The sequence below is a fragment of the Ovis canadensis genome, chromosome 25 (genome assembly GCF_042477335.2).
Source record: "Ovis canadensis isolate MfBH-ARS-UI-01 breed Bighorn chromosome 25, ARS-UI_OviCan_v2, whole genome shotgun sequence".
Classification (NCBI taxonomy): domain Eukaryota; kingdom Metazoa; phylum Chordata; class Mammalia; order Artiodactyla; family Bovidae; genus Ovis; species Ovis canadensis.
The window spans coordinates 18,812,049-18,872,996 of NC_091269.1; the positions used below are offsets into that span (position 1 = coordinate 18,812,049).

The following is a 60,948-nucleotide window of genomic DNA, read 5'->3' on the forward strand; positions in this document are numbered from 1 at the left end:
GTCGTTCCATGACCTGTTCGAACTGTTGCTTCTTGACCTGCATACAGATTTCTCAGGAGGCAGGTCAGGTGGTCTGGTATTCCCATCTCTTTCAGAATTTTCCACAGTTTGTTGTGATCCACACAGTCAAAGGCTTTGGCGTAGTCAATAAAGCAGAAGCAGATGTTTTTCTAGAATTCTCTTATTTTTCGATCATCCAACAGATGTTGGCAATTTGATCTCTGGCTCCTCTCCCTTTTCTAAATCCAGCTTGAATTCTGGAATTTCACAGTTCATGTACTGTTGAAGCCTGGCTTGGAGAATTTCGAGCATTACTTTGCTAGCGTGTGAGATGAGTGCAATTGTGCGGTAGTTCGAGCATTCTTTGGCATTGTCTTTCTTTGGGATTGGAATGAAAACTGACCTTTTCCAGTCCTGTGGCCACTGCTGAGTTTTCCAAATTTGCTGGCATGTTGAGTGCAGCACTTTCACAGCATCATCTTTCAGGATTTGAAATAGCTCAACTAGAATTCCATTCCTTCCACTAGCTTTGTTTGTAGTGACACTGTGTAAGGCCCACTTGAGTTGGCATTCCAGGATGTCTGGCTCTAGGTGAGTGATCACACCATCATGGTTATCTGGGTCATGAAGATCTTTTTTGTACAGTTCTTCTGTGTATTGTTACCATCTCTTTTTAATATCTTCTTCTACTAGGTCCATACCATTTCTGTCCTTTATTGTGCTAATCTTTGCATGAAATGTTCCCTTGGTTGTTATACGACTGTATAAAACTTGTCAAGACTCATTGAATTGTATATAAAACTGGTGTATTTTGTTGCATGTAAATTATACCTCAGTAAAGCTGATTATTGGAGAAGGAAGTGGCAACCCACTCCAGCAACCTTGCCTGAAAACTCCCATGGATACAGGAGCCTGGTGGGCTACAGTCCATCGAGTTGTAGAGAGTTGGACACGACTTAGCAACTAAACAACAGTGACGATGACCTGAATAAAGCTGATGCCGATGCTGAAGCTGAAGCTCCAGTATTTTGGTCACCTGATACAAGCAGCCAACTTATTGGAAAAGTCCCTGATACTGGGAAAGATTGAGGGCAGAAGGAGAAGAGGAAGACAGTGGATGAGATGGCTGGATGGCATCACTGATGCAATGGACAAGAATTTGGGAAAACTTCAGGAGATGGTGAGAGACAGGGGGCCCTGGTGTGCTTCAGTCCCTGGGGTTCTAAAGAGTCAACACAACTGGTCAACTGAACAACAAGAAAGCTGATAACAGCTTCCCAGGTGATGCTAGTGGTAAAGAACCCACCTGCCAATGCAGGAGACATAAGAGACACAGGTTCAGTCTCTGGGTCGGGAAGATCCCCTGAAGGAGGGCATGGCAACCCACTGAAGTATTCCTGCCTGGAGAATCCCTTGGACGGATGAACCTGGTGGGCTATAGTCCATGGACAGACTGAAGTGACTTAGCACACATGCACACAAAGCTGATTAAAGTAAAAATAAATGAGTCCAAAAAAGAAAACTCAGGTAAAATTAGCTTGGTGGTGATTGGGGAGAAAATCCAAAATAACAACAAAACAAAAAAATTTTTAAAAAGCACTTGGTTTTGCAAACCATCTTTTAAGCAAGAAATCAGGCTAACAATAGGCCATTTGATTTGAAACATAATATAGAAAGAATGGGGCTTCCCTGGTGGCTCAGACAGTAAAGAATCTGCCTGTAATGCAGGAGACCTTGGTTCTATCCCTTGGTCAGGAAGATCTCCTGGAGAAGAAAATGGCAACCCACTCCAGTATTGTCTATACGGTCACATCTGGGCGACTAACACACACATGTATTCGTGCTAAGTCGCTTCAGTTGCTTCCAACTCTTTGCGACTCTATGGACTATAGCCTTCGAGGCTCCTCTGTCTGCGGGATTCTCCAGGCAAGGTTACCGGAGTGGGATGCTGTGCCCTCTTCCAGGGGATCTTCTTGACCGAGGGATGGAACCTGTATCTCGTATGTCTCCTGCATTGGCAAGCAGGTTCTTTACTGCTAGTGCCACCGGGGAAGCCCCTAACACACACACACACACACACACACACACACACACACACACACACACAGGGAAAAGAAATAGAAAAATAGAATAAATATAATTCCATGGTATTTTAATCAGAAAAATGGAAAGAAAAAAAAAGTTTTGTAGTATCAGGCAGATAGTTAATCTGATACAGAAAATATAATAAAAAGAGGAACCAGAAAATCTTCTTCTGAAAAAAATAAAATAAAAGAATTCATGAATAATCCCTGAATACAAGTGTTATTAAATATAGAAATAAGCAGAGAAGCACCACCATTAGAACTAATGGAAGGTTCACTGGTAAGTTTCAAACAAAAAGATGAAGGTGGGGAACGGCCTTGCACCCACAGCTCCATCCTCACCTGAACACTGTCCGCTGTGTACCCATATACAGCATTTGCCATATATCCTGGTCAGGTCAACAAGTCTGTGTGCTTTTAGGGGAAGTCCAAAGCCTTGAGCTCAGTCTTCAGTGTCTATTCTGTCTCACAACCAGAAGTGCTCCCATAAACTCTCCCTCTCACATCTCCATACATTCAACATGGTGGTGCCCAAGCAAACCTGGACTGGCACATCCTTGGCTGTAAAGGAGGGTGACAAGCGCTACCTGGGCAGGTGCTGTGGGGGTCAAGGGAAGAGACAGCCCCCACACGGGGCATTGTTTTCTCAGGTTCCCCTACTTGAAACAATTTAATGCCTTTTCAAGTCATGCTTCTGTGTTTTTGATTGCTTTTATACTGCATTTTTTCCTCTTATCCAGATTATAGGTAAAAGGAAGACACGTCTAGTTTAGTTTGGCTTTCAAGAAAAATCCCAACATTGCTACATACTGGCAGTGAGAACTGAGGCAAAATACATACCCATTCGGACCTTTAATTCCTGACCTGCAAAATGCAATGATACCTACCTGATGAGTTTGTTGTGAGGATTGGGCTTTATAATACATGTAAAGCACTTAACACTACATCTGATGCTTAAGTCCTCAATAAATAGTATTAGATCATACTTTCAAATGGCTTTCTTGCAATCTTTCCATAGTTACATGGTGGCATATAAAACACTGACTTTTAAATTTCCCATAAATCAACAAGTTTAAAATTAAGTTCATTATATTAAATTAATCCAAATTAATACAGAGCTTCTGAGTTTTATTCCAGTCATTCCCCATTCAACAGCTTTTTAATTATTGAAGCTATGTGACCAGTACTATTTTAGGTATGAGGACAGAACAGGAAATAAGATGAATACATCCCCTTCCTTTACAGAGCTTACAGCCTATAGGACAGCAGACAATATATTAGTACTAATAATTCATGCACAGGGTATATGCTATGATTGTGTGTGGGGGGGACAAAGTAGGAGATGAAAGTGAGGGCCTGAAAGTGAGGTGACATATAAGCAGAAAACATGAAGGTTCTGGAGGTATAAGCATGGAGATGTCTGGAACAAGAGCATTCCAGGCAGAGGGAAGAATACGTGCAAAGGCCCTGAGGCCAGAGAATGCCTGGTGTGTTCAAGACACAACAAGAAGATCTGTGTGATCAGACCCAAAAGACTACGGGGTGGGAGGAGAGCATCAGAGGAGAGGCAGACATAGAGCCCTGGCAAGTGATGAGAGGAAGAGTTCTGAGCAGAGCATGATCACCCCCCCAACCCCACCAGTGTCAGCTGCTCTAAAGGATTGTTCTTTATGTTTTGCTTCAGTTCAGTTCAGTCACTCAGGCTTGTCCGACCCTTTGCAACCCCATGGACTACAGCACACCAGGCCTCCCTGTCCATCATGAATTGCCAGAGTTTACTCAAACTCATGTGCGTTGAGTCGGTGATGCCATCCAACCATCCCATCCTCTGTCATCCCCTTCTTCTCCTGCCTTCAATCTTTCCCAGCATCAGGGTCTTTTCAAATGAGTCAACTCTTCACATCAGGTGGCCAAAGTATTGGAGCTTCAGCTTCAGCATCAGTCCTTCCAATGAACACCCAGGGCTGATCTCCTTTAGAATGGACTGGTTGGCTCTCCTTGCAGTCCAAGGGACTCTCAAGAGTCTTCTCCAACACCACAGTTCAAAAATATCAATTCTTCAGTGCTCAGCTTTCTTTATGGTCCAACTCTCACATCCTTATATGACTACTGGGAAAACCATAGCTTTGACTAGACGGACCTTTGTTGGCAAAGTAATGTCTCTGCTTTTTAATAAGCTATATGTTTTGCTTCAGTTCAGTTACTCAGTTGTGTCTGACTCTTTGAAACCCCATGAATCGCAGCACACCACGCCTCCCTGTCCATCACCAGCTCCTGGAGTTCACTCAGATTCATGTCCATCGAGTCGGTGATGCTATCCAGCCATCTCATCCTCTGTCGTCCCCTTCTCCTCCTGCCCTCAATCCCTCCCAGCATCAGTCTTTTCCAATGAGTCAACTCTTCACATGAGGTGGCCAAAGTACTGGACTTTCAGCTTTAGCATCATTCCTTCCAAAGAACACCCAGGACTGATCTCCTTTAGAATGAACTGGTTGGATCTCCTTGAAGTCCAAGAGACTCTCAAGAGTCTTCTCCAACACCACGGTTCAAAAGCATCTCTACATTTTAATAGGCTTGCTCCAGCAGCTGTATAGAAAGTAGAAGGCAGGGCAGTCAGGAGAGATGCAGAGAGGCCAGTAAGGAGCAGAGGGCACATGGGGAGGGGCAGCAAAGATGATAAAGGTGGAGCCCAGGAGACTCGCTGAGGGTCAAACGCAGTCACAAGTGACAGTGGGGTCGAGGACTGCGAGGGTTTGTCCTGAGCAAACTGCCATGTGCTGAGGCAGGAAAGCCCACAGAGGGCACGGGTGTGTTGAGAACTTTGATGTTTGGGTTTTATTTTCTGGGTATTAAGAAACCTCATACTTATTTAAGCGAGAGATATCAAGTAAGTGATTGCATACAGAAGGCAAGAGGAAGATCTCGAAGGATCAACTTGGCAAGATATTTAAAGCCCTGCGACCAGATGAGATCAACTAGTGAGGGAGTGAGTGAGGATAAGAGGCCAAGTGCTGAACGTGGTACACACACACCCAAGATCCACTTCCAGAGATGACACTGCAATGTCTGAAATAGAAAATACCCTGGATGGGATTGAGAGCAGATGAAACACTGCAAGAAAGATTAGTGACTTTAAAGACAGGGCAACAAAAATTATCCAAAATGAAACACAGAAAGAAAGACTGGCCAGAAATGAACAGAGCAGCCATTAACTGGAACAAATTCAAATATATATGTGGTCTAAGTCATCAGTGCAGAAGAAGGGGAGGGGAAGAAAGAATATCTGAAGAAATAATGGCTGAAATCCGATAAAAACTAGAAACTCATACACACACACACCTAAATAAGCTTAATGAAACTGGAGGACAAAATCCACAAAGAAAACCACACCAAAGCACATTGCAGCACATCATAATCAAAGTGCTTAAGCCAGAAATGAAGATAAAATCTTAAGTACTGGCAGAGATAAAAGACACCTTGCCTACAAAGGTATAAAGATAGGAGTGGCAGCAGACTTCTGACCAGAAACAACATAAGCCAGAGAACATTTTAATAGGGGGAAAAACACATTAATTTAGAAATAAAAATTTAACAAAAATATTCAAAAACAGAGATGAAATAAAGACGGTTTTAGACATACATAAGCTGAAAGAACTCATCACCAGCAGATCTGTGCTTCAAGATCCACTAGGAAAGTCCTGGGCAAAAGGGGAATCACAGCAGTGGAGATCTGCATTCTCACTAGGGACTGAGAAATCCTAGATATGCTACCTATGGGCTCAGTATGAAATGCTTGCTTTTATTGTTGAATAAGGAATTTGCTGGAAAATGTGGCGAAACATACAGTGGAATATATAGGCAGGAGATTCTGACATGTGCTACAACAGGGATGAGCCTGGAAGACGTGATGCTCAGTGGAATAAGCCAGTCACAAAATGACAAATGTGTGATTGCATTCACAGGGTGCAGTCAAATTTGTAGACAGAGAAATGGAAAGGTCGTTGTCTGAGGTAGGGGCTGAGGGGAAGGGGAGTCCGTGTTTAATGGGTGTAGTTACATTTTTGCAAGATGGAAAGAATTTTGTGAATGGAGGGTGTGATGGCTAAACACTGTAAATAGAGGTGACCCTGGAACACTGCAGGTTTGAACTGCATAGGTCTACTTATATACGGATTTTTTCAATAAGTATACAGTGGACCCCCCATAGGCATGGGTTTCACATCCACAGATTCTACCAACCACTGATTGAAATTTTCCTCTGTGGTTGGTTCAGTCTGTGGCTGTGGAACCACAGAAACAGAGGACCAACTGCACCACATCATTTTATCCAAAGGAGTTGAGCATCCATGGATTTGGATATCCACAGGGGCTGCTGAGACCAACCCCCACAGTCACAGAGGGCCTGAATGACTGAACTGTACTCTTCAAGTCAGACGGTTGAGATGGTCAATTTCATGAGAGGAACTTTATCACAGTTTTAAAAAGAGAGTAAACTGGCTGCTTAAAGCAAAACTAGTCACAACATGTGTGGGGTGTATAAGAAATGTGAGGCAGAAGATGTACCGCACAGTGGGTGGGGAAGTTAGGGGTGAGCTGCTGGGACTGGAAAGTGGACAGTGACGAGGGAAAGAATTTACTACAAAATTCTTCCTTTCAGAAAACGTGCTGTTTATGGTATTTTTGGCTGCACTGGGTTTTCGTTGCTACACAGGCTTGTTCTCTAGTTGCAGCAAGCAGGGGCTACTCTCCAGCAGCGGTGTGAGGGCTGCTCAGTGCGGGGGCCCCTCCTGTTGCAGAGCAAGGGCTTTAGGGAGCTCTGGCCTCGTTAGCTGTGGCTCCCGAGCTCCAGAGCATAAGCGCAATAGCTGCGGCACACAGGCCCCGCTGCTCCTCGGCATGTGGGATCCTCCCAGACCCGGCCCTGAGCCTGTGCCTCCTGTCTTGGCAGGCGGACTCTTTAACATCAAGCTACCAGTGAAGCCCCAAGCGAAATGAAGTGATTGCTGCTGTCATGCCTGACTCTTGGTGACCCCATGGACTGTAGCCCACCAAGCTCCTCTGGCCATGGGATTCTCCAGGCAAGAATACTGGAGTGGGTAGCCATTCCCTTCTCCAGGGGATCTTTCCAACCCAGGGATCGAACCCAGCGCTCCTGCATTGCAGGCAGATTCTTCATCTGAGCCACCGGGGAAGCCCCAAGACCTAAAACAACCACTAAACAACCACTAAAGACCCTAAAACAACCACGAACATAATCTCACAAGTACTTACTCCTAATAAGCAAAAAGCAAATGAAACAGAACCATTAAAAAATGCCTCTGTCCAACTTAAAGGCTTGGAAGCAGGGACATCCAAGTAGCACTAACAGGCATACACAGACACCAAAAACTATTGAGGTGTGTAGTTTAAATGTCAGCTACACTTCAGTGCAAGTGTTCAAAATAAAAGCAGAATGAGCTGCCTGCAGGTGAGAGCTCCCAGTGATGGCAGTGGCAGGGGAGGGCAGGGAAACGTCTCTCCACAACCCTCTTCTCTCTTCCTGGAGCAAGAATGACACTGTGCTCTCCGCCTGAGCTGTAACCACATCACTTGCTTTGGCCTGTAAAATGTCAATGAAAGTGATTCTGTCAGCTCCCTGTTGGTCCTCACAAGCTAATCATGTGGCACCATGTCCTTCTTCTGCCCCAGAGATGGTGGGAGTACATGTGCAGCTGAGCCTTGGGTCAGCCTGGGTCTGCCAACAGCTTGCAGAGCTGAGTCTCTGCCAGGACGAGGGAGTGGGGCAGGCAGGCTGAGGGAGAGATGGCCTTCACAGATGTGTTGGTGTCTGTCTGTTACTATCGCTGACTTAGCCCATGCAGACTGAATATGCCCTGACACCACACATATCCCATTACAGAGGTAGCCCTGTTTGGCCCTAGAAGGCAAACCAGCCCAGCAGCTTCTGCAGGCTCCTCCACCTTAAAAATATGAGTTATATGTCACAGGTGTCACCAGCCTGAGTGTTTAACTACGGGACCTTTTCAAGACTCCACCAACCCGTGGAGAACTTGGCGCCTTCTCACAGTATCATCCAGATACTTCTGACTCCCCAAACACTCAAACACAAGCTGGCTCCTGTTCTTCGGTTCCGGTTACCAAGGAAAGTCACTGTGACACAGACCGTGACCAGTGCCTTCCGCCAAGCCTGGCACTGCCAAGATGCCACGTCCTTTTGTTCCCGGTGTCACTGCTCCCCAAAATGTCAGGGTCGTGCAGGATTCTCATCCCTAGATCTTTCTAAGGTCCCCTCCAGGGGACTAGGCCACTGTTCCAGGTCCGGCCCTGTGCCTAGGAGCCCGTCTGTCCCACTGTTCCCCACCCCCGCCCCCCGCCCATGTGGGCTTCTGCCAGTCCTGGGGAACAGGACTTTTTGGAAGCCTGGCAGTCTCCAAAGCTCCTAATTGCTTGTTAAATGTGAGGCATGTCAGGGAACAAAAAGGAAAGTGTCCACTGACCTGAGGAGGAGGCAGTATCTATTTTGGAAGAAATCCTTCTCCTTTCATTTCCCTCAGAAGTATCTCCAGTGTGCCTTGGCTTATGGAAGCCTTCCGTGAGGAGAAAGGAGAAAATAGCTGAAGAAAACACAAATTAATTTTGTGGTAAGTTTCCCTTACACACAATCATCAGTACCTCAGAATCAAAGCAGTCTCCAAGAACACTTAGGAGAAACGTATTTTCTCTCGAAGATTCAAAAGTTCCTGAGATGCAATCACCTTTCACATTATTATTGAAGTAAGCCTGGCTCCTTCAAACCTCAGTTCTTGAGTATTTCCCCTTCCAATTGTGATGTTTGGCTTTATATTTGCAAACTAAAACAAAAATGGCTTCTCTGGGTGGTTTTTCCAAAACAAACAATCTTTCCTGAAGGCCCAACTAAGTATTCGTCTTCTAAGGAAAACTGCTCTCATTTTTTAAATAGTCATTTAATTTTTATTTCTATCACCCTGTCCAGGCTTCACAATTCATCAGGTCCAGCTTCAATAACTCATTGATTTCTTTCTTATCATCTACAGAAGTTCCTGACAAGAACGCTTAAATGTAAAGAACGGATCACTCTCTTTCTTCTGAAATAGCTCTAATCAGAGTAAGACTACTATACTCAGGAGTGTAGATCAAACCTAACCTGAAGAAAGCAAAAATGTGTTCCAGCTACTGAACCAGGGATACATACAAAACAATCCTAGAGAATTACAGTTCCTACCACATTGCCTCTTGAGAAACCTGTATGCAGTTCAGGAAGCAACAGTTAGAACTGGACATGGAACAACAGACTGGTTCCAAATAGGAAAAGGAGTACGTCAAGGCTGTCTATTGTCATCCTGCTTATTTAACTTATATGCAGAGTACATCATGAGAAACACTGGGCTGGAAGAAGCACAAGCTGGAATCAAGACTGCTGGGAGAGATATCAATAACCTCAGATGTGCAGATGATACCACCCTTATGGCAGAAAGTGAAGAGGAACTAAAAAGTCTCTTGATGAAAGTGAAAGAGGAGAGTGAAAAAGTTGGCTTAAAGTTCAACATGCAGAAAACTAAGATCATGGCATCCGGTCCCATCACTTCATGGCAAATAGATGGGGAAACAGTGTCAGATTTTATTTTGGGGGGCTTCAAAATCACTGCAGATGGTGATTGCAGCAATGAAATTAAGATGCTTACTCCTTGGAAGCAAAGTTATGACCAACCTAGATAGCATATTCAAAAGCAGAGACATTACTTTGCCAGCAAAGATCCAACTACTCAAGGCTATGGTTTTTCCAGTAGTCATGTATAGATAGATGTGAGAACTGGACTATGAGGAAAGCTGAGCGCCAAAGAACTGATGCTTTTGAACTGTGGTATTGGAGAAGACTCTTTAGAGTCCCTTGGACTGCAAGGAGATCCAACCAGTCCATTCTGAAGGAGATCAGCCCTGGGATTTCTTTGGAAGGACTAATGCTAAAGCTGAAACTCCAGTACTTTGGCCACCTCATGCGAAGAGTTGACTCATCTGGAAAAGACTTTGATGCTGGGAGGGATTAGGGGGAGGAGGAGAAGGGAATGACAGAGGATGAGATGGCTGGATGGCATCACTGGCTCAATGGAGGTGAGTTTGAGTGAACTCCGGGAGTTGGTGATGGGCAGGGAGGCCTGGCGTGCTGCTACTCATGGGGTCACAAAAAGGCTGACATGACTGAGTGACTGAACTGAACCGAACCACATTCCCCAGCGGATAGGGGTCGTGGGGAGGACTCCTCTGTGATGTAGAAGCAGAGTATCTCTTTCCTAGGAGAATCAGAGAGCGGAACCATGTAGAGCCAGAGAGCCGCTGGGGAGGAGAGGGATGACCGTAGGGAAGGACCGATGCCAGTTTGGAGGACAGACTCAAATGGACTTGAATAAAATGTATTTTCTGGCATTACCCTCACCATCCAAGTCACTTGGGAGCTTAGCCAGGGCATACCTTCAGTATTCTACTGTGTGTTTTGAACAAGGTTGAGTCTTATACCATACCACGTGGTCCTTATCATGCTCCAATGGAGCAAAATTCCCCAAAATCTCTTCCTGTTTATCACTACATTGACAACAGAAGGGGATCCTGAATTCAGCTGTGCTCTTTACATCAAAATATTCAACCAACGACTCCTACCCGTAGAAAATGCACCCGCGGCTGAGCGCCGAGAGATGCTTCCTGTCCAAAGCCACATTCCCCTAAAGTGGAGTGCGGAGGTGCGACGACTACAGTTTTCTAGGGACTCTTCGGCACAGGTACATCCTGAGATTTTGTCAGCTTTCCCCAGACGCCAGCTCAGCCCCACCGGCGAGGCCCCCGCGGGTCAGGAGTGAAAGCTCCATCCCCGGCAGGTCAGCCTGCCTCCCAGCCGGCAGCGCTGGCCTCCCGCTGGACACCTGCGGCCGCCGCCTCCTAGTTACACATTCACCCCGACCCGGGTTGATCATTGCAGCTCAGAGGAAGTCCTTCGTTGGCCGAGTGCCCCAGATGACGACGGCCACGTCTTTGCGGAGGCGGCCCACCTGGCAAAGGGCGGCCTGCCTCTCCGAGGCGGGCACTCAGCCTCCTCTGTGCGGGAGAGGACCGTGATGCTCAGCCCCGGACACCCTCCGCCCCTCCCCTCCCGGCCGCCCCGCCCCTCCCCTCCCGGCCGCCCCGCCCCTCCCCTCCCGGCCGCCCCGCCCCTCCCCTCCCCGCCGCCCCGCCCCTCCCCTCCCCGCCGCCCCGCCCCTCCCCTCCCCGCCGCCCCGCCCCTCCCCTCCCCGCCGCCCCGCCCCTCCCCTCCCCGCCGCCCCGCCCCTCCCCTCCCCGCCGCCCCGCCCCTCCCCTCCCCGCCGCCCCGCCCCTCCCCTCCCCGCCGCCCCGCCCCTCCCCTCCCCGCCGCCCCGCCCCTCCCCTCCCCGCCGCCCCGCCCCTCCCCTCCCCGCCGCCCCGCCCCTCCCCTCCCCGCCGCCCCGCCCCTCCCCTCCCCGCCGCCCCGCCCCTCCCCTCCCCGCCGCCCCGCCCCTCCCCTCCGCTCCCGGACAGCGGGGCGGGGCCGTGCGCCTGCGCGGAGCCCGCAGTCCGGCGGGGCCGCAGCAGCTGGGGGCCGGCAGTTGCCGCGGGGACCGCGGGCCCCTCCCTCCTCCGCTTCGCTGCCCCTCGCGTTCCCCACCGAGGCGCGGCCGACTCCCCGGCCTCCCTGCCGCCGGCCCGGCGGAGCCGCAGCGGCGCCCCGCGAGAGGAGGAGCCGCTCCCAAGATGTCGCAGACGGCCATGTCCGAGACCTACGGTACGGGGCGGGGGGCGCGGGCCGGGGCCGGGGGCGTGGGGACCGGGATCCCAGTGCTGGGGCGCGGCCGCCCGAGGGTAGCCCGGCTATGTGATCTGCTTCTCCGAGGGTCTGCCTGCTGCTTCTCCGCGTACTTGCCGGTAGGGTTTCCGTTTCTTGGTCTGATGTTAGTTCAGGGTTTAGGGAAGCCCATTAGAGACTGCGATGCTGTCCCCAGCGAGGGATGTGAAGGACTTGGGACGACGCCTGCAGTTGAGTGTGTTCTTCGACTCTTCCACTTTGACCTTTCCTTGCTTGAAATTCCTTCCTTTGCACGCAAATTACAAGGACTTATGGACAGGCATTTCTTCCTTCCGAGACCTTTCAAGCAGTATGGTGGCTGTTTATAAATGTATCTTTGCAAGACTATAAACACCTCGGAAGCAGAGCCTGTTCTGCTTGATCTTTGCTTCTTCTGTAGCACTCACACCCGAAGGCAGCCAGCAGACATTTTTTTTTTTAAATAAACGAAAGCCTTCCCAATTCATAATCTGTGTGTTTTTGTCCTGCGTGGTAAAAATAAACAATAGAGTACATCTCTGCTTTGTATCAAGGTTTACTAGTGTTTACCAGTCTGGAGTCACTCTGAGATTGGGCATTCTCAGATTAAGTCTGATTTTGATTTTACAGCCCCAGGGAGGGGCTCGAGTTCAAAAACATTACCTCTAGTCAAATTCGTCATGTCTTCTTCCGTGTGCCCTGGCGTGCTGCCCCTTTCTGTCAGCAGATAGGTGTGGACCGGCTTTACGGGCTGGTGTGGTTTCCAACAGTGCAAGGTACCCTCCTGCACTGTTCTGGTCTTGGCAAGCTAGTCCATTGGGGGATACAGTGTTAATCCACTTATGATACTAACGAATATTAAAAAAAAAAAAAAAAAACCCAGGCTGGAGTTCTGAAGGAATATGGTCTCTGAAGGTATGTTAAAAAGAAATGTGACTCAGACCTGAGGCACGGAGGCATTAACTGGTCTACAAGTGCCCAGGCCCTGAGGGATCCAGGATGCCTGTAAGAGGACTGTGGCTGAGGCCCCTCAAGCACCCAGGCATTTGCTCCACCTTCAGCCACTCCTGTGCCTGGTACCTGCCTTGTTCTTGGTAACACTGGGAGCAAGACAGCTATTCCTAGAAGGTTTAGGGAGTCGGAAACCACACCCCTGGCTTGTAAGGATCAGTGTTGTCAGAGCTTCTAATGTTACTGTACTTGCCACATCCACGTGGTCTGCCTCTCTATAGAGAACCATAGTCAGATTTCCTAAAAAAAAAAAAAAAAATCCATTTCTCCAGCAAGTGTTGGTTATGCTTTTGCTTTTTCTTTATTTTTCAAGTGCTCCTTTCCTCACGCTTTTTTTTCCCTCTCTGACCTGGAGAAGGAGCACATGGGAGCAGTGGAAAGTCCAAGTAAGAAACCAAGTGGGGTTACGAGTTAGGAGGAGGACTGAAAGATGGAGCTTTTATGTTTCATCTGTCTCATGTGAAACATGCATGCTAAATTGCTTCAGTCGTGTCTGACTCTTTGTGACCCAATGGACTGTAGCCTGCCAGGCTCCTCTGTCCATGGGATTCTTGAGGCAAGAATTTTGGAGTGGATTGCCATTTCCTCTGAAGTGGAGACACCATATTTTGTATGAAATGATAACCTTGATAAAAGATGGTGTCTCCATTTCAGACAGAGCTCATCGAGCATCACAGGTCAACTGATCAAATTCTGTTCATCAGGCTTTGACCTTTATTCCTCTTCTTTCATGGTGGCTTCCAAATATGTTTTTAGTTTTTACTAATTGTAGTCCTTCCCTCTAATAGAAGAAATTAAGTGAAACACATAGAAATTTAGTTTTAGCAAGAGCAGTGTGGCACTTCACAGTGCTAACCCAAAATAAAAGTCACCCCAAACCAAGCAATCACCTTCACTTATCATTGGTAGATTTGCATAGCATTGTTTCCCAGATGGAAAACAGTTTCCCTCCTTTCAGACGTTTGCCTGTTAGGTAGATGGTAAAGGAATGTTTTCCTAATCTTTAAACTCCTTAGTACTCTGTGCTCACTTTCTCTCTTCTGGAAAAGGAATCTCTGTAGTTGGCCAGGGATATGATGAAAAACGAAGAACTATTGCTTACCAGTATACTGTTAATGAGTACACGTTCATGAGCTGTGTCCGCATGCCTTTTAGCTTCTTAAGGCAGTGTTTCACCTTCCAGTGACTAGTGTTCAACATTTTGCTGCTCCAGAAACACCAACCACATGAATACCATACCTTATGTAATACTTTATGTAATATTGCAATACAACATTGAAATCTCAAACATACCAGTTTCTGACTGAAAGCTCCTGCTGATTATCCCTAAACAGTGCTTCACAAATACCGTTAGATTCACAGCATTCTTAAAGGCCTGGCCAGTTGATGTGGCTTGGGACTTCCCAAGAAGATCGATTGGCTGATCACAGATTGGCTTTAGGTGATTTCTGATACCAAGATTTGTGAGACAAAAACTCACAAATCAAATATTAATATCAAGCAGTGATGTTCAGAAAGGAGCTAAAAAGTATAAGTCGTATAGAAGATGCTAGAAATTAAAAAAAAAAAAAAAAAGATTTAAGGGCTGGGGCAGTTTGAGAATGAGGAAAAAAATCTAAGCCAAATCTCTATACACACTGTAATTTATTCATTCTACCATGACAATTTATGAAGCAAGAACACAAATTGTTGGTCCTGTACTAGCTTTATTACAATGGACTCTTAATATTTTTATTTTGTGCTTTAGTTCGAAAATATTACAGTATTTACCATATAATTTTGAGAATTATCAGGATATTTTCTTTTTAAAATGTGTGATTGTATGCTGCTGTGGGTTGAATTGTATCCCCCAAAAGGTATGTTCAGGTCCTAAGCGCAGGCACCCTGTGAATGTGACCTTGTTTGGAAACAGGGTCTTTACAGGTGTAATTAGGTTCAGATGAGGTCATGTCGGGTTAGGGTGAGCTCTCATGCATTGGAGTTCTTGTAAGATGAGAGGAATTTGGATGTGGACTCACGCAGGAAGGAATGTGGTTTGAAGAACTACAAGCCCAGGACCGCCAAGAGTGGCCAGCAGCCACCAGAAGCTAGGAAGAGGCAAGGAGGGAGCCCTTCCCTGGAGTCCTCAGAGAGGCTGACGGGCAACTTGACTTTGGACTTCTAGCCTAAAACTATGAAGACTACGAAATAAGCGATCCAGTTTGTGGTATTTTGTTATAGCAGCCACAGGAAATCGATACATAATAGTCAAAATATGATTCAAGGAGAAATTTAGTCTTGATAAGGCAAAGTGGAGTAAGCAGAGTATTCTAGGCACAGGACATATGTCTTCAAATTCACCTTGGTTCCAGTGAAGTATGAGATAACTTGCTGTTAGGGAGATCACTTAATTGCCATTACTGTATTTTGTTAGGGCATATAAAAAATGTCAACAGAGGAAGCATGTGACCTCAAAATAAAGGACATTTCCCTAAAGTGGATGAATTTGTCATTTTAAGTGTTTGTATTTTTGTCACCATGGAAAATTGGTGAACAAAGACCAGAATTTGGGGAACACTGCCACCGTGGTTCTCAACTGCACGTGCCACAGCCCACTGGTGTGTTTAAGATGCAAATTCTGGTTTTGCATATTCACTTCTGCACCTGCCCAGCTCCCTGGCCATGCAGGTGCTGTTGGTCTAAAGACCACAATTGCATTATCAAGGCACTGTGTGTGGTGCCTCCAGGCCATGGAATTTTGAAAACATTGGTCTTTGAGAAATCAAAAGTTTATGAGAATTTTTCATGGTCATTTGAACTGCGAGGCACTCCAGTCTTTGCCTGTTACTTGCCTTTCTCTGAAGTCTCCTAAATATTTCTAGCCACATCAGTCCTTCAAGCTAAATACCTTTGTTTTCAACTTCCTACCTACTTCTTCCATGTGGATGGGCTAGGGGTAGCCTGGCCTGTGTCCCAAATCCAGCTGATTACTCATTGCTATTCCACAGACTCTTGTTTTCCCCATTTGCCTAGGAGGTAATCTTTGCTCTGAATGTTTTTTGGAATAAGAAGGAAGCTGGAGTTTCTTTGTTTTTTTTCCTTTTCTCTTAAACCATCCTCTAGAAATTGCTCAGACTGATGTAATAGATTTTTTTTTCCCACTTCTAATAACTATTAGAATACTCGCCAGGGAAAATAGTTTGAGGGAAAACCTTTGATTCCTATGCATCCTGTAACACTTGTCTTTGGATGTCACAGCTTTCCCTGCCAGTCTCATCTTGGTAATAGCTGAGTTCTGTGTGTCTGATGAATACTTTTGCTTCCCTTTAGCTGTGAATCAAAACCTGAAGTGATGTGCAGGGTACTGTCATTTAAGAGATGGATCAAGAAGGACAGATGTAGAGGATAGTGGACTTCAGCACGGCGCACAAGTCAAAGGACTCTGTCTCTACAGATTGTCTCCCTTGGTAATCCCCACAGAGCTTTCTAAACAAAAATAAGTTTGCATTGAGAGAAATTTGTCCAATAAACAAATCCCTGATGATGACAGATGTGATACCTGGAGGAACCACACTTGGTTGCTCTGCCACAGCCAGATGCAACCCTGCGCTCAGAATGGTACCTACCTATGTGATGACAGTGACCTTGGCCTTCTAACTCTTTCTGTTTCTCTTATGTGCTCGGCTTTGGGCATTTAAGAAGTCTTAAAAAGTGGCTAATATTTAGATATGGAGGGAAGGACACCATTTATAAAGTACTAACAATTTATGATGAGAGTATTATTTTATTAGTTAACTTGACTTATTTGGCTTTGTTGGGTCTTCGTTGGGGCACACAGGCTTAGTTGCTCCTTGGCATGTGAGATCTTCCTGGACCAAGGATCAAACCAGTGTCCCCTGCATTGGCAGGTGGATTCTTAACCACTTGACTCCAGGGAAGTTGAGAGAGGATGTATTTTAGAGGGAGGTTTATCGTTTTTAAATATGAATTTTGAATCTTCCAGAAAAGAGACTGAGGACTTAAAAACACAGCCTCTCTCCCCTTTGTTGTAATATACAATATTATTATGTGCGAGGTGCTCACTTCATTACGGTAGTTTCTCTGGTTCACTTGCTTACATGGGTTATGACAGCCGTCCTCATAAAATAAACACTCGTTGCTGCCTGTGGGGACTTAGCAGATCTGTTTTGCAATTCAGTCAACTCTCAGTGGTGACAAAGCTTGTCTCTTTTGAGACCAGACCACAGACTCTTTGAAGGCAGGGGACTGCTTGCGTAACTGTCTGTCCCTCGTGCTGTGACCAGTCCCTGGACAGCCTGCAGGAAAGGTAGGTGGTCTGTTTCCCTCTCCGCTACAGAACATGAAACAGAAGGCAAGGGTGAACAGAAAAGCAAATTCGAAGATTAGTTTAATTCTTTTCTTTATGGTAGAAAGGAAAGTGAAGTCGCTCAGTCGTGTCCGACTCTTTGCGGCCCCATAGACTGTAGCCTACCAGGCTCCTCTGTCCATGGGATTTTCCAGGCAATAGTACTGGAGTGGGTTGCCGTTTCCTTCTCCAGGGGATGTTCCCAACCCAGGGGTTGAACCCGAGTCTCCTGCATTGTAGACAGACACTTTACCATCTGAGCCACCAGGGAGGTCCTTTTATGGTAGAAGGCTACCAGTTTTTTACACTGTATGTGATATAAACGCAATTCGAATTAAGACATCCCCTAAAGAGGTTACCCAGGCATTATTTTTGTAAATGGGCTTCCCTCCACCAGTCATATCTGAAATCAGCTCCCAGTGCTTGGAGCTGAGGGTGCTTCTCGGGTGGCAGCACGTGGCCCTGCTCAGTTGAGCGTGGAGAGAACAGGACAGCTGGAGGGCAGCTGGCGGCCTGGAGCTACAGAGCCCAGAGGCAGGCCTTGCTGTGGCCTTCAGGCACGTCAGGGAGCCTGGTGCCCTGCCCTGGCACCTGGGGCACCCCGGCAGACCTCTCCCCACTGAATGCACAGACACCAGGTGACCTGACTCTGTGCTCACCAAATATGAAAATATCTGGCAGCTGGTAGTTATTAAATATGTATTTGTTAAATGTACTCCCCTGGTTTTATATCCATGTTCATTTAACCACCTTCTATTTATAAATTGACTCTACATGACCAAAAATTAAAAACAATTTTTCTTTTAATTATGCTTAGAAGAAAATTTCCGTTCAATAGATATAAATAGTTAGCTCTTTTGGTCATTTTATCAAGTAGGTTTCCAACTGCAGGTGGCATGGATGATATGAAAATGTGTTTTTGCAAATAGCTATAGATGAGGTTTCAGGGCCGCTTGATTGAGAAGCACAGTCATGTTAGCGGGGACCTAAATTCTTAGCATCTCTCTCCTCTGACCCTGTTATCTCTTCCCTCATTTCCTGAGTCATAAACGACTACTATTTGTAATCTGAGTACCCTTCCTTATTTACATCCACAGGAAAGAGGAGTGCTTTCCCATGTTTATGAAATAAAGTCCTTCCTTCCTATGTCATTGGGCCAAGTTAGGTCAAGTGCCTGCCCTGGGCCAGTTACAGGCAGGTAATGTCTGGCTATGATTGTCTTAAGCCTGTGTTTCTGGCTTCCCAGGGGGCTCAGTGGTAAAGAATCTTCTTGCCAGTGCAGGAAACAAAGGAGATGCAGGTTCGCTTCCTGGGTTGGGAAGATCCCCTGAGTTAGGAAATGACAACCCACCCCAGTATTCTGGCCTGGAAAATTCCACAGACAGAGGAGCCTGAATGTTAGACAGACATCTACAGCAGTTGCACCTCCTAGTCTCCAAAAAAAATGTCAGCTGCAGTTCAGTTGAACTTAATTTGTTCCAGTTAGTAATCCTACTGAAGTAGATGCAAACTTAGACGTCTCTTCTCTGGTGTGGAAGCTGCAGCAGAGCTGTGGAAAGGGCGTGGGCCCCGCCACGGGTGTGTACAGGTCAGAATCCCTGATCTTTGTAAGAAGAGTGAAACTTTTCTTATTTTGCAGACACAATATACTTTGTTTTTTGTTTTTTTTTTTTAAATGAATTTAAGTCTTTTTATTTTTTATTTTTTTTTAGTGAGAAATATTTATTCCCATCTCCTCCTCCACTGCTTTCTTTTTTTTTTTTTTTTTTAATTTTAAAATCTTTAATTCTTACATGCGTTCCCAAACATGACCCCCCCTCCCACCTCCCTCCCCACAACATCTCTCTGGGTCATCCCCATGCACCAGCCCCAAGCATGCTGCACCCTACGTCAGACATGGACTGGCGATTCAATTCTTACATGATAGTATACATGTTAGAATTCCCATTCTCCCAAATCATCCCACCCTCTCCCTCTCCCTCTGAGTCCAAAAGTCCGTTATACACATCTGTGTCTTTTTTCCTGTCTTGCATACAGGGTCGTCATTGCCATCTCCCTAAATTCCATATATATGTGTTAGTATACTGTATTGGTGTTTTTCTTTCTGGCTTACTTCACTCTGTATAATTGGCTCCAGTTTCATCCATCTCATCAGAACTGATTCAAATGAATTCTTTTTAACGGCTGAGTAATACTCCATTGTGTATATGTACCACAGCTTTCTTATCCATTCATCTGCTGATGGACATCTAGGTTGTTTCCATGTCCTGGCTATTATAAACAGTGCTGCGATGAACATTGGGGTACATGTGTCTCTTTCAATTCTGGTTTCCTCGGTGTGTATGCCCAGAAGTGGGATTGCTGGGTCATAAGGTAGTTCTATTTGCAATTTTTTAAGGAATCTCCACACTGTTCTCCATAGTGGCTGTACTAGTTTGCATTCCCACCAACAGTGTAGGAGGGTTCCCTTTTCTCCACACCCTCTCCAGCATTTATTGCTTGCAGATTTTTGGATCGCAGCCATTCTGACTGGTGTGAAGTGGTACCTCATTGTGGTTTTGATTTGCATTTCTCTAATAATGAGTGATGTTGAGCATCTTTTCATGTGTTTGTTAGCCATCCGTATGTCTTCTTTGGAGAAATGTCTGTTTAGTTCTTTGGCCCATTTTTTGATTGGGTCGTTTATTTTTCTGGAGTTGAGCTGCAGAAGTTGCTTGTATATTTTTGAGATTAGTTGTTTGTCAGTTGCTTCATTTGCTATTATTTTCTCCCATTCAGAAGGCTGTCTTTTCACCTTGCTTATATTTTCCTTTGTTGTGCAGAAGCTTTTAATTTTAATTAGATCCCATTTGTTTATTTTTGCTTTTATTTCCAGAATTCTGGGAGGTGGATCATAGAGGATCCTGCTGTGATTTATTTCTGAGAGTGTTTTGCCTATATTCTCCTCTAGGAGTTTTATAGTTTCTGATCTTACATTTAGATCTTTAATCCATTTTGAGTTTATTTTTGTGTGCGGTGTTAGAAAGTGATCTAGTTTCATTCTTTTACAAGTGGTTGACCAGTTTTCCCAGCACCACTAGTTAAAGAGATTGTCTTTACTCCATTGTATATTCTTGCCTCCTTTGTCAAAGATAAGGTGTCCATATGTGTGTGGATTTATCTCTGGGCTTTCTATTTTGTTCCATTGATCTATATGTCTGTCTTTGTGCCAGTACCATACTGTCTTGATGACTGTGGCTTTGTAGTAGAGCCTGAAGTCAGGCAAGTTGATTCCTCCCGTTCCATTCTTCTTTCTCAAGATTGCTTTGGCTATTCGAGGTTTTTTGTATTTCCATACAAATCTTGAAATTATTTGTTCTAGTTCTGTGAAAAATGTGGCTGGTAGCTTGACAGGGATTGCATTGAATTTGTAAATTGCTTTGGGTAGTATACTCATTTTCACTATATTGATTCTTCCGATCCATGAACATGGTATATTTCTCCATCTATTAGTGTCCTCTTTGATTTCTTTCATCAGTGTTTTATAGTTTTCTATATATAGGTCTTTAGTTTCTTTAGGTAGATATATTCCTAAGTATTTTGTTCTTTTCGTTGCAATGGTAAATGGAATTGTTTCCTTAATTTCTTTTTCTACTTTCTCATTATTCGTGTATAGGAATGCAAGGGATTTCTATGTGTTGATTTTATATCCTGCAACTTTACTATATTCATTGATTAGCTCTAGTAATTTTCTGGTGGAGTCTTTAGGGTTTTCCATGTAGAGGATCATGTCATCTGCAAACAGTGAGAGTTTTACTTCTTCTTTTCCAATTTGGATTCCTTTTATTTCTTTTTCTGTTCTGATTGCTGTGGCCAAAACTTCCAGAACTATGTTAAATAGTAGCAGTGAAAGTGGACACCCTTGTCTTGTTCCTGACTTTAGGGGAAATGCTTTCAATTTTTCACCATTGAGGATAATGTTTGCTGTGGGTTTGTCATATATAGCTTTTATTATGTTGAGGTATGTTCCTTCTATTCCTGCTTTCTGTAGAGTTTTTATCATAAATGGATGTTGAATTTTGTCAAAGGCCTTCTCTGCATCTATTGAGATAATCATATGGTTTTTATTTTTCAATTTGTTAATGTGGTGAATTACATTGATTGATTTGCGGATATTGAAGAATCCTTGCATCCCTGGGATAAAGCCCACTTGGTCATGGTGTATGATCTTTTTAATGTGTTGTTGGATTCTGATTGCTAGAATTTTGTTGAGGATTTTTGCATCTGTGTTCATCAGTGATATAATGTACTTTGATTTAATCTTAGTTTTTACTGTCTCTGTGAATCTGATAGAAGCATTTGGTATTTTGAAGACTAACATTCACCTTCAGAACCACCTTGACCGTGACAATACTTTGGAGGGGAAATGAAAGTCAGTTATTTAGTGACCATTGCTGCTGCTGCTGCTGCTGCTAAGTCGCTTCAGTCGTGTCCGACTCTGTGCGACCCCATAGAGGGCAGCCCACCAGGCTCCCCCATCCCTGGGATTCTCCAGGCAAGAACACTGGAGTGGGTTGCCATTTCCTTCTCCAGTGCATGAAAGTGAAAAGTGAAAGTGAAGTCGCTCAGTCGTGTCCAATTCTTAGCGACCCCATGGACTGCAGCCTACCAGGCTCCTCCGTCCATGGGATTTTCCAGGCAAGAGTACTGGATTTCCTCACTCCTTAAATTGGCACCATGAGTAATTCTGCCATAAATACATGAGTAAACTAGGTTAGTATACCTGTCACATACCTTTATAAGAATGAAGTCCTTATTTTGGATTGTCTTTTTAATATTAAAATCCATAGAGACCTTCCTAGTCTAAACATCAATAAAACTTTATTGGTAAAATTAATATTAAAGTTTGTTTTTAGATAAACAAGTTCAATAAATATTCACAACTATAAAAAGCATTATAAGTTAAAACTGACCCTCTCTGTATTTCTTCTTATATGTATTATTTAGTGATAAAGTAAATTTTCCCAAGAACAGTGCCATTTCTAGCAGTCATGTGACTAAAGTACCTTTCAGGTCAAGATCATTGAATAAGATTCTTCTGGTATTGACCTGTTACTCTGTTTCCCTCATATTAGGAAATCTTTCCTTATTTTAAGGAAGCCATGGGTATGTCAGCCTGAATTATAATCTTAATCTCTAGATAAAGGGTGAAATTAGAATAATCTACACAAAGTACTTTCTGTCTTCATCAGGACAGAGTAAGGTAAACACTGGGACCCACTTACAGGTGAGGAAACTAAGAGGCCAGGTGCCTGCTCAGGGTCCCAGAGCTGAGGGCAGCGGGGCTGGCATTTGAACTCATTCTCAAAGGTAGTCAAGGTCTTACTCTGTTTTTCTTTCCCATACAGAAATCTGTCTCCTCCTTATACTCTTTGATCACTGGTGACCCCCTGGATCGCACAGCTCTAGGGGCGTGTTCTCCACAAACATTGGATATTGGATACGAGTCAAAATCTAACTCTTAAGACAGAATTGGGAAGTAGGTGCTAATGCTGAAAACCTCTCCCATCTGGGAGGGGTGCTTTCATAGATCTGTGTAATCTCTAAAGTTGCAGATACTACTCAATGCTTGCTTCAAACTTGTGGTTTAGAAAAACACACTGTCTGCGTGAATCCTCAAATACAAAAATAGCAGTTCAGCTTTTCCCCTTTAATTACCCTAGTTGGAGAGTTCTGTAAAACTTTTTGACAAACAACTTGCCTTTATTTCTTTAAATGATTTTTTCCTTTCAAATACCTCAATCAGATTAAACATTCTGCTCCTTAAAGGGTCCTAACTTATTTCCTGGTTAAAGATAGTTGCTTTTTGTTTAGCTCTCTTCATTTCTATCTACTTCACCAGCCACTAGCTTGCTTTTCTGGGTCATTTTCTACTTCAGGAGAATAATTTCTTTTCTTTTTTTCAAAAAATACTATTACATCAAGTAGAAGTCACCTACGAGCTTGTGGTTTGGATGCTGGGTTGCTGGCTGGGCTTACTCACCTGCTGAGGAACTGGGTGCCCACCTCAGACCTGCAGCGGGCCAGATCCACGCAAGCTTGTCCACACGGTTCAGAGCCCGCCCTCTGCCTTGAGCAGCGCTGGGGGCCTGTGCCTTGGACGTGAACTCTGTGTGTGTGTGTGTGTGTGTGTCTGTGTCTGTGTGTGTCTGTGTGTCTGTGTCTGTGTGTCTGTGTGTGTCTGTGTCTGTGTGTGTCTGTGTGTGTCTGTGTCTGTGTGTGTGTCTGTGTCTGTGTCTGTGTGTGTGTGTCCCTGCCGCCTGCAGCTCACTGTGTGGCCACCTTGCCTCAGCCAGCGCTCTGCCAGGGGTTCTGCTGCTCGATTCCTGCCACCCAGTAAACCAGAGCTTTGTTTGCAGAACGTGCGGCGTGATGTTCTGTGCCTTCCTAGCTCCTCCCCGTTGCTCTTCCCCGGGGTCCTTGCGGCTGTTCCTTCACCCGCCCACCAAGGTCCCCTACCCTGAGGTCCTGCTTTCCACCCCAGCTCCTTGCCCACCCCGGGCAGCCGCAGGGTCCCCACGCAGGAGTCACTCAACAGCTTTGGCGTCTCGATTTCTTGATGTCATCGCCAGTCCCCTTCCAAGCTTCTCTTCTGCCCCTACTTCCAGGCTTTTACCTCTTGCGTCCCCAGCTGCCCACTGGCCGGTGTCCCGTGCCCCTCCGGCCCCTTCTGTTCAGGAGGTGAGCGGCTCTGTCTCCAGCTGTGCCGCCCGCAACCCTGCCTTCCCCTGTCTGCTCCTCAGCTGCCCTCACCCTGGGACCCCGGCCTGGCTCTCCACCGCCTGCCCCGCCTGCTGCCCTGTGGACAGAGCTCTTCTCCCATTGAGATCCTGTAGATGGGTGGCCTTTGCCTCTGGCAGGGAGCTCGCTGGTGCCTGGCCACCCTCCCCGTCTCCTGGCCCTCTTGCTTTTCCTCTGCATCGGTTGTTTGCACCTTCCCTGTGCTCTCCTTAAGCCCCAAGCTGCCCTACGCTAGATGACCGGAGGAGAAAGGGGCCGCACTGAGGAGCCGCCCTGCTCTCCTGCCCTTTCTCCACCTGTGTCTGTCTCCCTCCACGCCTCACCTCAGCCCTGTTCCTGCTGCCTGTGTCCCTGGCTGAGACTCAGCCCTGCCTTCTGCGCAGACCTCATCTGTCGGGTCTCAGGGACGGGCGTCACTAGTCATCCGCTGTTCTTGTGGTCACTTCTTGTCTGCTGGCGTCCACACCACCCCCTCCTCTCACTGCCCCGGCTTTACTTTCCATCCTACCTAAGCTTCCGCTCAGAGCTGCTCGTGACGTTTGTCTGCATCCTCTCACTTCCCCGGTTCTCCTGCGGCCTCCGCGGCCCCCACCCCCGGTGACCTGGCTCCCCTTGGGGTCGGACCCTGGGCATTTCGCAGCCGACCCTCCTGAGCTTCCCTTCCCATTCGGCCCTCACAGGCCCTGCCTCCCCAGGTCTCCTCCAGGGTCACGGGTGTAGGTTGTGGACCTGCCTCTGCAACAGGGATGCGTTCTCCGGATCTTCAGGCTTTCTCATCTCAGTTGTTGGTGTCAGAGGCCAGAAACCACTCTCAGGTGACCCCGCCGTCCCAGGAAGGGAAACACATGGAGCGAATCCTGCAGTCAAGGCCATCTCCCACCTGTGCTTCCTTTCAGATCTTTGGGAACCTTAAAAGCAGAACCAGTGCTTGTGGGAGAAACTGGGCAGGCAGAGGGCATCTGGTCTACCCAGCATGACTATCTCTGAAGGCTGGGGCCAGCTGGTGGATGTGCGGGGCTGTCTCTGGAGGCTGGAGCCCAGCTGGTGGATGTGCGGGGCTGTCTCTGGAGGCTGGGGGCCAGCTGGTGGATGTGCGGGGCTGTCTCTGAAGGCTGGAGGCCAGCTGGTGGATGTGCGGGGCTGTCTCTGAAGGCTGGAGGCCAGCTGGTGGATGTGCAGTGCTTCTGTGAAGGCTGGGGGCCAGCTGGTGGATGTGCGGGGCTGTCTCTGGAGGCTGGGGCCCAGCTGGTGGATGTGCGGGGCTGTCTCTGGAGGCTGGAGGCCAGCTGGTGGATGTGCGGGGCTGTCTCTGGAGGCTGGGGGCCAGCTGGTGGATGTGCGGGGCTGTCTCTGGAGGCTGGGGGCCAGCTGGTGGATGTGCGGGGCTGTCTCTGGAGGCTGGGGGCCAGCTGGTGGATGTGCGGGGCTATCTCTGGAGGCTGGGGGCCAGCTGGTGGATGTGCGGGGCTGTCTCTGGAGGCTGGCAGCCAGCTGGTGGATGTGCGGGGCTGTCTCTGGAGGCTGGGGCCAGCTGGTGGATGTGCGGGGCTGTCTCTGGAGGCTGGGGCCAGCTGGTGGATGTGCGGGGCTGTCTCTGGAGGCTGGGGCCAGCTGGTGGATGTGCGGGGCTGTCTCTGGAGGCTGGGGGCCAGCTGTTGGATGTGCGGGGCTGTCTCTGGAGGCTGGCAGCCAGCTGGTGGATGTGCGGGGCTGTCTCTGGAGGCTGGCAGCCAGCTGGTGGATGTGCGGGGCTGTCTCTGGAGGCTGGGGCCGGCTGGTGGGTGTGCGGCGCTGTCTCTGGAGGCTGGGGCCGGCTGGTCGGTGTGCGGCGCTGTCTCTGGAGGCTGGGGCCGGCTGGTGGGTGTGCGGCGCTGTCTCTGGAGGCTGGGGCCGGCTGGTGGGTGTGTGGGGCTCTTAGCACCCCTTCTTGGCCCAGCGCCCTGTCACTGGCTGTCATTGGCCCTGTGGCCACGGCCATACTGTAGCATGTGCTGCCAACCTCCCGCGCTCCAGGAAATTGGAGGTTGCTTGAAATGAGTGTAAAAATGAGTCAGTACATTCCAAATGAGATTTCACCCTGGAGTTAATCCCCTGGCTTTGTGTTAGCTGTTTCAGTGGAGGCCATTTTTTTCCTGATGTGAATTCATCTGTGTTCCTCAATGACTGACTTTTGCCCAAGACTGATTTCTAATTACTCAATACCTTTCTTGTCATTTCATTCAACATTTATCATGCAAAATTAAAAATACACGGACTTCCCTGGCAGTTCAGTGGTTAAAACTCTGAGCTTCAACTGCAGGGAACTAAGATATTCTGCATGCCATGCAATATGCCCCCCCCAAAAAAAAAAGTGTGTTAGTAGCATAGATCTATTTTAGATCTTCTGTTCTAGAATATGGTCTTTCCCCCACCCTACAGCTTAACTCATTCTGAGGAAACCCTCATCAGGTGAATGTAATGATCCCAAGTTGTATGCCGAAAATTTCTTTGTAATTTTGAGCAAAGTAACATCCACTGTAATAAAGCAACATCAATCCCACTCAAGTGGACAAAAACTATTTCACACTTAGTTATCATATACAACCTAACAATGTATCTTACACCCCTCCATTAGTTACTCTGTAACATGGCTAGTTTTCTGCTCCTGGTAAGCCTTTTTGTAGCTATTGGGCACTGTGCACTTGACATGTGAAACATACGTGACACGCAATGTGTATGTCATCCAACTTCAAGCAAAGAAAGAGAAAAATATCCCACAGATCGTAAAAACAAATTAATCAGTAAAACCAGCACATTTTCTACTAAATCTATGGCTACGTGCCTGGTGTGTTAAGAGATTTGCTGCTGTGATAAGCCATCCAACCTCATGCTCCAAGGGGAGACCGTTTGTACAGGAAGGCACTCATCTCTGGGAGAGGCTGTGAAATTCACATCCCGTCGTCCACAGGAGGAACTTAGTAGAAACTCTTCCTAAGTTGGATTTTTGTCACCTGCAGGGAATGAGTGGTTGTCCATTGTGGTCCTTGGTTGTGTTTGCATCACCCAAACACATGTATCTCCAGACTGGAAACAACAGGGCACATACCTCGCATCTCACCTGCTCCCCTCCCTCTAGGTAGGACTTCTATGAAGCCCAGCCTTAAGTAATCCTTTCAGTTTGGGATGTGCAGAGTAAACTTACAGAGTCATTGTCCTTTTGAGATCTTTATAGATTCATAGCCAGGTTTAAGAAAAATAGAAAATTTCCCCATCCCCCTTGCAAAACTGTCTAAGGTAACTAGAATGTTGATGTTGCCATAACTGCTGATATAGATCGCTTCTATCAGCAGAAGTATCTCTCCTGTGCCCCTGAATACTCTTTCTCCCTGTCCCCTGGCAACTACTGATCTTTTCGTCTGTTTCAAGACTGTTCTGTAAATAGAATCACGCAGTGTCGAATCTTTGGGGATTGGCATTTTCACGCAGCATAATACTCTGGAGATCCATCCCGCTTATTGCAGTATCAATGGTTTGCTCCTCTTTATTGCTGAGTAGTGTTTCTTGATCTGCATGTATAATTTGTTTAACCAGTCACCTGTTGAAGAACATCTGGGCTCTTTTCAGTTTTTGGCTGTTACAAATGAAGCTACTATAGACACTCGTGTACAGGGTTTTGTGGGAACATAAGTCTTCATTTTTCTGGGTAAATGCCTGGAAGTTCAGTTGCTGAGTCATCTGGTGGTTGCGTGTTCAGTGTTTTTGAGAAACTGTCAAGTTGTTTTCTAAATTCACTGTTCCATGTTATATTTCTTCCAGCAATGTGTGAGTGGTCTAGTTTCTGTGCATCCTGGTCAGCTTTTGTTGCTGTCATTACTTTTTATTTTAGCCTTTCCTGATAGATGTGTAGCGACACGTCATGATGGCTTTATTTACATTTCCCTGATTATTGGTTAATGATCTTAAGCATATCTTCACATTCTTATTTGTCATTTGTATATTCTTTTAAGTGAAATGCCTGTTCATGGTGTATGCCCATTTTCTAACTGGGTTTGATTTTTTTAATTAATTAATTATTGAATTATAGTTCATTTACAATGTTGTGTTAGTTTCAGGCATCTAGCAAAGTGATTCATTTACATACTTTTTGCAGATTATTTTCCCTTCTGGGCTATTATAAGATATTGATTGTACTTGATGCTTCATGAATATTGGGGTGTATCTTTTCAAATTAGAGCTTTTTTGTCTTTCTGGATATACACTCAGGAGTGGTATACCCGGATCATATGGCAACTTATTTTTAGTTTTTTAAGGAACTCTTCTCCGTAGTGGCTGCACCAATTTACATTCCCATCAGCAGTATAGGAGGGTTTCCTCCACCCTCTCCAGCATTGCTCTCTGTAGATTTTTTGATGGTGGCCATTCTGACCAGCCTGAGGTGGTACTTCATTGTGGTTCCGATTTGCATTTTCCTGATGATCAGTGATGCTGAGCATCTTTGCCTGTGCCTGTTGGCCATCTGTTAGTCTTCTGCAGAGAAATGTTTATTTAGGTCTTCTGCCCATTTTTCAGATGGATTGTTCATTTTCTTTATATTGAGTTGGATGAGCTCTTTGTCAATCCCTTGTTGGTCTCATTATTTGCAAATATTTGCAGTGGATAGGTGGTTTTTTCATTCTGTTAATGGTTTTCTTTTACTGTACCAAAGCTTTTTAGCTGATTAGGTCCCATTTATGTTTGCTTTTATTTCTTATTTCTAAGAAAATATTGCAACCATTTATGTCTGAGTTGGTGTTGATTCTTTTCTGAATGTTTATAGGATTCTCTAGTAAAACCATCCTGGCCTGAACATTCATTTGTTTTAAAATTACAAATTCTGTTTCCTTCATAGTTATATCACTACTTAAATTATTTATTTTACGTTGGTGAGTTGTAGTACTTTTTGTTTTCAAAGAATTGGTCTATTTCATGTGTTACTGTTGTTGACAAATTCAAGTGTGCACGGTGACTCCTTCGTTACCCTGCTGGGTCTAGTGCTGTGTCCTGAAATCGGCCATTTGTGCCCTCTCTTTGTTGTTGCTGTTGTTGTCAGTCTTTGTTACATAAATGAGTTAAAATAGCCCTGCGTATTGGTCCCTCTGTGGTTTTCTTCTTCATAACCAGCCGAGACGTTAGTTCGAAGCCTGCTGGCACCGAACTCTGTTCTTAATGAAAGGGTAACAGGCAAGAAGGCCAGGGGTCTCCAAACAGAGGAAATGGGCTGCAAGTGTTAGACATTTTTTAAGTTTCTCTTTTAAGCGGCAGGAGGAAACAAACTACACGTGTCAGATTTTTTTCCTTCTCTGTACAAAATTAAAAGGAGGTTTCTTTTAAAATTCTGTGTTGCCATGACGATACCCAGTGTATTTACCCTAGATTCTGTCTTCAGGTTCTGCTTAAGAACTGTAAGTTTCCGCTTAAGACCCAGAACCAATCAGGGCTCAACAAACCAGTATGTTTTACTCATACACTGGTCTCCTAATCTATGTTAATGAAACTCTATATTTACCTGGAAACCTGCCTTTCTTCAAGATTCATGTCAACCCTTTTATGTCCCAGATGACTCACCTGGTGCCGGTGTTATCTCAAAACGCATGTTGTAGGTGAGGGGCCTGCTGCCGCTCTGAGTTTTGAGACATCTCTCTCTAATTAACAGCTTGCTGATAGGTATATAACGTACTGCTAAAGGCTAGCAGGGGGCACGCTTTCTGCCCCCTTCTGATGTCTATGTCAGAAATTTTCTCTATCTCTTTTATACTTCAATAAAACTTTTATTACACAGAAGTGCTGAGTGATCAAGGCTCGTCACTGGCCTGGGATTGATTCCTCTCCTCTAGAGGCCAAGAATCCCAGCGTCTTTCATGGCTCAGCAACAACCTTTTATTTATACACTCAGTTACTTTAAATTTAGCCCCAATATGCGTGTTTTTAGCCATTCAGAGGCTGCCTGCTTTGAATACCCTATGAAGCCACACACTCATCTACTCATCTTTGCTAAACAAACTGGGGCTGAGACAGAGCTCCTGCAGGTGCTGCCAGCCTGGCTGCTGAGCAACATGACGTGGACACTGAGTTCCCTGGGGTGCGATGCTGGATGTCTGGGAGTTTCTAGGCCCTGTTACCCCTTTGGAGACAGTAGGAAGGCCTCCTGTGGTGAGGGGTTTCCCTCCCATGCACCCTGTCAAAGCGCTACCAAAACAAAGGTGGTTGTGTGCTGAGACCATCTCAAGGACCTTCTTTTCCCTTGATCAACTTCCAGACCTTGAACTCATCAGTTATGCTAGACGTTTGTCAATTTTATTGACCTTTTCAAGGAACCAGCTGTAGTTTATGGATTTTCTTTGTCTTTCATTTCCCTGATGTCTGCTCTTTATTCCTTTCCTCTGTTTGCTTTACATTTATCTTGCTCTTCTCTTTCCAGGTTCTTCAGGATGGGTGCTTAGATAATTGACTGAGACTTCTCCTCTTTTCTAATATATGCATTCAGTGTTCTGAATTTTCCTTTCAGCTCTGCTTTAGTTGTAATCCACAACTCTTGATGGGTTGTAGTTTCATTTCCTTTTGGTTCAGTGCATTTTTCAATTTCCCAGGAGACCTCCTCTTTAAATCATGGTTTATGTAGATGTAGATTGGTTAGTATCCAAGTATTTGGAGATTTTCTTTGTTGTTCAGTCACTCAGTCATGTCCAACTCTTTGTGACCCCATGGACTGCAGCACGCTAGGCTTTCCTGTCATTTACTATCTCCCGTAGCTTGCTCAAACTCTTGTCCTTTGAGTCGGTGATGCCATCCAACCATCTCCTCCTCTGTCATCCCCTTCTCCTCCTGCCTTCAGTCTTTCCCAGGATCAGGGTCTTTTCTAATGAGTTGTCTCTTCGAATCAGGTAACCAAAGTATTGGAACTTCAGCTTCAGCATCAATCCTTCCAATGAATGGAGATTTTCTTATTGTATATATATTACAAATTTCTATTTTGATTCCTTGTGTTTGGAGAACACATTCTACATGATTTTAGTTCTTTTAAATTTGCTGAGATTTGTTTTATGGCCCAAGGTGTGGTCTATCTTGATACATGGGCCCTTGAAAAGAACGTGTCCTGCTCCATGCTAGTGGTTTTCTGTGCTGAATTATTCTGTCTTTGCTATTTTCCGTCTAGTTTTTCTGTCAATATTGAGAGAAAGGTGTTGATGTCTCTGCCATAATTTTGGGCTTGTCTATTTCTCTTTTTAGTTTTCTCTTTTTAGTTTTGGTTTGATGTGTTTTGTAGCTCTGTTTTATGGTGCACACATTAAAGTTTCCTGTGTCTTATTGGCGGATTTTCCCTTTTATTGTTACAGTGACCATTTCTGTCTTTGGTCGTTTTCTTTGCCCTGAAGACTGTTGTATCTGATAATGATAATGATTTACTTAGATTAATATTTGCATGATAGAGCTTTTTTCATCCTTTTACTTTCAGTGTGCCTGAACATCAAAATTTAAGTGAGTTTTTTGTAGGCAGCTGATAGTTGGGCTTTTTTTCATCTTCACTGTCAATCTTTGTCTTTTAATTGGTATATTTATGTAGTTTATATTTAATCTAATTATTGGTCTATTAGAATTTATTTTTGCCATTTTATATTTTTGATTTCTGCTCGATTTTTCATTTTTCTCTTTTCTTTTTCTAGTCTTACTGGGTTTATGTGAACATTTTTTAGAATTCTTTTTGAATTACCTATAGTGCTTTTGAGTATGTCTCTTTGCATAGCTTTTTTAGTGGTTGCACCAGGTATTACATCATAGGTACATACTGCAGTCTGCTTGTGTCATTGTTTTACTAGTTCAAGCGAAGTGTAAAACCCTTACCTTCTCTTATGGACAAACCTTGCTTTATTGTGCTTCACAGAGACTTTTTTTTTTTTTTAACAAATTGAAGGCTTGTGGCAATGCTCCATTGAGCAAGTCTATTGGCATCATTTTTCCAGTAACATTTGCATACCTCTTGTTTCTGGGACATGTTTTGGTAATTCTCAAAATATTTTAGAGTTTTGCATTATTACTATACTTGTTACAGTGACCAGTGATCTTTGATGTTACTGTGGCAAAAGATTCTGACCCTGTGACTTGCTGGAAGGTCAGTGGATGGTTAAGGTTTTATACCAATAAAATACTTTTAATTAAAGGGAATACATTTTTTAGACATAATGCTGTTGCAGACTGACTAGACTGAAAGATAAACGTAACTTTATATGCACTGGGAAACCGAAATATTTGTGCCGCTCATTTTACTGTGAGTTTTGCTTTGTTGCAGTGAACTGGGACTGAACCGCAGTATGTCTGAGCTGGACTTGTGCATTCCTTCACCCTCCCTCACTTAGAATGGTCTTAAATATTTCCTGTTGTTTAGAGGTACATCAAATAGTGTTAACCATTTTTGCTTAAACAGCAAAATATGTTTACCATGTTCTTCCTTTGTATAATTTGTATAATTTCACCTTCACTTTCCTTTGTATAATGTTCCATGATTATAATTTGTTTTATCACTTCCTTTCAGGATTTATTTTATTTTCATTTTTTGGCATGGCTTTTGAAATCGTAGTTTCCCCACCAGGGATTGAACCCTGGGCTCAGTGGTGAAAGCACTGAGTTCGAACCACTGGACTGCCAGGGAATTCCTTTCCTTTCAGTCTGTAGGACTTCCCTTAGCCATTCTTTTAGGGTAGAGCTGTTGGTGACAAATTCTGTTAGCTCTTTTTTTCCTCTAAGAATGTCTCAATCCTTCAGTCTAGAAGGATATTTTTAGGGTATAAGATTCTGAATGGAGCGCTCTTTACTTGCAACCCTTGAAAAATAGTGTGCCCCTTCAGGCCTCAATGGTTTCTGATGAGAAATGTGCTGTCGCTAGTATTGTGTTTTCCCTTTAGGTAAGGTATCATTTTTCTCTGGCTTCGTTCAAGATTTTTTTGTTTATTTGTTTTAAGAAGTTTAAGTATGATGTGCCTTGACATGAATGTATTTAGATTCTTGTTGGAAAGAATCCGGCTTCCCCGATAGCTCAGTTGGTAAAGAATTTGTCTGCAATGTGGGAGACCTGGGTTCAATCCCTGGGTTGGGAAGATCCCCAGAGAAGGGAAAGGCTTGCCCACTCCAGCTTTCTGGCCTGGAGAATTCCATGGACTATACAGGTCACAAAGAGTCAGACACAACTGAGCGTCTTTCACTTTCCCTTTGGAATAATCTAGCTTTTTGAATTGCTGTCTTGCTAAATTTAGAAAGTTTTCAGCCATTATTTCTTTTGAGTACTTTTTCAACCCTATCCTGTTTTCTCTCCTTCTGAGACTCCAGTGACATGAAAGTTAGATTTCTTTTTTTTTTTTTTTTTTGGTAGTCTGAAAGGTCCATGAGGCCTGTATCAATACATTTTCAATCTATTTTCTCTTTGTTGTTCAGATTGGATATTTTCTGTCACTTTGATGCTCAGTTCACTGTTTCCTCTGCCCCATTTTGTTTTTAGCCCATCCACGGAGCCCCGTACTTCAGTTATTGTATGTTTTAATTCGAAAATATCCATTTGGTTCTTATATGTGTTTTCTTTTTCTTTGATGATACTTTCTTTTTGGTGAAGATATCTGCTTTTCATGTGTTTCAAACATGTTCTTATTGCTTGTTGAAGCATTCATGATGGCCGCTTTAAAATCTTTGTCAGAGTTTTCACGTTTCTATCATCTTGGCATTGAAATCTGTTGATATTCTTCCTTTGTTTGAGGTCTTCCTGGTTCTTGCTATGATGAGGGATTTTTACTCGAAACATGGGCATGTTTGCATTATGTTATGACGCCTTAGATCTTGACTTAAACCTTGTTTAACTCATTTCTGCTCCTAGGTGCTGCCTTGTTACTGCCAGGTAGAGTTGGAAGTCCAGGTTGCCATCTGAGCGTCTGGACATCCAGGTGGAGGGGCTGCTGCTTGTGCTGCTGAGTTGGGATGAGAGCTCTTGTGACCTGTGCCCTCTGCCCCCTGTCACCGCCGTGTCTCCCCTGCCATGCAGTGGGGGCAAGGACGGCTCAGAACTGGCTCCCTGGTCTCTGTGACAGCACCCTACTGGTGTTGGGGGAACCTCATTAGAGCCTCAAAAGGGTGGCGGTCCGGGTTCCCATCCATCCTTTGCTGGCCTGAGCAGGGTGAGACCTGGGGTGAGTTTTTCCTGTAGTGTTTGCCTGGAATAGAGCAGTTCTGTGTAAGTTTTCTGTCTTGCTAGGCTGGCCTTTCCTGGTCCTGTGAGTAGAGAGACCAGGCTTTTGCTGTGGCTTCTTAGAATCTGCCTCTGTTGGCTTAGCTTGTTCAGCTCCCTGTCTGGGAGATAGGAGGGAAAAGGAAAAAACCCACAGAAAAACCAGCATCATTCCTCAGGCCCCTAGGTCTCTGGCCTGTTTCTCATCTTCGCTGCACGTTTCCAAGTCTCCTTGTGTTTCTTTTATGTGTGATGCCTAGGATCCTAGGTTGTACTGAGAGGAGGAATGAGGAAAAGTGCTTCTTTCTGCTCCCTCTCTTTGGAAGCAGAAGTCCATGTGGTGTTTAGGGTGACCATTGCATATTGAATGTGCATTAGACAGTGCACTGTTTCTGCGCTTCTGTCCCAGCACTGAAGATGGTGACCTTTGGTTAACCCCAAAGGAGCCTAGTTTCTTGGTAGGGAGTTTTTCCTTTCTTACTGATTGTTGTTACAGTTTAACAGATTATTTCTGATGACTGCAGCTTTTGTTTCTAACCACATTCTAGAAATTTATATATTCTTTCATATCATTTTATTCTTTGCTTATGGATTCAACTCCTTTTTTCATAGTATCAGTCATGTTGAGTAAACTTCATCAGATTCTTATTCTTTTTTTTTTTTGGCCATGAGGTATGTTGGATCTCAGCCCCCCAGTCGGATCAAACCTGCATTCCCTGCACTGGAAGGCAGAGTCTTCCAGTGGACTACCAGGGAGGTCCCTTATCAGGTTCTTTTTAAAATCAAACTCTTAAGAGTGTAATATCTTTGGACTGCTGACTCACTCATGATGGATTGTTTCCTGGAGTGTTTTGTTGTTTTAAATTGTGAGCTCATCTTCAGAGAAGCTATAAGTCTGGGACTCCTGAGTATCCTGATTGGAGGATGTGTCCTTCCAGTATGCTAAGTCCCTTCAGCTGTGTCCAAACTCTTGGTGACGCTATGGACTGTAGCCCTCCAGGCTCCTCTGCCCATGGGATTCTCCAGACAAGAGTATTGGAGTAGGTTGCCATGCCCTGATCCAGGGTATTTTCCCAAACCAGGGATTGAACCTGAGTCTCTTACGTCACCTTCATTGGCAGGCGGGTTCTTTACCACTAGCACCACCTGCGAGCCAGTGTGATTCCAGAGTGATCTGCTTTGCTTCTTCCAGGCATCCTGGTGACCTCACTGTCTAGGGCCATTTTTTACTGTTTTAAATTTCTTGACTTGGAGTTTCACCATACACGTGTTTTTTGGTTTGAATATCAAACTCCTGTGGAGCCAGCCAATAATAAATCTTCAAAGGGGAATGGTTTTTTGTTTGTTTGTTTTGCTGAGAGGCCAGACAGAGTCAGAGAAGGCTCCTTGTCCCGCTGAGCTGGTGAGAGGGTTTCCTAGCCTGTCCTTCACTTCAGGCCAAGCCTTGAAGAAAGTTCAGGTTGACCTCTGTACTCTGTCTGTCCTTCACATGGGTCCACTCTTGAACTCGGTCCCACATGTCTTAAGACCCAAAACTGACAGCCCTCCAGGGCCCCTACTGCTTTTTCCAGTCCTTTTTCCTGAAAGGTCAGCTGTATAGTTTTTTAAATGGTTTGACTCCAAAAGCGTTTTCAAACAAAAAGGTTTCCTAAGTAAGAAAACTTAACCTCTTTGAGCTACAAGATTCAGAGTGTGAAGAGTGTTTTGGAGGAATTAAATATTTTCATATATGGAAATTGCACATCTCACTTGTCTTTGTCCAGCAAGGTAAAATCGGTTGACGTTGTCACCCTTTTACCTGTTGAGACTGTGGTGTGATCTGGAAAACAGTTACTGTGTGTGCGCGCGCGCATGCGTACGCGGGGTGCTTAGTTGCTCAGTTGTGTCTGAGTCTTCGCAACCCCATGGACTGTAGCCCACCAGGCTCCTGTGTCCAAATGATGTCCATTTAAGCAAAACTTCCAAAGCAGAAAATAATAAGGGAACAAGCTTTAAGTCAAAGTCTGTGCTTAGACGTAGGAGTTTTGTTTCAGGATTAGATGGATTACTGAAACTCCTTTTGCTGTGTACTTATGAAGCATAAGAAACACTCCCATTTGTGTGTACAAATTATTTTCTCTCTCAAGACTTACTTTTGCCTACACAGTGGCAGGATTTTTACCTGATTCTCATTTTCCTGTGTTTACAACTTATGCAACAATGTATTGGGCTTTATTTCTCAAAGAGGATATTGAACAAAATTGAGAAATTTTAGTATTGTCGTTTTAACTTGGAAGTTTTAATTTCTTGGGCTGTAAAAGCTGTGCAGTGCAAATGACCAGACCTGGGCTGTTTTGCTTTGTGTGTGATGAAATGCACACGTGCCATGAGATTGGCCGTTTTAGAGGCCCTGGCGCTCAGTACATTCACATTCATTGTGCAGCCATCGCCGCCATCATCCTCAGAACTCTCATCTTTCCAGACTGATGCTCGTAATCACTGAACGCTGACTGTGCGTTCCCTCTCCCCCAGCACGCCTACAACCACCATTCAACTTTCTGTCTCTGTGAGTTTGAGCACTCTGGGCACCTCATGTGAATAGAATCTTCTGGTATGTCTTCTTTTGTGTCCGGCTTATTTCACTTAGCACAGTGTGAAAATTCATCCATACTATAGCTTGTATCAGAATTTCCTTCCTTTTCAAGGCTGAATAATATTCCAAAGTATATACGTACCATATTTTGTTTGTTATTTACCCATCAGTGGATAGCTGGGTTGCTTCTGTCTTTTGGCTGCTGTGAATAGTGCTGTTATGAACGTGGGTGTGGCATGCTTTTGAAACAGGCAGTGAGATGCATGTAACTGTGTTTGTAAGTGCTAACAATCCTGATAGCACTGTCTTATAAGTTTAAGTGCCCGTAAATATGAGAGGTGGAATAGGCTTAATCTCTGAGTGATAATGAGTGTAGTTCTTAGAAACAGGGCTGGGCCAAGCCTAAGCAAAGAAATGGACTGCTTGGGCTTAGCTGGGGGAGAGAAGGAGCCAGGGCTGGGAATGTGTGGTCAGGTCCAAAACGGGAGTGTGCAGGTGACAGCATCAGAGGTGTGGCCAAGGGAACCAGAAGCATAGAGCAGGGCCTTCAGAGCCACAGGCGAGCCTTGCAGCCCGGGGGTCGGCAGAGGTGGGTAGAGCAGGGCCTTCAGAGCCACAGGCGAGCCTTGCAGCCCAGGGGTCGGCAGAGGTGGGTAGAGCAGCGCCTTCAGAGCCACAGGCGAGCCTTGCAGCTTGGGGATTGGCAGAGGTGGGTGGTGGTCAACGCGTGAGGGTGGGAGCTGTGCTAGCAAGGCTAGGCTGAGCAGAACTAGACTCCTTTGTTATCAGAAAAAGCAGCATAAATCACCAGGGCAATGTCAGGCTACTGGTGTCCCTCATTCTGACTCACAGGTTCCATGCTACAAAGCCTCTTTTTACAGTTTATGCAGAATAAGGTCCCAAATTAAATATATTCCTCTGTGTAAAGAAGAAGTGAAGAGCTGTCCCTGTATTGAGTGAGACAAGTTTCACACATGGAATACTGACCAAATTAGGCAATACTGACCAGAAGCCAGCCTTCCCTTGAGCCCTAGGTGCGGGAACAGAGGCCGGGCCACAGAAGCAAGTGTGGAGATAAGTTGCACCTGTTTTTTAAAAGAAGAAGACTGAATTTCCCAAAGCCCATGAGTCTACCAAGTTTTTTCTTCTGTATAGAAAGCATTTGAAGTTTCTAAGTGATTTTTACTTGTCACTGGATGTGCATATTTATTTGAATAGCAAAGAGAGAGATTTTAGTCACTTTTGTCACTATAGTTATTACATTTCAAACTTTCAGAAAAGAAATTATCCACAGAGAAGTTAGAAAAGGCACTGGGTTAGCATGTAAGCCAGATATTGAAAAGGTGGAAAGGTAAGTCAATGTGTTTATTGCCATTTTCTCAAAATATTCAGTTACCTGTTTTTTCTGTGATGTTAACAATTACAATCTCATGAAATTTTATGACTGTAGTCTAAGTTCATAGCACCTGTTTTAATGTTATCGTTCACAGTCTCTTTTTCTGTTTCAGATTTTTTGTTTAAATTCTTGGTCATTGGAAATGCAGGAACTGGCAAGTCTTGCTTGCTTCATCAGTTTATTGAAAAAAAATGTAAGTGACGTCACATGGTCTGTGCTCCTCTTATGTCGTCTTCTGAGAGCGTGCTCCGACACAAACTTGTTTATGGCAAAACTTCTGAATATGTTTTCAGGAAGAAAGTTGTAGTTTACAAATATTTTTAAATGACGGTAAAAGTTTATGTTATTAAGTGTTTAATAATCTGATTATTTAGCACTTCAGTTTCATAGTGGGTCATTGTTCATTATGTAGTAAATTCTCCTGTACATTTTCCACATGCTAAAATACCTTATAATGCAGTGGAATTCCATTTCCTGACAGGGAGTGGCCCGGTAACCCTAGTTGTACCTCTTGGATAAAGTAGTGTTTGGCCCCCAGCGGCCTTGTGTTGTCATTAGGGCAGTTGTTGTCATCAGTCCTTTTACAGGAAGAGAAACAGGTAGTGACTGTACATGTAGGACTCAAATCCAGGCCTTTTGCCCACAGAAGGATCTTTTGTCATTGACTTGCCCCAGGTTGTAAGGGAGGTTACATTTTGTATTCCAAACTATTGTAAAACATGGTAGGTTTGAAAGGCCCTTAAAATGTACCTTTCTTTTGTAATTATCAAAAGAGTTGTGGAGAATGACCTGTCTATATTACTATAGTCAGATGAAGGCACAAAAGCAGAATTAATTTCATTTAATGAAGTTCATCCTAAGTAAGGGTGTGTGAGATATGTTAGATGGTGGGTAGAATGCAGGCAGAGGGTGTCCTGGGAAAGAGCTTGAAGAGTAAGATTCTAGAATGCTTTCTGCTACATCCGTTTCCATCGACCAGGAGCTCACTGGAGTCTCTGTGTGGTGACAGAGACCCAGTGTGGCTTAGTCATGGCGCCAGGGCCCGCTGCATCAACAAGCGTTCATCTGCTGGGTGGGCCCAGGGTTCTGAACCAGTCACGTAGACGCTGTGTTGTTCCGTCTCAGCAGAGGGGACACTGGCCAGGCGCCTGGCCTGAGCAGGCACTCTCCCCACACATCCTCCCTTCGCTTCTCACGATCATAGCAACAGTATTTCTCTCAGCCGTGTGTTAACCTGGTTTTTAGATCTCACCTTTGGAGGCGTTTCCTCCCAGGCTGGCCCAGTAGCTGCGTGCTGGTGAATGTGCAGGATGAGACAGGCTGCTGGACTCAAACCCTTTCCTACCCCAGGTCCCCAGGAAGCAGGGAACACAGCTGTCAGATGATTTCTGGTGCAATTAAATTTTATCCTATGGCTATAAACTGTGAACCAGACTGTGTAGCCAGGATGTTTATTTTATCCCTTTTTTTTATCATCACAGATATTTTCTTTTATAGACACCTTATTCCAGTTGAGTTTGGCAAACTACATATTTTGCCTGCATCCCTGCCCATTCAGACAGTATTGATTTTGCCAACAGATTCATTCCAAATGATTGCCACACACAATGCTGAAGTTCATGAAAACTCAACAGCTGTAATAATTGCATCCAGGTCTTGGTTTGGTGGGGGGAGGGGGGTTTATTTGTGTTTTTTCAGTCTATCTTTTCCTCTTTTTCCTTTAATCTTTGGTATCCATCAAGTTTCCTTCTTGGGCTACAGTGCTTTTCCTTCCCTTTACTTTTTTTTGTTTAGAATCTTTGTCCAAATAGCTGAAACCATCGTTGGCCGAGTTGCAGTCTGTCACTGGGCAGTAAGCCTCTAAAGGTGGTGCCCAGTATTTTGTGCAGTTACCCTTCTTGAGAACCTTAATAGTGGTCCGGCAGATATGGCCTCATGTGGCAGGGTCACCAAGCATTGGCTTTAAAATATATGGCTTGTTTAGGGGTTTTGAGAAAAAACTTGATTGGCTCTTTGAGAACAGAAACTGTATGTATTCTGTTTAAAGCATTGAGTGCTTTTTATCATTTTACTTTTGGAGAAATGAATGGCATAAGTAAATTACATTTTCTACTGACTTAACTCTTGATTTGAATGTTACGTGTTTAAATTTATAAGCTTCTTACCTTAATGTCCTAAAACTAAATTTCCTTTTCTTTGCAGTCAAAGATGACTCAAACCATACAATAGGAGTGGAATTTGGTTCAAAGATAATAAATGTTGGTGGTAAATATGTAAAGTTACAGATATGGGACACAGCAGGCCAAGAACGATTCAGGTAGCTTTTTCTCTAACTTAATATTTGAAAATTTGGTTTGAAATAATCAATTATGGTCTCTTAATGTATATAATCCCTTCCTCCCCACCTCAGGTTTTAGAAACTTCACCTGTGAAAGCTTTAAGACAAGCTAAAACTCCATTTTTCTCCATTCAGCATTGGTTTATGGAAGAATATGTTAGAACAGTGTCCCCAACCTTTCTGGCACCAGGGACTGGTTTCACAGAAGACAATGTTTCCACAGACGAGGAGGGGGTATGGTTTAGGTGGTAATGTGAGCGATGGGAATTGATGGGGAGTGGCAGATGAAACTTCACTGGCTGGCCCACCAATTATCTCCTGCTATGTGCCCTGGGGGTTAGGGAATCACCTCCAAATGAACATTTTCTAATTTTGAGGATAATTTATTCTTTGAGACCTAGTGGCACATTAGGAGGGTATAGCATTGCACATTAAGAATTTTTTTAAATCTCTTTGGGGGTTGGTTTTGCTTTACATTAAATAATCAGAATACCAGACCACCTGACCTGCCTCTTGAGAAACCTATATGCAGGTCAGGAAGCAACAGTTAGAACTGGACATGGAACAACAGACTGGTTCCAAATAGGAAAAGGAGTGCGTCAAGGCTGTATATTGTCACCCTGCTTATTTAACTTATATACAGAGTATATCATGAGAAACGCTGGGCTGGAAGAAGCACAAGCTGGAATCAAGATTGCTGGGAGAAATATCAATAACCTCAGATATGCAGATGACACCACCCTTATGGCAGAAAGTGAAGAGGAACTAAAAAGCCTCCTGATGAAAGTGAAAGAGGAGAGTGAAAAAGTTGGCTTAAAGCTCAACATTTAGAAAACAAAGATCGATCATGGCATCCGGTCCCATCACTTCATGGGAAATAGATGGGGAAACAGTGGAAACAGTGTCAGACTTTATTTTGGGGGGCTTCCAAATCACTGTAGATTGTGATTGCAGCCATGAAATTAAAAGATGCTTACTCCTTGGAAGGAAAGTTATGACCAACCTGGATAGCATATTGAAAAGCAGAGACATTACTTTGCCAACAAAGGTCCATCTAGTCAAGGCTATGGTTTTTCCTGTGGTCATGTATGGATGTGAGAGTTGGACTGTGAAGAAAGCTGAGTGCCAAAGAATTGATGCTTTTGAACTGTGGTGTTGGAGAAGACTCTTGAGAGTCTCTTGGACTGCAAGGAGATCCAACCAGTCCATCCTAAAGGAGATCAGTCCTGGGTGATCATTGGAAGGACTGATGCCAAAGCTGAAACTCCAATACTTTGGCCACCTCATGCGAAGAGTTGACTCATTGGAAAAGACCCTGATGCTGGGAGGGATTGGGGGCAGGAGGAGAAGGGGACGACAGAGGATGAGATGGCTGAATGGCATCACTGACTCAATGCACATGAATTTGGGTAAACTCCTGGAATTGGTGATGGACAGGGAGGCCCTAGCATGCTGTGATTCACAGGTTTACAAAGAGTTGGACATGACTGAGCGACTGAACTGAACTGAAAACAGTCCACAAAATATTCTCTCCTTAGCACTTTCGTTACACTCAAGTAATAATCAACATTTGGAATAATAACCGCCAGATCAGCGCAGATAAGTTCCATGTTTGATATTCCATAACTACTGAAGTGGGCTCAGTGGTAAACAGTCCACCTGCAAGAGGTGTTGGTTCAATCCCTGGGTAGGGAAGATCCCCTGGAGAAGGAAATGGGAACCCACTCCAGTATTCTTGCCTGGAAAAATCCCATAGACAAAGGAGCCTGGCAGGCTACAATCCATGGAGTCACAAAAGAATCAGGCACAACTTAAACATTAAACAACAAACAATAACTGCTAAAGCAGGAAAGTAGATTAATATTCTGGTTGTGTTTTTTGAGTCAATACACAAAGTCAAACAAAAGATATTCACAATTTCAAAATTCAGTTAAACTCAATCCCAGTGCAAGCATTTCACTTAAAGTCAGGTAGAGTATTTTAAATGCTTAATAATTGTTTGCTTCAAAAAGTATCATAACTAGACTTCAGGCAAGAATACAAAGCTACAGTAATCAAAGCAGCAGGGTATTGCACCAAAGCAGACATATGGATCAATGGAGCAGAACAGAGAACCTCGGAATAAATCCACACAATTAATCTTCCACAAAGATGGCAAGAATATACAACAGAGAAAAACAGTCTCGTCAGTAAGTGGTACTGAGAAAAGGGGACAGCTACATGTAAAAGAATGAAATTAGAACATTCTCTAACACTGTACACAAAAATAAACTCAAAATGGATTAAAGACCTAAATGTGAGACCAGATACTATAAAACTTTTACAGGAAAACAGAGGTAGAACAGTCTCTGACATAAGTCACAGCAATATTTTTTTGGATCCATTTCCTAAAATAATGGAAATAAAAGCAAAAATTTTAAAAATGGGACCTAATTAAACTTAAAAGCTTTTGCACAGCAAAGTGAACCATAAACAAAGCAAAAAGACAACCTACAGACTGGGAGAAAATACTTGCAGATGATACGACTGACAAGGGATCACTAAATTCCAAAATACACAAACTCATACGGTTCAGTATTTTAAAACCCTGATCCAAAAAATGGGGAGAAAACCTAAATAGGCATTTCTCCAGAGAAGACATACAGATGACCAGTAGGCACATGAAAAAATGTTCAACATTGCTAATTATTAGAGAAATGCAAATCAAAACTACAGTGAGCTGTCACCTCACACTTGTCAGAATGGCTCACAAAAAATCTACAAACAGTAAGTGCTGAAGAAGGTGTGGGAAGGAAGGAACCCTCCTGCGCTGCTGGTGGGAATGTAAGTTGGTGCGAACACTAAGGAGGACTGTGCGGAGATTCCTGGAAAAAGTAAAAGTAGGGACCCATTAGAGGGCAGGGGTAAGTGAGGCAAGGACTGGAGAGATGAAAGTTAATTGAAAACTGCTGACCCTTATCTCTCCCCCACATCCTCCTTAGTCACTGACAGCCAGGCGTGTATGTCTCAGGCAGAGGAAATGATTCTTCTCCACAGAAAAACAGCCACAAGGAAAAGGCTTAAAGGTGCTAACATTTTGGTTTCCCCAATGAAACAGCCCGATCTCTGTCCAGCCATCTCACAGTGGAGCCCCCCAACCCCACACATAAAAAGCATCTTTTACACTTTGGTATTCCTTGCTCTTGAATATAAATGATCAATATAAATGATCTGTGGATAGCCAGACATGTATGTGAAGAAAGCTTCTAAAATAAAAGAAAGAGCCCAAAATAAGTAAGAACTCTCAGGGAATAGACAAAAACTAAAAACTACTATATCCTCACAAGTAAGAGTAAAGGTTGCATCAAGGAAATAAAAACAAAAATTAAATTTCAAAAGAGAAATTAAAATAATGTATTAAATAGAGTAATACTCTTCCAGAAAGTTAAACAATAAACTTGAGGTGAGAAAGAGAAGAGACAACATAGAGAATCATCCAGAGTCAGTCCAGGAAGGCCAAGGCCTGACCAGTGATGCCTTCCTGAAGGCAGAGGAGGAGAGGAGACAATGAAAGCAGCAGTTGAAGATTTTCCCCTAAAGGAAATGAGTCTATAAAATTCCACATTACACCAAACACAGATGAGGCCAGGGTCTGCCATGGGAAATCTCAGAACGCCAGGGGTGGGCTGGAGATACCAGAGATTCTAAGAGGGAAAAGCAGGCACATCTCAAGGAGCACTACGACCATTGCACTGGGCTTTTCAGCAGCAGCAGTTAAAAGCTGGAAGATAATTACAACCGTGACTTCAAAACTCAACATGAAAATTTTTTTCCAACCTAAAATTGTACACTCAGCCAGACTCTCCATTAAGTATGAGAGTGAAATCAGAGTGTCTCCAGTGATGCAACACGGAGTGGGCTGTAGAGCAGAGGGAGGAGGCAGGGGGTCGAGGCAGAGGGGGAGGGCAGCTGGCACTGGGTCATCTGTCCGTGGAGCTGCGTGGTCCACATGGGCTGTGTCATGGAGGAGGAGGAGGAGGAAGAGGCACTGGTGGAGCAGCTACTGAGAAGTCTGGGTGCAAAAGAATCCCCTTTGGAACAGTAGCAGGAGCCTCCTGCTGCCTGCACCATGCTTGTTCAAGACAGGAGGTGCCGAGCACATTTTATTCTGCCCCTGGGAAAATCTAATGAACAGGGAAAGTCATGATTCAGGGAAGTGTTTACTGAAGGAAGACTCTGGAGGTTGTGAGAATGGACGTGTTGTACCTGGGTGGGCGCTCAGTTCAGACTGGTGTGCCCCCAGGAGGGAGGGAGCATGAGCTGCACCGCCGGGCCTGGGGCAGGGCGTGTGATAGCCCGTGCCCTGGAAGACGACCCCACGCAAGCAGAGGAGCCACCGAGGGCCTCGTGCACTGTAACCCTGCTGCCGCCTTCCTGTCTTTCCCCTACATGTTCTCAAAGGTCCCTCAGTTCTGCGGGGCCCCCCCACTCCATGAGGGGGCACACTCGTCCCCAGCCTCATGGCCCCACCTCCTTATCACTACTGTGATCCTGTTTTGGACAGAACAGCCCTTCGTGTCTGCTTTCAAATGTCTTTGTATCATTTCTCTTTAGAGAGGTATCTGGCACTGTATTGCAGTTGTCAAGGCCAAAAACGAGTGTTTTGCATGGGAGGCTGCTGCTCATGAGCAAGGGCTCTGCTCCCTTGAAAGTAAAAGCCTGTAACTCTTCCAGGTCTGTGACAAGAAGCTACTACAGAGGTGCAGCGGGGGCACTGCTTGTCTACGACATCACCAGGTAATGACACCCCTACTCAGCCCATGCTCCCTGGGGTCCGCTCCTCCCCACAGGCCGCTGGTGTGTCAGCAGACAGCAGAGGTGGGACTCAGCAAGACCCTCCGCCCTTTCCCTGAGGGTCTTGCAGGTTTTCAGAGCAGCCCCTTTCACCCCTTCACCATGTGAAACCTGTTCCCAAGTTTCAGATAGATAAAGCATCTCCTGTGTCGTCGTGTTTCCTTAAGATTCACAGCTTGAAGCTTTGCACGTGGAAAATTGTTAGTAATTGTCCTCCATCAAGCACGGGCTCTATGCTGCAGTGGCCTGGGTTCAAATCCTGGTTCCTGTCCCAAAGCAGTGTGAGCCCTCTGGACTTTAGTTTCCTTGTCTGTTCCACTGAGTCATGGTGACCACATAATACTCGTAAGGCTGTTGGGTGGTTAAATGGGTTCCCATAAAGCTCTTGGCCCATCTTAAGGATCTGAGTGCACTGTCCTGCATGTAGCTGTCACCTTGGTGTCACAGTTAAATTCAATGAAAAATTCAGTTCCTTGGTCGGTCCTTAGAATATACGAGGATTTTGCCCTTAGATAGATAAGAGCTGAACACAGTCCTGGAGGCAGACAGACCTGGTCAAGTCCTGGCTCCATGTGTGTGACTTTGGGCAACTTAAACCAGTCTCTCTGGGCCTTAGGTTTCTCGTGTAAATGGGAGATGATAAGAGTGTGTCGCAGAGAATCAATGTGATAAATTCCTGTGAAACAAAGGACCGTCATGTTGCACGGATTCGTCGAGTGACAGCAGTTAGCCTTAGGTTTTGCTCGCATGTTGTGTAAACCAAGACCCGAGTAAATAACCGCACCCTGCTTGGGGAAACAGCCGGTGGCAAGCTGTCTGACTCGCTGTGGCATCTCCCTGGAAACAAGGTGGAACACACCCTTGGCATGTGGTGTGCTCTTGGGGCGCCCAGGTCCTCTGAGTGCTTTGAAGGTCGTGGGCACTGCCCTGCGTGTATAGAGGTGGTGTGAGTGACTGGAAAGAGTTGCTAGCTTTATAAAATACATGTACTGTTCTCACAATCTTATATTACGCAGCCGAGAAACCTACAATGCGCTTACTAATTGGTTAACAGATGCCCGAATGCTCGCGAGCCAGAACATTGTCATCATCCTCTGCGGGAACAAGAAGGACTTGGACACCGATCGGGAAGTCACTTTCCTGGAGGCCTCCCGATTTGCTCAGGAAAATGGCAAGTGGCCTTTCACCTGTCACAGCTACTGGAGGTCTAAGATGAAGCTGTATTTAGGGAGTGTGGAACCTCCTATTGTTGTCATTAGACATTTAGGCGTCTAGCATATTTTCACCCTGTTGCATTGTGCCTGCAGAGGCTGCTGTGATGATAGAGGCTAATCTCTTTGCACTCTGTGATGGTGTTCCAGTTTAGCATCTTTAATATCACAGCTCTTGGTTTGAAGTGAAGATTATAACAATTTTTAAAGGCCCTAATCAGATGATGTTATCATTTTTTAAATGTAATTTGAAGCTAAGTTGGTGAAATATTAGATCTAAATAGAAAGTGAAGCAGTAGATGAGATACTGGACTTACTGGCTTTATTTTGCTTACATTAAATTTAAGTCATTTGGCTAAAGATTTAGCCTTTGAAACTTGCTGAATTTTTATGTAGAATACATAAGGATGACACATAAAATGAACGATTCCCTATAGACAGCAAAATGACGAGAATTCAGACATTTTAAAATAACTTTAATTTTTAGAACCAGTCAGGAAATAAAATACGCTAATAGCAACTTTCAGTGGGACTCTAGAACTGCCAACTTACACTCCCACAAACAGGTTTTCTGCTAAGAAAATAAGCATGCAATAAAAACATAAGCCATTATGAGTTTATAAAGAAGCTGTTTAGAAATATGTAAGCTTAGAATGTTAATGCTCAGAAGGAATTTCTCTATCATTTACATGCACCTCATTTTGACTAATAAGGAAACAAGTGTCTGGAGAGGTTGTGGTTTGCTCACAAAAGCAAGGAGAGAGGCCTTCGCCTGGGTGAGTGACCACCCAGTGGAGAGCAGAGGGCTCGTTCGTATAAGACCTCCCACTGTCAGGGACCACACGCCACGTGGCCCCCGGCGCCGGCACTTGCAGGCTGTGTCTGGCGACCTGAAGCCTGTGGGAAGAAGTTGCTGCTGAGCCCTATGCCAGCAGCTGGGCGCCTCGGCCAGACTGCTTTCCGCCAGCGTCCTGCTCGCTTAGTTTCTTCTTTGGCACATGTGAGTGCTAGCACACACTGCCAGTTACTTTTCAGAAAAAGTTGGAATTGTTTTAAGACTTAAAAAATATGTATGTATGGACATTTATTGATTTTCTATTTGCAGAAATACCTGGTTATAAGGACAGAATTCTATTTTGTCTGCTATTCTAAGAGAAGAATATATTAAGCAGGTGGTTATGAGTTGAATAATTGTGATTATCTTCTAAATATGGCTTCATGTTTTGTTTGATGTTGATTTTAGAGCTGATGTTTCTGGAAACAAGTGCACTCACAGGGGAGAATGTAGAAGAGGCCTTTGTACAGTGTGCAAGAAAAATCCTTAACAAAATTGAATCAGGTAAGAACTTCCCATTAATAAACTTTCCTTTAGCACATTTTCCTCTCTAGCTCAGTAGCGTCACTTTTCAGTATTTCCAGGAGTGATTTGGTCATGGAGTTTCCTCTCTCTACCTGCCGACCTGCAGTGACCTCTTAGGGGTTTGGAGGTCTTGTCTACACTGCAGGTGGAAGCCCAGGCCTCCTTCACAGGGACTTTTTCAGCTGTGTGGTGGCAGAGAAGCAACTGTGTGAGGGGAAATGAGTTATGGGCACCTCGCTTAATGCTGCTGGTTACAGATCGGGCATCGTGGAGAATTTGTTTCTGAAGCTAACTGAGCATGTCACAGTAGTGACCTGTCTCATTATTGTTCTACTTGTTGCTTCAGTAAAAATAAATTTAAAACAACTCTACTATAGGCAGCTGACAAAATAACATATAGTTGTCATTTATTAGAGTTAATTTTTATTCAAATATCACCAAAATCACATGTGGCATTACATTTTTAATTGATTCATTTAACTGAATGCCTATTCTTTGTCAGGTGCGGGGATACAAAAATAAATTAATCCCAACCCTCGCCCTCAAGAAACTGTCTTTCATGGGAAACAGTCAAAAGATAATTATAACACAGTGTGGTCAATACAGTAACTGAGAAGTGCGCCAGATCTTGGGGCCACACAAAGGAGAGCCTGCTTGTTTAGGAGGTGATATCAGGAAGAGCTTCTAGGAAGAGACGGTGACTGAGCTCAGGCTTTCAAAGTGTGAGGAGGAACCGGGCGTGGGGGTGGGGAGGAGGGTAGGCCATCAGAGGGGCAGCATGAGTGGAGACTGGGGGGAAGGTTGCAGTCACTAGAAGAGAAAGACCGCAGTGGGGAATGGCGGGAGAGAAGGCTGAGGAGAGGCAGCAGCCAGGCCAGTGGTCTTCACCCAGGCTCGAACTTCGCTCCCTGGGTGACTGAGTCTCCACCTTGGCTGGACGCAAGAGTCGCCCGGGATACGTACAAATTTGAATTCTAGGCCCCACCTCTGGAGATGCTGAGTTAAGGCCTCAGCATCATCATTTTAAAAAGCTGTCCCGTGTGATTCTCATGTTCATCCAAGATAGAGGACCACTGCTGTAGGGCTGAGAAGCCATTTGAGGGTGGGAGGCAGAGAGTGATATGGTCAGGCTGTGGCTGGAGACACGTCGTGTGTGTAGGCGGTCACATCAGAGACGGACCAAGGGGAGCCCAGGGCTGATGGCCAGGATACCAACCGAGGCATGTTTGAGTAATTCAAGAAAAGATGCCTGATTAAAGCTGTAACAAGGATGAGGAGCAGAGATGAAGAGACGTAGACGACTCTGAGAAACATGTTGGCAGTGGCATCCTGACTCAGATGCCAAATAGCAGGGCAGGGCCTTTCGGCTTGGTGGGGTATTGGAAGAGCAGGGATCAAGAGAGGAGGAGCCGCAGGCAACTCCATGTCACAGCTGCGTAGCTCAGTGATGAGATGGCAGAACCAGAGGAGAAGCCAGTTCACGGGAAGCAGGGTGGCTGTGTTTTGAAATGTTCCCTGGGTGGCATCACTGGAACAGGCACAGGGCACCATCCAGGAACCTGTGGGAAGAATCCAGCTGGTGGTGCTCCCTTGGGAGCCGTCGGTCTATAGGAGCAGGTGCACTGGGGGAAGGAATGTGATCCCCCAGAGAGCAGTGAAGAGTGGGAAGAGCAGTGGCCCAGAGCAAAGCCTTGCAGACCGAAGGAGGAGAGGAGGCGGGGAAGGCCGGAGATTCAGGAAGACACCCAGGAACACGAGTGTCACTTCTGCCACATCCAGCCAAAAGGCTGTTCATTATCAAATGAATCTACTTTTCATCTAGAGCTGAAAAGTATCCGGTGGGGTGGGCAAGAGGAAGTCACTAGTCATCTTTACCAGCAGAATGATGCAGGGAGGAATGGAGCAACTGAGCACAGAGGAGATGAGGAAGCAGAGCCTGGGTGTCTCCCTGGAGGAGGAGGCAGAGGGTTAATTTAACATGAGAGGTTTCAGGAATGGAAGAAGTCTTAGCACCTGTAAATGCTGAGGGAGAAGAGAGAGGAAGGTAAAGGAGAGGCGAGAGGGGAACTGCCAGAGAGGGTGGGGCAGGGAAGGCGGCGGGAGAGTGTTGGGGCCCAGACAGACCTCTGGTCTCAGCAGAAAGAGGGGTGCTCCACTCCTCAGTGGGCTTTTGGTCTGAAAACAGCAACAAAATAGTTACTCAACTTGGTACAGTACTGTTGTTTTTTTTTTTTAAAGAGTCTATAGCATAAGTAGGTAACATTAAAATTGGCGTTGTGTGGAGTACAATCAGGCTCAACTTATTTAGATCGCCTTCCCCCTTTGGTACCCATGAAGACAATGCATATAAGTTAACACACATGAAGCTGTCAAGATCTTTTTCTCCTAAAATCATCAAAATCATAATTACATCAAGTGAAAAGCATACACAGATGTGTCAGAATCCTTCAGCAGTGCTTTTCCATTGCAGTCTTCTAGATGGGCAGCATGTTCATATTCTCTCTACCACTTTATACAGAACAGTTAGCATATTATGCATTCTGCATTACTGTACCTACCAGTCACTGCAAATCAGTCTCAGAGACTTCGCCATACACATTGTGCTAGTGTGTCTGCGTAATACCCCATTTTGTATATTGCCATAATCTATCCAACCAGTCTGCTTTGGACATTTGAGTTGTTGCCAGATGTTACAAACAATGTTGCCGTGAATGACCTTTTGTATATCATTTCACATGTGTGTGAGTGTAGATATAAGATAAATTCTCAGAAATGGAGTTGCTGGGTCAAAGAACAGAGGCATTTGGAATTTATGTAGAGGCTGTCAGATTCCTCCTTTCAGGCTTGAGGCAGTTTATCATCCCACTAGTATGAATGAAGGTGTTTTATTTCACTAAAGCCATGTCCACAGGATATATTATCATGTTTGGGTCTTTACCAGTCTCATAGTGAAGAATGGTTATCTTTGTGGTTTCATTTCAATGCTTTTTGTATACGTAATATATTCACATAATTCCAGATTCAAGTAGAGGATACAGTGAAATTCACCCTCTATTTCCCCCATCTCCTATCCCCTGCATCTAGAGCTCTTTCTTGAAGTCAGCCACTATTACCAGTTTTTTATGTACCCATCCAAAGATATTTTTATGCCCATGCAATCAAATATGTGTGTATTTTTCCTCTTTATTCAAAATAATGTTTTATATATACAGTGTTCTGCACTTTGCTTTTTTCACTTAATATATTTTGGGGATCACAGAAACATAAAAACTTTTTCTAAAGACTTACTTGATCCTCAGGTGAGCTGGACCCAGAAAGAATGGGCTCAGGTATCCAGTACGGAGATGCGGCCTTGAGACAGCTGCGGTCCCCGCGCCGTGCACAGGCCCCGAGCGCGCAGGAGTGCGGCTGCTGAGGCAGTTCGGGCCCGCAGGTAGGTGCCCACATGGCAGCAGTCCTGTCGCCCTCAGACCTGTCCTGTTTCCCACCCAGAGCCCCACACGGGATTAACCGAGGAGGCTGTCGTTGCTTTTTGAAGCTGCATTATGGAAAGGAGAGGAGATTGCGTAACTAGAAGTTTATTCTCAGCAGTGGGCTACACGTTCTTCTCACGCTCACATGGAACACTCATCAAAACAGACCACATCTAGGCCATAAAACACACTTGAAGACATTTAAAAGAACAGAAGTCATTCTGTGTCCTCTCTCAGAGCACAGTGGAATAAAACTAGAAATCTATAGTTGGAAGATAACTGGGAAATCCAGAAATGTGAGTATTAAACAGCATACTTCTAAATAATAAGTGGGTCAAAGAAGAAGTCTCAAGAGAAATTTAATAGTATTTTGAACTAAATGAAAAAAATACAACTTATCAAAATTTGGAGGAGATTCAACATAAATAGTACTTAAAGTAAAATTTATAGCATTGCAGGCATATATTAGAAAAGAAGAAAGATCTAAATATAATCATATGTCTCCTCCATAAAAAGCTAGAAAAAGAAGAACAATGAAATCCAAAGTAGAAAGAAGAAAAGAAATAATAAAAATTAGATCAGGAAATCAATAGAAAAAAAAATTAGTGAAAGCAAAGTTGGTTCCTTGAAAAAATACAGTAAAGTCAATGACTCTAGCCAGGCCAAAAAAAACCCAATATAAACTACTAATATCAGAAATGAAAGCAGGGACATCACTGCAGATTCTATGGACATTTAAAGGATAATAAAGGAAGACTATGAACAACTCTGTGCCCACAAATTTGATAACGTAGATGAAATAAACCAATTCTGTCAAAGATAGAATTTGCCAAAACTCAAACAAAAAGAAACAGATAATGTGAATAAGCCTATATCTATTTTAAAGAACTTGAACCAATAACTAGTAACCTTCCAAAACAGAACGTACCAGACCCAGGTGGCTCCACTGGTGAATTCTTCCAAACATTTAAAGAAGAGATTATACCAGGTCTCTGCAGTCTTGTTTACAGAACAAAAGCAGACAGAACACCTCCTAAGGCGTTCTATGAGGCCAGTATTATCTTAATCCCAAAGCCAGACAGACATTAAAAGAAAAGAAAACTACAAACTAAGTATCTCCTATAAACATAGATACAGAAATTCTCAACAAAATAGTAGATTGAATCCAGCACGGTATAAAAAGAATTACATACTTCCAAGTGGGATTTATCCCAGATATACAAGACTGGTTCAACATTCCAAAATCAATTAATGTAATCATCGCATCAACAGGGAACAAAAATCACATGATTTCATCAAGAGATGTAGAAAAATCAGTTGACAAGTTCCAATATTGTTTTGCAATGAGAACTCTCAGTAAACTAGGAATAGAGGGGAATCACCTCAACTTAGTAAAGTCTACCAAAACCTACTGCTAAAATTAGACCTAATGGTGAGAAAGTTGAAGCTTTCCTATGAATATCAGGTACAAGGCAAGATTGTGCCCTCTCAGCACTCCTTTTCAACATCAAACCAGAAGTCCTAGCTGATGCAGTAAGAAAAGGAAATCAAAGGTATACAGATTGGGAAGGAAGAAACTAACTAACATTGATGGCAGATGACATGATTATGTAGAAAATCCCAAAGAATCCACAAACTCCCACATAAGTGATTACACATTAATAGCACAGTTGCAAGACACGAGGTTAATAGGCAAGAGTCTATCCGTTTTCTGTATGCCAGCAATGAACATGTGCAGCCTGAACTGAAAAACACAATACCATGTACATCAGTGTCCCCAAAAAGGAAATACCCAGGCAGAACTCTTAACAACACCTATATGAGGAAAACCAAACTGACTCTAAAGTTCATGTGGAGAGAGACAAAAGACCCCTAATAGCCAACACAGTACTGAGAGAGAAGAACCAAACTGAAGGACTGCCACTACCCAACTTCAAAGCGCTGTAGAGCTCTTGTAGTCAGGACAGTATGGTATTGGTGAAATAAGAGAGCAGTGGGACAGAACAGAGAGCCCGGAAATAGACCCGTACACTGATGTTTGACAAAGGAGCAAAGACAACACGGTGAAGCAGAAATAGTCTTTTCAACAAATGGTCCTGAAACAATTGGCCACCGTTATGCAAAAAATGAATCTGGACATCAGACCTTATACCCTTTACAAAAACTAGCTCCAAATGAGTCATAGATCTAAAGTAAAATGAAAAATCATAAAACTCATAGAACATAAAATGAGAGAAAATGTAGATGTCCTTGAGTATTTTGATGATTTTTTAGATACAACACTAAAGATACAATGCATGAAAGAAATAATTGGTAAGCTGAACTTCATGAACAGGAAAAACTTCTGCTCTACAAAAGACAGTGTCAACAGAATTAGTAGACAAGCTACACACCAGGAGAAAATGTTTACAAAAGACATATCTGATAACTGTTACTGTAAATATACAAAGAATTCTTAAAACTCAACAATAAGAAAGAAAACATACCTAATTTAAAAATGGACCAAAGACCTTAACAGATACCTTGCCAAGGAAGGTATCCAGATGGCAGTAAGTACAGGAAAAAATACTTCATAAATGAGCTGTCACTAAAGCCTATTAGAATGGCCAAAATCTAAGTCAGTGACAGCAGCAAATGCTGGTGAGGATGTAGAGCAATAGAAATTCTTGTTCATTCCTGGTAAGAGTACAAAATGGTGCAGCTTCTTTGGAAGACAGTTTGACATTTTCTTATAAACCTAAGCATCAGTTCAGTTCAGTCGCTCAGTCATGTCCGACTCTTTGCGACCCCATGAATCGCAGCACACCAGGCCTCCATGTCCATCACCAACTCCCAGGGTTCACTCAGACTCACGTCCATCGAGTCAGTGATGCCATCCAGCCATCTCATCCTCTGTTGCCCTCTTCTCCTTCCCCCAATCCCTCCCAGCATCAGAGTCTTTTCCAATGAGTCAACTCTTCGCATGAGGTGGCCAAAGTACTGGAGTTTCAGCTTTAGCATCATTCCTTCCAAAGAAATCCCAGGGCTGATCTCCTTCAGAATGGACTAGTTGGATCTCCTTGCAGTCCAAGGGACTCTCAAGAGTCTTCTCCAACACCACAGTTCAACAGCATCTATTCTTCGGCGCTCAGCCTTATTCACAGTCCAAAACTAAACATACTCTTACTATATAATCCAGCAGTCTCACTGCTTGGTATTTACACAAAGTAGTTGAAAATTCATGTCCACACAAATACCCGCACATGGATGTTTATAGCAGCATTGTTCATAATTGCCAAAACTTGCAAACAAACAGGATGTACTTCAGAAGGCAAAGGGGTTAACTATGGTTCATCCAGACCATGGAATATCATTCAGCACTGAAAAGGAATGAGCTATCAAGCCATGAAAAGACTTAGCATATAAGTTCAATGCATATAACTAAATGAAAGAAGAACCTTCAACGCAGGTAACTAAGTAAAAGAAGCCTCCAGGCTACATGCTACCTGATTGTGGCATTCTGAAAAAGGCAAAACTATGGAGACAGTGAAAAGACTGGGGATGAGAGGGAGGAATATATGTCTGCGTATATTTGACCAAACCCATAGAATCTACGAGCGTGAACTGCGGTTTAACTGTGGGTTTGGGGTGATTATTATGTGTCAGCGTAGGTTCATCCCGTGTAACAAGGTGCCAGCGGGCGGGATGTTGGTAATGGAGGAGGCTGTATATGTGTGAGGGTCGGGGGTGTTTGGGAACTGGGTATAGCTGTTTCCTCCTCAGTTTTACTGGGAACCTAAAACTGCACTAAAAAAAAATTAAATCTTAAGAAAAAAACCTAAAGCCACCACTGAAACAACACAACAAAGGGTTTTGGCAAATTTAAATCAACATGGGAATTAAAATGGAATAAACACATAATTAATCTAAATAATCTGAAAGAAGACAGAAAAAGAAGGAAAAAGGACATAGAACAAATGGGGAAAATATGGAACAAAATGCTAGCGTCAACCTTCCCAATTAAAAAAAAATTAGATATTCTGCTTGAAATAATTTGTAGGAAATCTTTATGCTCTTGCTCAGAAAGAAAGGAAAGTTGATGGGAATGATTGGGTTACAGACTCTCCTGCCTTCATGTCAGTGATGAGTCTTTCTTGGGTTAGTTGAAGTCTAATCAAATGTGCCTCTAGCTAAGGCTGGTTTATAAAATTTGCAAGTTGAGATTTTAACTTTCTAAAGCCTCCTCTTTTTTATGTGTAGTCAACATTATCTAATAGGCATAAGTAAGCTTAAATAAAAGTTGGAAGCGTTCACTGGTTCCCTTTGTGACTTTAAGCTATGTTTGGACATTTGTAATTATGCATATTTCTAAATCATTCTTAATATTTTTTAGGTATTCATACAGTGGTATTTGGGACACAATTATTGAAGCTTGAAGAAGAAGGTTTTTTTTTTTAACCACCGTCTTTTTCTACTTTATATGGAAGTAGATCTTTGTGCAGAAAAAATAATAATAATAATAATAATTTGGTATATTATGCAAGCTAGTAGATGTGGCACAGCAAACTGTATAATAAATCCAGTTCAATGGACGAGACCGTTAAATGTATACACGTATGTAAAAGTGTTCTGTCCCATATCCGCCCTTTCACCCTGGTTTGGATCCTGGCTGGGTACTGTACGTATGCTTGTCCAGTGCATCTCCACAGCATGGTATCTGACATATGGTATGATAGATCACTGCACTAAATGCAGTCTAATACTTCATTTTTTTTAATCGTCTGAACTAAAATCTGTTCATTGTGAGGTGTGCTTTGATCATTATGTCGGTTATATTGCACGGTTGGTTATGTTTGTGACCTGATATTCAGAGATTCTGGCATTGATGGCTGATGCAGTACTTATCACAGTCCACAAGGTGTTACGTGAGCCACACTGGAAATACTAGATCAGAATTTACTCACATACTGAAATAAAGTGGTAAATGAAATTTTCTCATGAACTGTCTAGCACTCTGATTTTAAAGCATCTTCATCAGCTCAGTTCAGGAAGGAGAGCCAAGCACCCGATGTGTTTCAGGCACTAAGGATGCTGGTACCTTTCACCAAACTTCCTAGGCAACAGATGCAGCTCTCAGCATTGGTCAGTGCAATAGCTGAACCAGGGCTGTTTTCCTGGTCCCAGTTTGCTGATCATCTGGTCTTCCTGTTAGAAAACTCATTTTTGCTACTGTGCTTTTTCTGGGATTAAGTATTACAGCATCACTGCCTTCTTTTTAGTGTTTTATTGTTTTGCGTTCATTTTAAGGACACCCACTAAAGTTAATATTAAAGGGACACCTCTAAGAAATTTCTGTACACTTTTGCTAAATACTTAAATGCCTTACAACAGATATCAAGTTGACATGTTTTTTAATTGACATGAGTTAATGTATATTGTATTACAAAGACTTGTTTTAATATTTTAAAATGTTTATGCAAAAATATAGAACTTTTCTTTAAAGCTAAAATACAGTACTATTTAAAACTGAAAGGTTTAAATAGCATTCTTCACCTTACATGTGTTCTTCCACTGTGACTTTTAGCTCAAAGTGGTAAATTTGATTACTTTTAAGTTAGATGCTGCCTACTGCTTTTGTTTTGTTTTAATCAATAGAGCACAGCAGCACTACAAACTCTGGAAGCGACTTGGATAAAAATATCAAGATGTAACTGTTTTAGATATTTTAATTTTGCTTCTTTATATCTTGAATATTTGATTTTGAAAAGTCAAAATATGAAGCAAATTCTCAGACTGATCTGCTTCTTGGACCTCACTGGAAGAATGTTTCATTCAGTGTCTTGTTAACAGTGGGTTTGCAAGCTGCTCATTTTTGAACAGCTTTTTGCATGGGTAGGAGCATGTCTGTTTGACTACATCAGTTTATGCAAAAGCAAAATTTTTTAAAAATAAGGTAAATGTTGATTTAAAAGTGAGCCTGTTAATTTAAGCCCCAGGTATTGCATATAATTCCACATTCCTTGACCAATAAAATTTGCTGGAGAACCAAACCATGGTGGTTCGTAATAAAGGCCTTTAGGAAAAAATGAAGAGGAGAGAAGATGTGGTATATGGTCCCTGGAGTGTTTTCTACCGCCAGCCAATCCTCTGATTCTTCTGACACCAGATGGGTTCTGTTCTGACATTGTCTACCTGGAAATGGCATCAGATCACACAAGCTAAAGCCTGCGTCAACACCCACCACCACCCAAACCAACACATTCTAAGCGCCAGTCACAGGTCCAGGGTGTCACTTGTGCTTCCCACCAGCCAGCCCTAAACCTGAGGTTCCTATGACCCGCTCCTTGGGTTTAATTAATTTCTAGAGCAGCTCATAGAACTGAAAGTTTCCTTATGAGATTATACTGTGTGCTAAGTCGCTTCAGTCATGTCTGACTCTTTGCGACCCTATGGACTATAGCCCACCAGGCTCCTCTGTCCATGGGATTCTTCAGGCAAGAATACTGGAATGGGTTGCCATGCCCTCCTCCAGGGGATCTTCCCAACCCAGAGATCAATCCCGTGGCTTCTGCATTTCAGGCGGATTCTTTACCGCTAAGCCCACCGGGGAAGCCCATGAGATTACTGGTCTGTTACAAAAGCTACATGTGAACAGCAGATGAGGAGGCACACAGGGCCAGGCCTGGAAGGGTCCCGAGCACAAGAGCCTCTGTCCCCGTGGAGTTTGGGGTGCCCCACCCTCCTGGCTCATGGCTGTTTTCCCGTTCACCAAACAAGAGGTTTCTCAAGTCTTGTTTAAGTTTTTTACTAGATCTTAATCTCTAGCACCCCCTTCTCTGAGGTCAGTGGGTGGAGCCAAAACTTCCTTAGATCTTTCTTGTAACCAGCTGCACCCTGAACCTCTCTAGGGTGACCCTGAAGTCATTTCATCAGCATAAACTCTGCTCAAAAGGAACCCCTAAAACTTAGGAAATTCTTAGTCTTTTAGGAGCTTTGTATCAGGAACCAGAAATAAAGACCAAATATATCTAATAGTGAATGTTATTAAATGTGTACATTTCCCACAATTTGTTAAGTTTGCAGGATGTCCTTAATTTACATTTCTAGAAAAGCATTTTCTCAGTTTTCCTAGAAGATTCTACACTCCATTTAGACTTGAGATTTTAATTTATTTTTTCATAGTCTAGCATCTAAGTGAAAATGAAAACATTACAAATTGGGATACTGTACTGGTTTTATTGAAAAATAATAAGAGTTCTTGAAATCTTAAGAACATTGATTCCTAGCAGATCAATATTATTCAGAATGAAGAAAATGCTAAGATTAGTCATCTAAATGATTCGCATTTCATACTGTGACACAGTAGATGGTGCTTTATTTTCTGTCACATTTGTCCTATTTTTTTGCTTTTTTTTCCAGAGGGGAAAGTTAGTCTTTAAAACAGCAGTGAATTTTGAATAATTTTTTGTACTAGTTATAAAGTGATTTTATTAATCAATTGAAAACAGTCCAAGTTTGTCCCAGTTGTTGCTTGGTTGTTTCCTGATTATGTTTACTTCTTGAAGGAGTTGTTTTTAGAAATTTTTAGAGGGACTTATTTGAGAGCGCTCAACTTGCCAGATTCAGTAAGAAGAAATAAGTTGTTGGCCATCACCCCCTAATGTTAGAAACTAACTGCCAGAAAATAATGTGATCAGGGAGTCTTTATTTTCTTTTAAAATAGAATTTATGTTGTTTTCCTTTTTTTTTTTTAAATTTTGAGGGTTTTTGAACATACACAAGTATGGAGAAAATAGCATATAGAACCACTACATCAGCTGTTTTCCACAGCTGTCTATTCATTATGCCAGTCTTGCTCTATCTACCTTTGCCCCACTTGTTTACACTGTAGTATCTGCAAACATCCAAAGCCTCTGTCATTTCACCCAAAAATAGTTCAGCATACATCTCAACAAGAATATATATTTAAAATTTGTTATTGTCAACATACCACTGGGAGCTTCAGAAGAGATACTATTACAAGCCAAGAATGGTTATGGTTTTTCTCTTGGAATTATATAAAGTTGTTTTCTGGATGTATTGAAGAAGCAAGATACACATCCTTGATCCAGTATCACTAGAGGTGACTTCCCAGCGTGTGGCTAATTGTACTGGAAGTTCTGTCTCCGAGCCCAGAGGACAATGTGCCTGCAGGAGGGACACAGGGCAGCCAACCTGCCACTCACAGCTGGTGCAGCCTCAGAAGCGGGAGCCCTGGTCATGCTGGTTGTGAAGACATTCAGTATCACCCCTGCTACGGTAGTAATGCAAGGCCCTCTGAATTAATTCTCAGTGTGTCCACATGAGGGAATGCACTGAACTTGATGTACATATCTATGGAACTTCACACTAACCGAGTATGATGTGGTTGAGTCCACAGGAATGCCAGCCTGCTCCTTCATACTCAAGGATGGATGTTGTCCTTCACCTGTGGGAACTGGATGAAAAGCAGATAGCCTGTGCTCTGACGGCTCCCTTCTCTAATTTCTTGATGTCATGTGTAAATTTCATTTTAAAGGAAAACTAGCATTTTAAGAAAAATTTTAAGAAAAAATGCTTAATTTCTGAAAATGTCACATTCCAAAATACCATAGAAATAATTGGATTCATTAAATATTTGTGGGCCAGCTAACTCTGTATGAGAGTCAAACTGCTGATTTATGTATGTTGGGTGGGAGCCCTCAAATCATTTTACGCTGATTAGGAAGTTTTGTGATGTAATTATTTCTGGGTAAGTCTACAGCATCAGAAAAGTCATCCTGTTGGTTTCTGTGGTCATAAACATTGGTCATATGCCCTCATGCCATGCCTGTTTCCTGGGGAAAATGGTGCTCTTATAGGACACTTGTGTTTGTCTGAACGCCCCTGATTTCTCATCACCTCTGTGCCTTTGTATGGACTGTGTGTTGTTATCCTCACCTATACTGCACCCCACTGTTTGTCCAGGTCTTTCAGGCTGAAGCCCCCTTGTCCTGACAGGTGCAGTTGGGAGCTGTCCCCAGCCCTGACCCCTGACACATGCAGACACACGCTGCTTCAGTATGTTTCTGTCCTGGCCTTTCTTTTGCTGTTGGTCACATTGATCCACGTATTGTCTTTGTCTTCACTGCTGGGCTGAGATGTCCTTTGAAAAGGGTGCCTTCTGTGTGCCCAGGGCCTGGCACATAGAAGGGACTGAAGTGCTTTTGAAAAGAACACATGATCGGAGTTAGGTTTGTTCCCAAGTCCTTCTAAAGGACATGGACATCAAGCCTATCCACTGCAAGGTACCTGTTTTACAAAGTCCCCTAAAAAGTGGCCATATGATCCCGCTTGGTCCCTTCCTTTCTGGGAGGGAGCCTCATAACTCCTAGAGCTCATTTTCAATTGACATCACCGAGATGGTGAAGTAGGAGGCCCCAGGCGCCAGCCGCCCACCCACCCGCCCAAAGACCAACAATTAGCTATCTGCAAAGATA

The 60,948-nt window shown here is 43.9% G+C and overlaps 1 protein-coding gene across 1 annotated transcript; it reads left to right on the forward strand.

Annotated features, from left to right (window-relative positions):
- Positions 1 to 11,624: 11,624 nt before the first annotated feature.
- Positions 11,625 to 57,501, forward strand: RAB4A (RAB4A, member RAS oncogene family). Its single transcript, XM_069572598.1, has 8 exons — positions 11,625 to 11,892; positions 38,370 to 38,450; positions 40,460 to 40,574; positions 45,309 to 45,371; positions 46,445 to 46,599; positions 47,883 to 47,978; positions 51,299 to 51,432; positions 55,845 to 57,501. Exons 1-7 carry the CDS (start codon positions 11,862 to 11,864, stop codon positions 51,412 to 51,414), a joined length of 657 nt encoding a protein of 218 aa, XP_069428699.1. The 5' UTR covers positions 11,625 to 11,861; the 3' UTR covers positions 51,415 to 51,432; positions 55,845 to 57,501.
- The last annotated feature ends 3,447 nt before the right edge of the window (positions 57,502 to 60,948 follow it).

What these genes read in the sequence shown, in the direction of transcription:
- RAB4A (XM_069572598.1), top strand. Translation starts at nt 11,862, where the DNA reads ATGTCGCAGACGGCCATGTCCGAGACCTACG. An exon ending in CCGATTTGCTCAGGAAAATG is followed by an intron (nt 46,600 to 47,882) that starts GCAAGTGGCCTT and finishes TGTTGATTTTAG; the next exon opens with AGCTGATGTTTCTGGAAACA. An exon ending in CCTTAACAAAATTGAATCAG is followed by an intron (nt 47,979 to 51,298) that starts GTAAGAACTTCC and finishes CTTGATCCTCAG; the next exon opens with GTGAGCTGGACCCAGAAAGA.